The 71,415-nt window shown below is 43.4% G+C and overlaps 1 protein-coding gene and 2 long non-coding RNA genes across 5 annotated transcripts; 1 reads left to right on the forward strand and 2 right to left on the reverse strand.

The window, feature by feature from the left end:
- Positions 1 to 7,428: 7,428 nt before the first annotated feature.
- DUSP6 (dual specificity phosphatase 6) lies at positions 7,429 to 12,133 on the reverse strand. 2 transcript variants are annotated; one of them, XM_027107156.1, is made up of 3 exons: positions 11,025 to 12,123; positions 9,971 to 10,408; positions 7,429 to 8,928 (listed from the first exon to the last, which is right to left on the reverse strand). In XM_027107156.1, the coding sequence occupies exons 1-3, from the start codon at positions 11,422 to 11,424 to the stop codon at positions 8,621 to 8,623; spliced, it is 1,146 nt and encodes a 381-aa protein (XP_026962957.1). In that variant the 5' UTR covers positions 11,425 to 12,123; the 3' UTR covers positions 7,429 to 8,620. The 2 variants fall into 2 exon arrangements, with proteins under 2 accessions (XP_026962957.1, XP_026962958.1); XM_027107157.1 differs by lacking the exon at positions 9,971 to 10,408 and having other exon boundaries at positions 11,025 to 12,133.
- A 677-nt stretch (positions 12,134 to 12,810) lies between these two features.
- On the forward strand, positions 12,811 to 56,665 carry LOC113620813 (uncharacterized). 2 transcript variants are annotated; one of them, XR_003432928.1, is made up of 6 exons: positions 12,811 to 15,223; positions 17,431 to 17,516; positions 47,570 to 47,733; positions 49,808 to 49,882; positions 53,500 to 54,138; positions 54,644 to 56,665. It is a non-coding gene; the product is annotated as an uncharacterized LOC113620813 (long non-coding RNA). The 2 variants fall into 2 exon arrangements; XR_003432927.1 differs by having other exon boundaries at positions 12,811 to 13,328.
- On the reverse strand, positions 16,728 to 22,682 carry LOC113620814 (uncharacterized). The gene is made up of 3 exons (XR_003432929.1): positions 22,638 to 22,682; positions 22,364 to 22,501; positions 16,728 to 16,778 (listed from the first exon to the last, which is right to left on the reverse strand). It is a non-coding gene; the product is annotated as an uncharacterized LOC113620814 (long non-coding RNA).
- Positions 56,666 to 71,415: the final 14,750 nt, after the last annotated feature.

Consider the following 71,415-nt stretch of genomic DNA (forward strand, 5'->3'; position numbering starts at 1 on the left):
TCAAATGGGCCTGTGAAGTGGCCCTACCAGGTCAGGATTTTACACCTCCTGACTTTTACAGATGAGAATAAATCCTCATGAGTTTTGATAATTTTTAGTTTTTGTTCTCTAATATAGGCCTCTGAACCTAATTCTCCCTGATACATTACAGTAAGATTCTGTAACCAGATGTGTGATATTGTGATTTACGATAAGAAATATATATATTGGTCTCTGTCCCCAATTCCTGACAGAGGGCTCTTGAGACCCTTGTGATTTCCTGGGTGATAAGACTATCTTTTGTTCTAATAAGAGGACTCTGGGTGGGCTTTTGGATGAGGGCCGGTCACAGGAAAGAACAAGCCATGAATAGATGCTTGGAATTTTCAGCCCTGCCTCCCATTATCTTGAGAAGGGAAAAGGACTGAAAATGGAGTTAATGATTGATCACGCCTACACGATGAAGCCTCCATAAAAATTCCAAGAGTATGAGTTTCGAGAGCTTCCCGTTTGGTGAGCACATACTTACTGGAAAAGTGACACACCCCCAACTCCACAGAGACAGAAGCTTCTGCATTGGAGACCCTAGACCTTGCCCTATGTATCTCTTCACCAGGCATACATCCGTATACTTTGTCATATCCTTTAAGAAACTGGTAAACATAACTACATGTTGAATTGAACCTGAGAAGAAGGTCATGGGATGCTCTGATTTGTGGCCATGTTGGACTGAAGTTGTAGGTAATCTGGGACCTTCTACTTGCTGTTAGCATCCGAAGTGGGGTATGAACAGTCTTGAGGGATTCAGCCCTGAAGCTGTGGAATCTGCCACTATCTTTAAATAGAGAGTGTTAGAATTGAGTTTAACTATAGGACACCCAGCTGGTGTCACAGAGAATTGCTTGGTGTGGGGAAAATCCTCTACACATTTGGTGATCAGAGTGTGAGAAGGGAAGTGTGTGAGTAGTAAAGGAGACACAAGAAACAGACACACAGGAGGAAAGAACAGGAGTTTTTCCAATTCAAGATGTAACTGGGAAGGGAGGCTAGGCAAATCAAAAGCCACTGTTTTTTCTACTCTCTGCAAATTATCTTTAAATTTCACCCCCCATATCCCTGGGTATCCTGATTTTTGCTATCTGTTTTACATCTTGAAAAATACTTTTGCCGTGCCTTACAAAGAATTTGTCTTTTACTACTTCCAAATCTAGGCATAATTCATCATCTATAACTGTAGCATCCTTTTTACATGTCTGTGAAAAAAACATCACTCTTCAAAACTTGGTGCAAGATTTAAGATACCCCAAAACACTTCTAGACCAGCCCCACTTAAGTCCAGATAATCAAAAGTAGATATTCTTTCATCTCAGTCTCTCTGACTCTGTTTCCATGTTTGTTAAATAGATTCAGTGGTTTTCAAACATTTTTAGCCATAAGTCCCTTGATTCCCTAAGACTCCACGTAAGGTTATGCAGGTCGGCACTGCCAGTTTTGTCATTGTCTTTCTGATAGACACCTTTTAGAGTTATATAATATACAACCTGCCCCCAAATGTACCCTTCCCTGAGAAGGACCAGAGGGATAAAGTTTGAAAAGCACTGCACTGATATTTTCAATGTGTATAATCAATAAAGGACTAGTATTTAGGATATCAAAGTATTCGTTATATCAATACAAAAACTAGAGGTAACTCATGAAAAACTCAGCAAGAGGCTTGAACAGGAACTTTGCAAAATAAAATATCCTTTGCCAATCAATACCAAACAAAGGCTCAACCTCATGAGGATTCAGAATACTGAAAATTAAAATCATAATAAATAACAATTTCACACCTTCCAGATAAGCAAAAACTAAAAAAGTCTGACAATATCAAGTGTTGACAAAAATGCGAAACTATAAAAACTCAAATACCATTGGTGGTGTTTAAATTGGTACAACCACTTTGAAAACAATTTGTCATTATATAAGTTGGGGATCTACACAATCTATACCTATTCCATTCCCTTGTGTATCCTCAGGGAAACATGTGCACAGGGGTATCAGGGTACATGCACAAGAGTCTTCTTAGCAATACTGTTCATAGTAGTTAAATCTGGATAAAACCCAACCATCTATGTAAGGTGGTCTACTACAATGGAATACCATGAAATACAATAGAATACTATTTTGCATGAAACTAATGAACTATCACTATACTCAATAACTTGGTTGAATCCATCACAAATATAACATTTTCTCTGCCCAAATGAAAACATTAATATTCTTTCGTAAAACTATTTCATATTTTATTTCATGGGTCAGTCTTTGTGATTGTTTCAATGGTATTACTATGTTGGGAACATTAGAGACAGACGAAAGATGAGTTAGATTAAAAGAATAATTGCAGCATTGTTGACAGCTATAACGTTTTCAAGATAGGACCATGAGACTAATTTGGGGGCTCGTTATTACTTCTTAGAGTCCCACATTCAAGTAGTTTCCATGTAAGAAGTGAAAGGTTCTGTTTTCCAAAAATGGTTGCAGCCATATTTTCCATCGCACGTGCTCTCAGAATCTTGCCCCTCCTTCATCTCCTCACCTTGAACCGTGGTAGACCCTTGTGTGACTTAAGAGCCTACGTCCTGAAACTCAACACAGTTACCTGACTCTCTCACTTGGGGTTTCACCCATGGAACATCATACTGTGAGGAAATTTAGGCCACATGAAGAAGAATCAAAGTCCCTGACACAAGCTGTCGGCTGAGCCCCCAGCTGACAGCCAGCACCAGCTTGCCAGCCACGTGAGGGAGCCATCTTGGAAATGGAGCTTCTGGCCTGCAGTCGAGCTACCCCAGCTAAGACAGCATTGAGCAGAGACCAGCTTTCCCTGCTGAGATCTGCCCAAATGCAGACGTAGGAACAAAATAAATAATTGTTGTTGTTTGAGCCTCTAAGTTTGGGGGTAGTTTGTTATATAGCAATAATAACCAGAACTTAAGATAAAGGGACATTCCTGCCATGATTGTCCTTGGAGTTATGTGCTCCCAAAGAACCCCTTCTGTACCTTCCCCACTTTCTTCCTTCTCCTGTTAGCATTTGCAATGGGAATTAAACTAGACTTGATGAAAAATGCTTAATGTAATAAATACCTAGTTTGTCTCCAAATGCAGTAAAAGAAGACTTCTAGCTTAGAAGAAGCAATTTTTTTTTAGCTTGGTGCTTTTCAGGATGTCGTTATCAAATAATATATATTTCTTCTTGTTTTATTTGTGTGTCTGAGAGTTCGTTTTTGGAGGTATGGTGGTCCAAAACTTCTCATCATTTAAAGGCTGCACACAGTCTCTAAAGGTATTTTTCCATGACAAAATAGGGAAGTAGGTGGGCCAAATTGCAGACATGTGGACTAATCATCCTTTCCCCTAAAAAAAATTAAATATAGGGTCTAAAATGTTATTTTGATCGTTGCAGCAGGTAAGGACATACAAGGACTTGCCTAATAGTTCTTTGGGGCTTCCGCTTTGACTTGAGGCACCAGCAGAAAGATTAAGAGGTGACACTTTGAAACATGACTTTGCCTTCGTCAGCCTTTGAGGGCCTGTTAAGTCTTTGGTTGCCTTTTATTTTAACCTTGTTTCATTGAATCTGTGTAACACAGATCAAGGCCTGGATAAATATTTGTGAATTGTTTGAACTTTGTTCTGTGCCCTTAAATACTCTTAGGAAATCAATATTGGACTTTAAAGAAGTTTAAAGATTCCGTCACCAAAACCAAACTAATTCAGGGCCCACTGTGGTAGAAACACAAGAGGAGTACGCGTATTGGAAAGTCTGCAGAATCTTTTGGAAAATGACTGTTACAGTGTGAGGAACTGCATATAAATTTACACCCAAAGTAATCCTTTTGAAGCAGTTTAAAGTCTGAAGACTGATTTTTCAAGATGACTTTTCAAGAATCTTTACTTATGACCAGCTTTCACGTGATTTGCCTTTGTTGTGTTCTGCTCCTCCACTATTTTCTAATATGCCCCTCTTATTCTGCAGCCTTCCATGGTTCTCTCTCTCCCTCTCCCTCCCTCTTCCTCTCCCTCCTTCTCCCTCTCTCTCCCTCTCTCTCTCTCTCTCTCCCTCTCTCTCTCTCTCTCTCTCCTCTCTTCCCCCCTCGCCAGGCCAGCTTTCCTCCAAGAGGATCACAGTGAGGAAGTGACTATCTCTGGGGCCAGTTCACTTGTGTAATCCTGAAAGGGGAGTATGGGCAAGGTTCAGGGCCAGCTGGCCAGCTGCTAGCCGCTCTAGAGATCGTTAGGGACATCAGTTTTGTAATTTATGTGCTCATGGGTCCAAGATAGAGTAACTTCTCCGTGGAGAGGGAGGATGGAAGCTTCTAGGCAGACCTGACATCTCCCTGACGACGTATCAGCTGGGGTCCTCTGACTCTCTCTTGATTTGGCTGTCGAATTCGGGTTTGATTTGGCAGGTCACTTAACTCTGCTTCCTACACTTCCTCGGCTGTAAAACGGGGTCACCACTTCCTAGCCAGCATCACAGGACTTTATAAAGACGAGCAAATACTGATGACAAGCAGTTTACAAGAAGAGCTAAAGCCTCAAAGTTCTACCAATTCCCACGAGGTGACTTCAGGCTCTATTGGCCTCTCTCTGCCTCAGTTTCCTCGCTGAAAAATAAGGATGGTAATAGGACCCATCTCGGAGCTGCTCTGAGGATTAAATGAGCTAATATTGTAAATGAAGTACAGTATCTAATACCCTCAGTAAATATTATTTGTTTCCCCTCATCTGCACCTCGTTTTACCATCTAGTTTGTGTACCAGAACACTGGAATGATAAAAGAATCCTAGAATGAGAGGTTAAAAACTCTCTCATTTTATAGACCAGAAAAAAAGAGACTTGGTGAGGTTGGGTGACCTGACCAGGGCTTCTGATTCATTAGTGAGAGTCAGAGTTCAGGTCTTCTAATTGTTGGTTCAAGCAAGTCTCCATTTTCACTCCTTTAAAGGCTGTGCTGGTATTTCTATCCCCAGATAAGCCTTTCTCCGTCTGATTTTAAACCTAAGACCAATTCTGACCATTAAGCAGTACATCTTCTAAGTCTCCTGCAGCCCCACGAAACCTGCAGATAACGTCCGGGAAAGCCCCCCCCACCACCACCAGACCCCTGCAGAAGGCCAGGAAAGGTACCGCTTGCTCAGAGACCTGAGAAAACCGCTAATGGAGACAGCAGGTGAGGAGGGAGGCCAGGGAGCTGCAGCTGTTGGCAAAGGTTGCCCTAGTAACCGTGCAGGGCTTCATTCAGGAAGTGAGCCCAACTCCAAGATGCAAAATGATCGCCTTCAAGGGCTCCTGTGAGCACAAAGGAACCAAAGGAACTGAGGGATGGCCAGGAGAAAGGGAGGTGTGGGGTGAGAGAGGGGCCCAGGCTGTCAGTTACAACCTTCCACCTTCCAGAGAAGAAAAATAAGGGAAGAGAAGAGCTGTTTGAATCTTCTGGCCTGTGTGAACCGTAAAAACACCCATTTAACAGGAGTCCCTTTGTGGCGATGGAGGGAAGCAGGCGCCCCTGTTTACCAGCCTTATGAAACAGTATGCCAGGAGAGGGGGGAGAAATCCCAAACCTTGCTAACTTTATGGGGGCCCTAAACTCTTCTTGCTGCCTCTCTTTTATTCACACTGATGACAAAGACCATTTGCTACCAATTTATTGGAAACTTTTTTTTTCACAGCTTGAGCTGCTTAAATGCAGGGAGCTCCCTCTCCCCACAAATCGCTGTCAGACACTTGCTGAATGGGCCAGGCTCAATTATGCTCCTGCCACAGGTTCAGCTCACACTGTGACCCTGCATGGCTTCCTGCTATTCATATGTGTTACTTCCCCTTTGTGGTAATGGCTTGTGGCACTTGGCCAGAAAACATTATTAATTTCAGAAGTGGACTGACAAACAACAAACCCACAGTGAAATGAGAGGAAGTGCTGGGGAGGCCAGCTGTCGGCTTGAGCAGAGCTGTAGGAACTCAGTGTATGCAGGTTCTAGAAGGAAAGGAGACGATAATCCACAAAAAGGAAATGCACTAAAATTATCCACCACCTATATTAAAGAAAAAAGAAAGAAAGAGAAATCAGAGAAAAGTGGTGGTGGTGGGGGGGAGGTGTGTGGAGAAGCACGCAGCTACTCGAGCTGCAGCTGGACAGGAAATTGCTAACGCTGCTTGCAAATCCCTACTTTGAAGAGGCAGTTTAGGGAATGCCAGGAGCGGAAACCGTTCAGAACTGGATTAACACGAGCCAAGTTGAACTGCAACCCACTTCTCCTTTCGGAGCTCTGGCTGACTTGGGGCACCCAAATGGGAGAGACTGACTTGGTGTTTTTTTGCACTGTTTCTGCCTTTTATACATGCTTAGGTGCTAAAAGTCACACTGGACGGCTTGATATGATTGCCATAAAATCAGGGCTACTTGCCTCCTACCAAATAATTCAACTGGCATCTCACAGGTACCGTGTGGGTAAAAAGCCCATCTTTCTCCCCACTGCAGACCAAGGGATCAAGCTCATTCAAAAAGGGCTGGAAATGTATTGTTCTAATCCTTTTGATTTCATACACCTGCCCTTTATTTTGATTTGTGTATTTTGACACTCAGGACGAGGAGAGGTACGTCCCAAGGAAAACGACAGGATATTAAGCCTTTACCTTAAAGTAACTGTTCAAAATAACCTCAACATAAAGTTCCAACAGGAGTTTCTGGCCCACGTTCTAAATCAAAGTACAAAGCACATTAGGAGTGGCAAGGCTTCATTTCAAGTGCCAACGTGAAATCGTGGCTACATCTAGACTCAGGGAGAAAGCTTAGCTATGCCCTGCCCTGTACACGAGAAAGGAAAGGGGAGACATCATCCCAGACTCATTTGTTATTCCAACGCTAGAATTTGCAGGTAGAATTGCCAGACAGTTACAGACCAGAAAAAGAATCATCTCTTTCTCCCTGGCATGTCTAAGTATTATTGAGCAGAAGACCCTGAGGCGGAAGGAAAGAGAGGTGAACATTGCAACTGTCACCTTGTTATTCTGGTGCCCCCCCTTTAAGACTATTCATGAATAACCAAATCTTATAGTTCAGCAAGCTGGGCTCTGAGACTTCATTTTTCTTCAAGAGCATTACAATTTTCTTAAGTAAGCCAGAACTTATTAGGAAGTATTGTCCATTGGAATGATGTAATCACTCTCTTCCCTTCGTATAAAGTATTATCCATAGGAATGATATAGTCAATCCCTTGTCACTTTTATTTGAAGCAAAAGATGCACCTGAAAAATTCTTGGAAATAGCTTAAAAGATGAGAACTTTGCCCCATTATTCCTACATGTACTTTACAAGCCAATATCAATCCCCAACTGAAAAAGTCCTAAAATGTGTCACTTCACATGTAAGTACAATTAAGGAGAGATTTTTTAAAAATACACATTCAATAGCCAAAATAGTTATTTATTAATAATTTAAGGTTTTACATTCTTATAATAAATTTCAGCTCAGAACTTTACACCATGAACATAATGGAGCCACTTGTCTCCCTCCTTCACAATCATATGCATGTCGCCTGTTTAATGGGTACCCACGCTCACACACACGCTTCCAGTTACGCACAAATTGTTTTTAAAAAGCAAAGAGACCAACCCAAAGTATTGCATTTGAGGTGACACTCCCTGAAGAATTTTGTACAGAGGTAATATACTGTTTAGCACAGCTGAAGTTTAAAAAAAAAAGTGAGCCCATGATTTTGGTGTCTTTCCAAGATATCCCCTTTGAGACAATACAAGCCAAAATATTTACAAAAGTAAGGCAGAGTCAAACTACATTAAGAGAAAAAAAAAAGGTCACAAGGAAGATATATGAAAGACACTGGAGACTGCACCATAACAAGGTCTCTGTGATCATAAGTGTCCATGAAAACGTCATTCAGAATTGGTAAAGTCGAGCATGCTGCAAATATATCCTTTGGATTAGAAAAGAGCAAAAGTTTCAATCGTTTTAAGAAGTGGCATACTGCTCTTTCTCCCTTTGGACGATTTCTTTTAAACCCATCAAAGGAAAAACAAACACAGTTCAAACAAACACTGTCAAATGATTTAAGATCAAATATTTACAATAATCAAATGGAGTATCAGATTCATTTGATTGATTATTTATTTATTTTCTTTTTTTTTTGCAAACTGATACTACAAATACAGAGCTGAAACCTCTCTTTGGCTCCTCTATATGCAAAATTGAGTCAGTCTTCACTGAAGACAATATAGAGTCAGTTCCAGATGCAAAAGGAAACAGTCATACAAGGCCCTAAAGAACACATGCTCCTACCCTACCATTTGGTCCTACCCTATATACCTGGAAGTTCTCGAATCCCAGTCCCTGCAGGGGTAGGCTGTACACTCGGGTGTGGAGCAAACCTACTGCCTGTATCTATACAGCAGGTCCTGTTCTTCCAACGAGAATGGAGCAAATCTCTCCCTTTGGAATAACCAATTCCACACGTGGTAACCTTGTCTAATACAGACAGCTGGTGTCATGTTGACACCTGGGCCACATACAAAGAAAGCAGCCCAACTGATGCTGCTAAGAGAAACTGCTGAAGAACGGACACATCCCAGTGTGGGGCCTTTCACGTGGATTGCAGGGAGTCCACCTGGTAGACATTCTGGTTGGAGGGCGTGGTGAAATAGAGCTGCTGTGCTGGGACCCGGTTGTCACAGGGGCTGCTGAGTCCCAGCGTCCTCTCGAAGTCCAGCAGCTGGCCCATGAAGTTGAAGTTGGGGGAGATGTTGGATTTCTTCATCTTCACAATGTCATAAGCATCGTTCATTGACAGGTTGAGCTTCTGCATGAGATAAGCCACAGTCACAGTGACTGAGCGGCTGATGCCAGCCAAGCAATGCACCAAGACACCACAGTTTTTGCCCCGGGCTTCATCTGTAAACACACAAAAAAGAAAGGCAAAATGTCAGCAGACTGAAAACCACCCTTTGTGAACGACCAGTCTAAAAACTGAATAATAATGATAATCATAAAAAAGGTTAAAAATAATTGTGTGCAGCAGTTGAGCCCTGCAGGCAGCAGAAAATGTATCACTGTGATAAAACATGTACACTGGGCACAATTACATATTTCAGATATTTTCTGAAAAGGGAGCTTTTGTATTAAGTTCCCGCCAACAAAAAACTCCTTAATGTGTGCATTCTTTGCCCCAGCATGTGAATACCAGAAACCCTGCAATATGGTCGTGAATGCCTTTTATACAGACAAGCAGACTGCAAGGGTCTATTAAATTATTCTCCAACTGTTGTGCAGCTAACAATGGAGATATTCAGGCATTTTAAAAGAGAGAGGGAAGTCACTGGGGACAGCCCATTAGGAGGAACAGGATGTCGACATGGCCTGAAAATGAGTTCCTTTGTAATAGGAAATGCATTACAATGCCTGGAGATTCGCTTCTCCAGGCTTTCAGCCCACAGTCCTTCCTGCTGGGCTCAGGTTACCCTCACTGTCTCACTGTGAACCGGTATCACAGTAACATTCAGCTGGATTACAACATCTAGCATTCACAGGGCTTTCCAACGCCTAACTTCGTATTCTCAATCAACTCCCAGGTCTTTTAAAATTACAAAGTCATGCTAGAATTCCTGTCTACCTTGAGTACTATTATCTGGCCCTCCTCTAGTCCAAAGATTGTGGGAAAATTCTGTTGTCTACTTACGAATGGTCTCCCTTTCAAATGACTGAGTTCAGAGCCAAGCAGCAGACAGCATTTCAAATACACCTGAGGTCTGCAGCCTTGTCAAAAGGCACTTTTTCTTAGCAAGAAGATAAACCAGAATTAAGAACGCCCTTGGAACATCAGAGACCGGCAGCCCCACAAATTAGAAGCAGCAAGAAAGATGAACGGCTTGAACTCTAGGAAAGGTTAGGAATTTTGCATTTAAAAGTCTGAGCGAGGACTGTTAATTAGTCTCACCTATGAAAGAAATGGCCTCAGGAAAAAACTGGGACAGGTTTTGGCTCCAGTGATCCGAGATGGGGATCTGCTTGTATTTGAACTCTCCCGCGTTCTCAAAGAGATTCGGCAAATTGGGGGTGACGTTCAAGATGTACTTGATGCCGAACTCCTCCAACACGTCCAGGTTGGTGGAGTCCTTGGCACAGCCCAAATAGAGGAAGGGCAAGATCTCCACGGGGAAAGAAGGCTGGCTGTTGGACAGCGGGCTGCCATCCGAGTCCGTTGCACTACTGGGGTCTCGGTCAAGGTCAGACTCAATGTCCGAGGAGGAGTCGGAGCTGATCCGCAGGCCCCCGAGCCCCAGCACTGGCAACGGTGGCGAGCTGCTGCTACACGAGCCGTCTAGATTGGTCTCGCAGTGCAGAGCGAACTCGGCTTGGAACTTACTGAAACCACCTGCCAGGACGAGAAAAGCAATCATGTAACCCGAGATCCCGTAGTAGTTTTCACAGCTTTGAGAGCCGCAGCCTCACGCAGAAACACACCACAGAACCCTTCCAGCCGCCCTGCACACAGAGCCAGATACAAGAGAAAGACACTGAAGTGTGCACCCTTGGGAACAGAACGAACGGGCCCGCCTCCCCTGGGAACCTTTATTCTTCCGAATCCGGAAATGCACAAAATGGCAACTTTTCCGAATATCTTGAAGGGCTAGAAGGGGTCAATGTGCACCCCAACGATCTCTGCCGTCCTGCAAAATCTGAACTCAAAATCGAACGATATAAAGCAGGGAATGGTGGGGAATATCCCGGGTAGGAAGGAGACCTAGTTAGAAAGAACCGGCTAGTGCCTGCGGCCGGAAGCCGGTCGATTCCGCGCGGGCCTGGCTCGCGGGTGCGGGACTCTAGAGAGGTTCGCAGCCGGGAGCCGGCAGACTGCCCCTGGCGCAGCAGCGCGGCTCAGAAGCGCCAGCCGAGCGCTGCAGGGGCGCTTCCAGCACGGGCGTCCCGCCTGCAGCTCGCAGCCCGGTGTCCCCCGTCCTGCCCCCGCGTGGAGCTCCCCCGGCTCGTACCTTCCAGGTAGAACGCCCGGCAGCCCTCGTCCTTGAGCTTCTTGAGCAGCAGCCCGAGCACCGACTCGCCGCCCGTATTCTCGTTCCAGTCGCTGCTACTCTCGTCGTAGAGCACCACGGTATCGGTGCCGCAGCGCCGGGTGAAGCGATCCCGGTCCTCGCCGCGCGTGAAGAGCGCGCGTACCGGCAGGTTGCCCTTCTGCAGGCGCCGCAGCATGATCCCCGGGATGGCCACGTTGATGGCTGACTCGATGTGCGACGACTCGTACAGCTCCTGGGGCCGGCAGTCCATCAGCAGCAGCCGCTCGTTGCCCAGCTCCAGCTGCTCGTTGAGCCACGCCACGGTCTTGCTGATCGCCATTTCCGACGCGAAGGGCACGGGTCTGAGCGTATCTATCATGGGGGTCGAGCTGCCGAAGAGGGCGGGGTACCTACCAGACGCCCCTCGGGGCAGGCATAGGCCGAGCACGCCGCGCGAAGCCGCCGCTCTCAGAGCGGGGTTGAATTCCACCTTGCCCTTCCCAAACCCGGTTAGCGGTTGGGGCAGGCGAGACAGAAGTTAAGCCGGCGGTTCCCTCTGCACCCAGCTGCAGCCGCTCGCTCTTAGTGTCAATGAATCTCTCTGAATGAAGCTGCCCGGAGAGTTTTGTTCCTCCCCGGTGAATGAAATCCAATTAATTCGGACTCCGTGCTACTCAGAGGGGAGAAAAAAAAACCCAGCGGCTCCTAATCCCTCCCTCCAAGACTGCACCTCAAATCCACCCGGGCGTCTTTCTCCTAGGACTATTCAAGCCTCGATTTGCTCACTCTCCCTTAGACTCAAGCCTCGCACACCCCCCGAGCGAGGCAGCTCCTCAATGGATACAAACAGCGAGCGTCTCAATGGATACATTCTCCAGGCCAGCCAATGAGCGCGCTGCGGAAGGGGCTGTTGCCGTGGGGACGGGCCGGCTGGAACAGGTTGTGTTGATGAATTGTTAATGAGTTTGTCATTCACAAAAACGGAAAGGAATTTCCGCTCCGGATAAGCCCCGGTGCAAACAAGCTGCAACAGCGGGCTCGGCGGGAGGAAGGAGAAAGAAGAGGAGGCGGTGGTGGAGGAGGAGCAGGGCACACAAACCAGGGCACTTCAGTTGTCTCATGTTTCCTTCTGTTGAGAGTTCACACTTCGCTTCGGAACTTTTGCGCACAAATGGTGCAATTAGCAGGCACAAAAGCCCTTGTTCGCGACGCCTGGGCGCGCAAGCTAGCTTTAGGGAAACTTGTGCTGACTTTTTCCCTTTTATTCCCTTTAAACTCATTTGGACTGGAGTTCACGTTAACCCCACCCCCCACCCCCCTTAGGCAGTGTGTGGCATTTGTTTGCCAGCTTAAAAAGCCCAGCTCTGTTTACTCTGATGTTCTTTTAGCCGAGGCTGTGTTGGGGCTGGTGAACTGCCCGGGCTTTAGTGACCGATGAGGTGTTAAATGCTAATCCAACATCTTTTGAACAAACCAGGATTTTGTTGAAACATTTTTAAGCAAGCAAACAAACAAATGCTTGGTTGTCCAGAGAATAGAAAGCAAGCTTTTTCTTTAAAAAGAGCGTTTTAATTAATTAATTTTTTTAAACAGTGGAGACTGCAGGAACAAATTCGTTGGGCAGTCCGATGCTTTTATTCCTCTCCGGGGGCGTGGGGTGTTATGAACCATTGTTAAGGGGATCCAAATCCCCCGCCCCCGCCCACTGCGCCCTGGGTGGGGTGGGGGCGGGTAGCGCTCGTTAATCATTTCTGAGCAACCTAGCTCAGCTTCCGACACAGGAGCCCGCCTGGAAGGGCCGCCTGGGCGAGGTGCACCAAGGGCACGCGGAGCCCGGCTGTCTGTCCCCACCATCCGCAAAGCCTGGGGAAGTCCTCCCGCAAGGCCTGCAGGCTGCGGGGGCTCTGGAGGGCTCGGCGATTGGTTACTGTAGACCGAGGCATGTCAAAAGGGAGACTCCTTCCCGCCCCCGACTTCCCGCACAGGGTCACCCTCTTCCCTGCCCGGGCACCCCCTCCCCTGCGAGTCGCCGGGCCCTCGCGGAGCACCGCCCGCTCCTACGCGTTGCGCTCCTCGTTAGCACCCGCCGCCTCCGCCTCCTCGTTCAGCGGGCGCGGGGCGTCCGGCGACACCGTGGACCGGTGCAGGGCCGATGCGGGACTTCGAGCTCCGGAGAGGCCTGGGGTGGGTGTGGGGCGAGGAGAAGTGCCTGCCGGGAGCCCCTGCTCCCGAGGAGAGCTGGGAGTCCTGGGGAAAGTGTCTGCCGCGCTGCAGAGCCAGCAGGTAATTGGGGAGGTGCTCGCTAGGCCAGCGAGCTGCGCTCGGCCGGGGTACGGCGGAGCGGGGCGGGCGGCGGGGTCCGGATAGAGGCGTGGCGGGCGGCGGCGGGTAGACGCATTCCAGGCGCGCAGAACTCTGTTGTTATATAAAAGTACCGGGGCTGCAGCTCCCGAGCGGAAAGCCACCTGTGTGCGGCCGGCGCGGCGCGCAGGGGAGGTGGAGGATGGGGGCCGGCGGCCGGAAGGCGCGGGCCCTAATCCGGCTGCCCCTCCCTAACCCACGGCGGAAAAGAGGGCGCGCATTGTCCCGCCGCCGCCGCCGCCGCCGCCGCCGCCGCCGCCGCCGGGGAGGCGGAAGCGGAGGCAGCCGCTCGGCGGGGAGCGGCTTTTCCGAGCGCCCTCGCGGCGCTCTGCGTCCACCGCTGATATCGCCGAGGGCACCTGAGGTCGCGGGGTCTCCCCAAGCCAGACGCCCCACACCCACGGGCCGGCCTGCTGACGCCCCCGCTCCAATTTGCATTTTTAGTCACCCGCCTCTTCTCTGGTTTGGGGAATGTAGGCTAAAAAAAGGCGGCTGCGAGGCCCAGGTTGCCAATTTTGGAGCTTTGCTACAGTCAGGCCGCCCCTGGAGGAGCGTGTTCGGTGAAGGTGGGAGTTGCAGCGCTCCTATCCCCGCGCCTTTTTTGGGCATCCCTTGGAACAGAGCTCCCATATTTCACTGGATATCATCCAGTTCCAGCTGGAGGAGGCCTGCGCTGGAGTTGACGCCTCCGATCCGCCTCCACCTGTTACAGATGTCCCTACCCCGAGACCTTTCTGTTACTGGAACCTGGAGGCGAGGAGGGGAGAAGCAGGATGCCTTGCAGCGGAACTGAGAAGTGCATAATCTTTCAGCCCAAGACCTCCAACAGAAAATGCAAGAAGGGAAATTGTTTTCCACTTAGCTATTTTTAAAGTGCTGATACCTGAGCCTGGGCATCAGTTTGGAAGGATGGTTGCAACACTTCTCAAACCTGAAACATTTAGCTTTACCCGTGCTTCTGAACCCTCAGTCCTTCTCAGGACACTGGATAAAATGGCATTCAGACCTCTTGGTCCTAAAACGTGCGGTATAAAGAAAGGGCCTCTGGAGTGGGGCGGCCTGGGTTTGAATTGTGCCCTCACCCCTTCCTAAATGTGCGACCTTGATTACATCGTCTAACTCTTTTAAACCGTAGCCTTCCACGCTGGCATACGGAAAATGACAGAATCGCTGTGATGACTGAATGGGTAAAGTGAGATGCCCTAAGACGTTGTTGGTGTGTCATTAACTGTTAATATTATTTTTATCTTTCTGAATTCTGAACCTGCAGAATGGCCCCCGTCCTTTCAATCCCAAAGACGCCCTTTGATGCCTAACAGCCCGCCTGAAATTCCCTAGTCTAAGAAGAAATCCTCTGAAGAACTGCACTAAGCAGTTAAATCCATGCCAATTTAGCTGTCAAGCAAAGCAGGTGCTGTTACAGACCACGATCAAAATCCTTTAACACAGTTAAATACCGAATATACCCAGCTACCCTTCTAACTTCTCCCTACTGGTCCCCTCTTAAACACTCTGTACACTAAGCTGATATAATAGAAGTCATATGTAGTGGGTATTTACCACCTGGTGGGCATGGTCTTGATTTCTGTGTTTACATGCATATTTCCGTCAGTCTTCAGAAAACCCATGCAAATTATCCTCATTTACAGAGATTAAGGAATTTGCCTGAGGTCACACAGGAGCCAACGATGGGGTCAGGATTTGAAGCCTGACTCTTCACAGAGCCTCAAGGACTACCACATACCCATATTACAGGGTGTTGTGGAGACCGCGCCCACCACGCTCTGCTGTTGCTGCTGAAATTTGAAGGATTCAAGGTCTGCACTTTGAATTTTGACCACCAGGCATTTCCGGGCTTCACAAATTATGTTGCTCCTTCCCCACAGATGTCAAGGATCAAAAGTTAGGCTCATTTCCTTCCTGCTCCTTTTACATCTGGCGGTTTTCTTTGACTGTATGCACCTTTTCATTAGTCAACCATTCAATAAATGCCCATACAGTTTTCTTTCTTAGAGTATGTCTTAGATGGTAATCCTCGCATCTACCATTACTGATGTGTCTCAGTGTAGCACATGGGCCTGAGTTCAAATCTTAGCTCTGTCTCTAACTAGTATTTAGATAGGGGAAAGTCACTTAACCTCTCCGGGCCTCCATTCATTCATTCATTCATTCGCTCATTCACTCACTCACTCATTTACTCTAGCTACCAGGAAAGCAGCAGTGAATAAAACAGACAAGAACCCTGCCCTCCTGGAGCTTATATTCTAGTAACAAGAGACAATGAACAAAATAAATAATTATACAGTATATTAGAAAGGAAAAGTGCTGTGGAGGAAAATAAGGCAAGGAAAGGAATTCAGCAGTATGTAAAATGGGGAATAGTTACACCTGCCTCAAAGGACTGCGAGGATAGAGACAGCCAAGATGACACACAAAGGGCACAAAGTAGGTATTCAACGGTTTTTAAACTCATTGCTTCATTTCTGCATAAAACTGACTCGCTGTTGCTGGTAATCCTGCTTTGAATCTCATCATCCTGGCCCTGTTGCCGGGGCCCCCAGGAAAAGCTTTCTCAGGAGAGCTCTAGTGACTATAAGAGCCACAGACTTCCTTACTTCCAGAGGCCTCAGTTCCCTGCCTAGGGTATCAGTCACATGTAGAGAACTATGTTTAAAGGTTGGAGAGTACAGCAGGTCATCTCTGATCCATTTTCATAAGTGCACAGAAACAATTTCATAGATCCTACTGTCTCTCTGAGTGATAGTGTGTGCGTGCAATGAGCACTCGTGCTTGAATTCTTCCTGGTGTTTCCCCCTGGAAAGTTCCTTAAAAGAAAATCTTTCAGTTATAAATGTTTGCTTGGTTATTGGAGAAGCATTCCAACTTTGCAGGAATTTTCCTGCATTTGAGAACACTTGCGATTGATGAGACCTGAAAGGGTTAGTATGACCTTTAATCTTGGAGTAATCTCTATGAATATAATGACATTAATTAACACATCATGTGAAAATAGTTAAACAGATTTTCACTAATAGGGAGAGTGTGTTTTGGAAGATCTGACTTAAAAATGGAGTCTTTGTTTTTTTATATGTTTTTTTATTTTTGGCTGTGTTGGGTCTTACTTGCTGCACGCGGGCTTTCTCTAGTTGCAGCGAGTGGGGGCTACTCTTCGTTGCGGTGCATGGGCTTCTCATTGCGGTGGTTTCTCTTGTTGCGGAGCACGGGCTCTAGGTGCACAGGCTTCAGTAGTTGTGGTGCGTGGGCTCAGTAGTTGTGGCTCGCCGGCTCTAGAGTGAAGGCTCAGTAGTTGTGGCACACAGGCTTAGTTGCTCCACGGCATGTGGCATGTACCAGGGATCGAACCCGTGTCCCCTGCAATGACAGGTGGATTCTTAACCACTGTGCCACCAGGGAAGTCCCTAAAATGGACTCTGTGGCATATCCAGGATTCAGGTTTTTTAGAGGTCCCAGGGAGGCCCTCAAAGTGACAGTGGAGTGAAGTCAGACAGAGAAAGACAAATATCATATGATATCACTTATATGTGGAATCTTAAAAAAAGCGTACCAATGAACTTATTTACAAAACAGAAGTAGAGTAACAGATGTAGAAAACAAACTTATGGTTACCAGGGGGTAAGTGCGGGAGGAATAAATTGGGAGATTGGGATTGACACACACACACTTCTATATATAAAATAGGCAACTAATAAGGACCTACTGTATAGCGCAGGGAACTCTACTCAATACTCTGTAATGACCTATTTGGGAAAAGAATCTAAAAAAAAGAGTATATATATGTATATGTATAACTGATTCACTTTGCTGTACACCTGAACCTAACACAACATTGTAAATCAACTATATTCCAATAAAAATTGAAAAAAAAAAGTGACAGTCGGTGAGTTTCAGGACAGCTAAACCTCAGAACACAATTCAACTGCATTTGAGAAATATGTTCGAAATAGTCTGACTTTAAATAAACGGCATATGGGGTTCACAAAACTCTGTTGTGCTTTCTTGACAGGTGCCTTGAAAAGACAGCAACTTATGTCAGACCGGTAGGCACTGTGGAACCCAAGAGGTCCAAAGGACTGACAATAGGAAACCAAGGTAATATACAGTCATGCGCTGTGCATGGAAAAAACCACAGGGAGCTTCAAATGTGAGCTGCAAATTAAAATAACATGACTGTAGATCCTTGTTTGCCATCAAACTGCTTCTGGTGTTGCAGCTTCATGCAGCTTGCCCCAGGGTCAGCTGCAGGGAGCTTATTGAAGGCGGGTAACAATGGTAACAATGTCCCCAAACAATGCAGCCGTGGAAGGAAAGGCAGGTAAGCTTACACGGGGACTAACAGGCAGCTAGACAGCAGCAGTTCCAGAGTCACACCCACAGTCACATGGAGGGAGTGGTCAGAGCTTTCCTGTAAAAGAGGTGGCACTTTCACACCTTGCCGGAATTATACAACCTGAAGAAAAATATGAACTACTGTGAAATTCAGACCTTGACCCCAATCGAAGTTTTTTAAAAATTAGGTCTTCATCAGCTTTCTTGGGTTTCTGTTTCCCCTCCCCTGATGGAATACCTATTAGTGTACATTCAGGATCCCATAGAGACTCTATCAAGAATATTCTTTGGAAGTTAGTCTCTAGTAAGGAAATTCACTTACAGCTAGCAGTGTTGATTTCTTCTTTCAGATGCTTTTGAATCCTTTTCCTTCCCATGGGAAAACATTCCTTCATTCTTCCCTCTTCTCTTTTATTTTCACAAAGTAGGAAAGTAAAGGCATGTGTAAATGTATGTGTAAGAAATCATCAGGAGGTTGGCACCTCTGCGTCTGCAGTATAGCCAAGTTCACTTACTGTTAGACTTTTCTGGTTTGCTTTTTGTTTTGGAAAAGGAATGACAGCACCTTGCTTCCCATTGTACTATTTCCAAAGCCCCAGTGAGGATCCTTGGTGGGAAATTAGGCTAACATTTCCTTCAGGGAAGGTGAGGGACTCTATGTATTCATCTTTCAGGAACCTTCCCTGGTCGTGTCATGGGGCCTCATGTGTGCAGCATCCTGGGCATTGGCCATGCTGCATCTACGTGCAGTTGATTTGCCCTGTGCCTCCTTGTATGGGCCATGTTTCCTCGGGTGACATTTCTCCTCATCTTGTGTTCCTTTATTTATGCAGGTGTGAGCAGCACAGGTAGCTGTTGTGTAAGAGAACTAATTATTTTTCTAAGTAGGAATTATTTCCTGCCAGCCTATTTTTGCCTCAGCAATCAGTAGAAATGACTGTGTGTCCACAATGCAAGGAATGCTTTCACTCCGTTTATCAAACGTAAGAACTCACAGATTCCTCAGGAATATATTTGTGGAACCCCAGGAGCTTCCAAACCCCAGTCTAAGCAGTACTGCTTTAGGGCATTTGGTGGGTTAATTACAAAAGCTATATTTGGGTATACCATGAAAATAACAACAGAAAGCTACAATTTATTCAACACCAAGCTTTGCGCGTGTTCAGTCTAATTACGGTGATAATTCTGCATAGCAGGTATACTATTACCACAATTTTATAGTGGGGAGGGCTGGGCTCAAATATCAGGTAATTACACTGGAATCTAAATATCTCAGTCCCTTCAAAACCTCTTTAGTACCCGCTGCTCCCTACCTGATAAGAGTGACTTCATGCAACCTATTATTAAATAGCAGCATCTACATTATTTGTTCAGTTTTATCTTGCTGGTCAAGCCTGGGAGTTCTAGAGTCAGACCAATCTGGATTCTAAACCTTTCTAGAGTGTGACTCTGAAGGAAATCGCATAATCGCCATATACCTCAGTTTCCTTATCTGTAAAGTGGGGATAGTATATCACAGGACTGTTGTGATAAATGAGTTACATTTGTAAAGGGGTAGGAACAGTCCTGAAACAATACTAATTCATTGGCAGTTACCTGTTTTTATTATTAACACACACACCCCGCGCACACACACACACACACACACAGATCTTGATAAATGTTTACTGACCTTGCTGAAAAGGGATTATATAATGAAAAACACTACAGTGCCAGTTTTGTTCTTAGGAATAGAAAAAAAAATCAGTGCAAAATTCTGAAAGAAAAATGCTAAAGAACAGAGTCAATTGCTTTACCACCCCTCTTAGTTGCTGATATAAGCAGCCCAGATCTCAGTGTGCTGAGAGATCTGGATAGATTGGGGACCTTGGGGACATTGGTTGTCTTGGAGGGACTTCCCAGCAGTCTAGGACTGACTTGCTGAAGCAGCAGGCACTTTCCTCCTCCATCACTGCTGGCTCACAGCCCTTCCTTGCACTGTGCAATAGCTTGCACAGTCTGCAGGAGGTGAATTGGAAGTCTACTGGCCCAAGCGATGTAACCATCCTCAGTGATCTGGGTTTGTTGTCGCTGATGGGAGCACGCATTGATATACTCAAGCTTTTAAGGCCTCCTGCAACTAAGAAATCTCCTCTGGAAAGTTCCTTCCTTCCTCTGACGTCTTGCCTAGCAAGAGTGCTCTGCTAAAGGCCACATGGTAGAAGCATACCTAGCCTTAAGTAAACGGGCCACCTGCTCAGCTCAGTTTCTATAGTAATTTTTTGCACATGCATGATTCCAAGGTTATTTTTATTAAATGTCTGACAAATTTCAGGTTTTTCTGGAGCCATCAGAAGTTTTAGATTCTTTACCAAAAGTCTAAAGCCTTGCCAGGTCATGCCCCGCCCCCTCCCCCAATCCATCCCCCTCGCCTAACCAGTTTCCCAGGGAAAAAGCCTTTATAATGGGGATTTCTCTGCCCTTTTGTTATAGTGTCTGTATGGTAATTTACTTTAAGTAATTCAGTATAGCTACTGTAGTACTCTAATGCTTTAAAGATGGAGAATTAGCTGTGACATCCTCTAATATGAACCAATACCTTAGACTCAGTGACCTGTGAGGGTTTTTTTTAATTTGCATAAAAGGTGTTAAAAAGTTATATCTGTTGCTGAAATTGGTGGCGCTTGCGATGTGTCTTGTTAGGAGAGGTGTGACAGGACCCGTGGATCTTGTATGACCAAGATATAAGCGGGCAGCCAGACCACCTGCATAGGTAACCATGCAGCCTCCAGCACTGGAGCCTGTGACCCTCCACTTCACCTAGGACCCTGCCCCCTGCCCTGTGAGACTACACCCCCTGCTGGGTTTTATTTTGGAATGTTGCTGCCTTTCCTTCAGCATGGGCCTCTCATGCAAGGTGCTGTTCATCAAAATACTGAGGTGGAGAGAAGGACTCAGTTTGGATGACTGTACGTACTTGCTGAAACATTTGTGTGTGTGTGTATCTGGTTAAATTTGGTATGAGATTTACTTTTATAGTGAGAGTGAGGTGGGGTGCAGTGAAGCGTGTGACCTAAATCTGGGGTCTCTAACCACTAGAAGCCTCTGATTTTTATCCAAAGAATCTGACATTTATCCAACATCCACCTTGGCTCAGAAGCAAAGCATTTGAAAAATATGGATGCTCAAATCCCAGCTCCAGTAAGTCTGATTTAAATGATATCTGGGTCCGAGACATCGATATGTTTCAAAAGTTCCCCAGGGAATTCCAATACGCAACCTGGGCTGAGAACCTCTGCCTTAGAAGGATTCACAACACTCATTCCGCTTGCCTAGGGAGAGGTTTCCAGCCAGACCAGTGGGTCTCAAAATAAATGTTTAGAAACAGCTGGAGGTACTTGCCTGTGGCCCACACTCCAGACTCCCACTCAGGGACCCTGATTGAGGTCTAGAGAGGGACCCAGGTAATTGCCTTTTAGTCCAGCAGCCAATAGTGGCTCTTACAGATGGACCACACTTTGAGAAGTTCCTAATAGCCTGGACAGCCAGGTTCCTCACCCACCAGCTCTGGTCCACAAAGTATAGAAATTTTCTTGTAGGTTACCTGGAAAGATGAATCAAATAGTACACTTTATCCGCAAATATCAGAACTTCGTTACAGAAAAATGCAACCTCAGACATAACTAATCTGCTTGTCCTTGTCACCTCAACTCTTGAACTGGCACGAGCTCTGATTTCTTTCAGGGGGCTGAAACGGTACCCAGATCTGCCTGTGGTTTTGCCTAAAAGAGGGTTTCTCTTGACAACAGCATCAAGGCTTGCGTCGAACACTGTCGTGTGTCTAGATCTGAAGTGATTGCTGGAGCATATGGAAATCAGTAAGAGTCAGACCCTGCTGTCACAAAAAAGAAGTCTGATTGGGGAGGTTAGACACATGCCCAGGTTCCTAGAATGTAAGAAACTAAATATAGTAATTGCAATAGAAAAAATGTACAATGGGAACAAGAGGAGGAAATGGGTCCATTGACCCTGGGTGTTGGTAAGTGTCCCAGAGAAGACAATATTCGAGTCAGATCCCCGTGGGTAAGCAGATTCCCCCCTCTCCATGGTCCCAGAAGGATAGAAGAAGAAAGGTCTTCTGGGTAAGAGAGCCAGATGGCGTGAGCGAAGGTTTGGAGGCATGGACGGACGTGCGTGAGAACCAGAGAGCAGTTGAGCGGTTATAAATGGCACAGAGTGGCAAAGAAAGAGGAAAGGTAGTTTAAAGCCACATGGACCTGGGCTTTGGACGTCCTGCTAAGGAGTTTGGAATTTTTCTTTAGGCAGTGAGAAGTCATCACAGATTTTTATACAGGGGTGTGGCATGATTTCCGAATATGGTTCTGGTAACAAAGCGAGTGAGTAGACTGGAGGGGAGAGAGAAATTGGGGGCAGGAAAAACAGTTAGGAAGCAATTGCAGTTGTTCAAGAAAATGATGCTCTCCACCATAATAGTCCTATTCCTAAAATAATGTACTAATCATCTTGCTTCATTTTATTCCTCTTATTTCTGGGGCTAGAAAAATCACTTAGCCTTTCTGTGACTCAGAATCCCTCCCTATTAATAGAAGATGACAAAATCCTTAACTTACCTCACACAGGAAGGTGCTGAGAGATGCTTGTAAGCCAGGAAAGAGGGGGAAATGTTATTCTAAATGCCATTGGTGACATTTCTCTCCAGGAGACAAACTGCCTTTCGCCTCTAACTTTTTATTATGAAAATTTCAGACCTGCAGATAAGTTGAAAGTTGAGTAAAAGCATCAGAAACAGTTAAGTTCCTGCAGAAGCTCCAATTGCTCAACTACCCAGGAAGTGGCATTTCTTTTTTTTTTTTTTTTTTTTTTTGTGGTACGTGGGCCTCTCACCGTTGTGGCCTCTCCCGTTGCGGAGCACAGGCTCCGGACGCGCAGGCTCAGCGGCCATGGCTCACGGGCCCAGCCGCTCCGCGGCATGTGGGATCTTCCCGGACCGGGGCAGGCACCTGTGTCCCCTGCATCGGCAGGCAGACTCTCTACCACTGCGCCACCAGGGAAGCCCGGAAGTGGCATTTCTAATACAATCACCCGCGGCCTTTAGGACGTAAATGCCATCGCAACATGTGTGGTTAAAAACACTGTTCCGTAAAGTGAAATTTTGTAAAAAAAAAAAAAAAAAGCTTGTCTCCCCATTGTTTTTCTTTTCATTAGAAACAAAAGTGTAAGGGATGTTCCTCCTGTTACTCCTGTTGCTGAAATAGGGGTGGGGGTTGTCCCCTGTCTGTAAAGGAGTTAAACACGGTCATTTAAGTGAAGAGTTGGGCATAATGCTTTCAAGTGTTTTTGTTTTGGGGGTCCTAGACCCTGGCCTGGTAGCAAGGGACACCTGGCCGTGCCTTTTCCACCTGCTGCCGCGGCCTCTCTGACAACTAGATCGCCATTTCACCGCCCAGAACCATAGCAGAATTCTCTCCTCTTTTTGGAAGGGTATCACCGGTATCTGTCACAGAATGCAGTACAAACTGAAAATGCTTTCCATTTTGTCAAAATGACTGTCTTCTACCTTAAAAAAAATCCATGCTCAATATATCTGCTGAGCTGGGGCAAAATCTTCTGAGGAATAAAAAGATAAATCACATGGGGACACTCGCCTCAAGAAGCTAACAGGTGGGACCATGACCTAAGAGAGAATGTTGCCGAAGTAGCATTCAGTGTGCAGGTAGAACAGTATCAAAGTTCAAGATCAAAAAGGATGGTGGTGTTAGGTGACGGACAGAGTCCTGCCAACCCAGGATGGGACGATTTAGACTTACAATGAGGAACTCCATGGTTCTTTGTTTTATATATGAAAACTAAATGATTCTAGAGTGATATAATAAGGGTACATGTCAGGAACACATAAGGAGAAGATAATATACAGTACTTTCTAAGGAGTTACTTAAGGAATAAGTGATTAGTTCTCTCAAATGGAAATATTTGCTCTGGTACAGTAAATTATTCTGATTCATTTGTTCTCTCTTAACATGCATTTCTTGGAAAACTTACTGGCAAAATTCATCACAAAGTAATTGGGAGATTACAAATTACAGAAGAATAACCCTTTTTAATCCTTACACAAATTCGTTCTTATTCTAAGGGCAGTTTAAATATCACAACATCCCAGTCTGCATTTGCATTTACTTGTCCATTACACGTTAGATTCTTTTACTTCAAAGAGCTCAAGGAAAACAGCTAGAAACATGGCTGTGCTGACAACAAAGAATTGGTTACAAAGGGAATTAATAAAGATTTATCCATTTACTAATAAAGTAATGTGACCATTTGATAGTTCTAATTTCTGGTTAGATCTTTAAAGGTGACTTATTCACTTCTTTTCAAAAAAATGTGCAAGACACAGACTGGGAGAAAATGTTTGCAAAAGACACATCAGACAAAAACTGTTACCCAACATATGGAAAAAAAAACCTCTTAAAACTCAACAGTAAGAAAATGAACAATCTGATTTTTAAAAGGGCCAAAAACCTTAATGGACACTTCACCAAAGATATACAGATGGCAAGTAATCAGGGAAATGCAAATTAAAACAATAATGAGATACCACTGCACACCTATCAGAATGGCCAAAATCTGAAACACTGACACCACCAGAGGCGGGCAACGTTGTGGAGAAACAGGAGCTCTTATTCTTTGCTTGTGGGAATGCAAAATGGTACAGCCACTTTGGAAGACAGTTTGGCAACTTCTTACAAAACTAAACATACTCTTATCATAGGATCCAGCAATCATACTCCTTGGTATTTACACAAAGAAGTTGAAAGCATGTCCACAAAAAAAAACCTGCATGCAGATGTTTATAGCAGCTTTATTCATAACTGCTAAAACTTGGAAGCAAGAAGATGTCCTTCAGAAGGTGAATGGGATAAATAAACTGTGGTACATCCAGACAGTGGAGTATTATTCAGCACTAAAAAGAAATGAGTTATCAAGCCATGAAAAGACATGGAAGGAGCTGAAAAGCATATTGCTAAGTGAAAGAAGCAAATCTGAAAAGGCTACACACTGTATGATTCCAACTATATGACACTCTTGGAAAGACAAAACTATAGAGACAGGAAAAAGATCAGTGACTGTTGAGGGTTGGAGGGAGAGAGGGATGAATTGGTGGAGTACAGAGGATATTTAGGGTGGTGAAACAATATTATAATGGTGGATACGTGTCAGTATATATTTGTTAAAATTCATAGTATGTCCCACACCAAGAGTGAGCCCTTATGTAAATTGTGGACTTTGGGTGATAATGATGTCTCAGCATAGGTTCCTCACTTATAACAAATGTTCCACTCTGGTGGGGGATGTTGGTAATGGGGGAGGTTGTACCCTGCTCAATTTTGCCCTAAACCGAAAATTGCTCTAGAAAAGTCTTTTTTTTTTTTTAATTAATGAAAAAAATAATGCGTATGCTGCTTCCAGTTGACTTGAAACTACAGAATACAGTTTTCTCATGAATTAGATGAAAGCTCCTTTTCAAATGTCTACATATATTGTACAATTTTTTCTTCTCTTAAAAAATAAAACATTATTGGGCTTCCCTGGTGGTGCAGTGGTTGAGAGTCCGCCTGCCGATGCAGGGGACACGGGTTTGTGCCCCGGTCCGGGAAGATCCCACATGCCGCAGAGCGGCTGGGCCCATGAGCCGTGGCCGGTGAGCCTGCGCGTCCGGAGCCTGTGCTCCGCAACGGGAGAGGCCACAACAGTGAGAGGCCCGCGTACCGCAAAAAAAAAATAATAATAAAAATAAAAAATAAAACATTATTGAGTTATATTTGGATAGGTGATACTTGTACATGGAAAAGGAAAGAAGTGGTAGAGAGTAAAAGTAAGTCTCTCCTAGATACCTAGTTCCTTTCCCTAGAGGCAACTATTATTAACTGGTCTGGTACATCCTCCCAAAGAGAGAGTCTATGCATATACAAATGTATACATTTACTATTACTGACATTATTACCAATGTTACACAACAGTTGCAGACTAAACATACAGGAGTGCAATTTGGTTTTTCACTGAGCACATTTTGGAGATGGGCTTTGTAAATTGATACAGCTACTATGGAGAACAGTATGGAGGTTCCTTAAAAAACTAAAAATAGAACTACCATATGACCCAGCAATCCCACTACTGGGCATATACCCTGAGAAAAACATAATTCAAAAAGACACATGCACCCCAATATTCATTACAGCTCTATTCACAATAGCCAGGTCATGGAAGCAACCTAAATGTCCACCAAAAGAGGAATGGATAAAGAAGATGTGGTAGAGATATACAATGGAATATTAGCCATAAAAAGGAACGAAATTGGGTCCTTTTGCAGAAACATGGATGGACTTAGCGTCTGTCATACAGAGTAAAGTAAGTCGGAAAGAGAAAAACAAATATATTAACACATATATATGGAACCTAGAAAAATGGTACAGATGAACCTATCTGCAGGGCAGGAATAGAGATGCAGATGTAGAGAATGGACGTGTGGACCCGGAGCTGGGGGCAAAGGGGAATGGGATGAATTGGGAGATTGGGATTAACATATATACAGTACCATGTGTAAAACAGATAGCTAGTGGGAACCTGCAGTATAGTGCAGGGAGCTCAGCTGGGGACTCTGTGGTGAAGGAGATGGGTGGGATGCAGGGGAGGGGAGGGAGGTCCATGAGGGAGGGGATATATGTATACCTATAGCTGATTCACTTCATTGTACAGCAGAAAGTAACACAACATTGTAAAGCAACTATACCCCAATTAAAAAAAAAAAAGAAAGAAAACATAAGAGCTTCTTCATTCTCTTTAATGGCTACATAGTATTCTGTTACATGAGCATAGATAGCATAGTTTATTTATGCAATCTTCCTATCCATGGGCATGGTGGTTCTTCATCTTTTCTGCTACTGCAAGCAATAACTGCAGTGAATATGCTTTTATACATTTATCTACTTCGTATATGTTTGTGGGATAAATTCTTAAATGTGCAATTGCTTGGTCAGAGTATGCAAGTTTATAATTTGCTTCATATCACCCAAACACCCCTTTCAGAGATTGTACTAGTTTGCATTACTGCCACTCATGTATTTTTTTCTTACCTTAGCTGACACAGTGTGCTCTCAAACCTTTTGCCAATCTGATAGATGAATCTTGATATCTCATGGTGACTTTAACTTCCATTTCTCTTATTAAGAGTCAGGTCAAGCATCTTTGCATATGTTTAAAGCCTGTTTGAATTTCCTTTCCTATGAACTATCTACTCATATTCTGTCCCATTGTTTTGATTGGTAAATAAGTAAATTAAAATCCTATTTTAGTTGTATACCTTATTTTTCAACCATAATATTAAGTTGATGGTAGCCACTGAATTTAAATACCATAACTCAATCATTAGTTTCAAATAGAAAAAAAAAAATGTGGAGGCACTTAATCCCTGAGCACACTTTGATATATAACTCACTGGTGCTTGACTTTTCCTTTTCAACTCATTCTAAATGTCATCTTATAATGAAAACTGTTTCCAGTCCTCAGGCTTGCTCAGGGTCCAACAGCTCTGGTTTTTGTTTGTTTGGTTTTAATCCCAGAAGGGTGTCTTAAGCTCAGCCTCAGACATTATTATCTATGCAAACCTTCTGAGGAATTTTAATTCATTAAAATAACAGCCTTAATATTGTCTTCCAGCATTCACAGTCTCTGCCTTTCGATAGTACCAAATATCTAAGCCCCTTTATCCTCACCCCCCCACCCCCCACCCCCGCCTCTCAATAGGAAGATCCTATCTAGTCCATTAAATAGAGAAGTGAAAAAGTCCTTTTCTCGTTCTCAGTCTGGGTATGGTTTAAAGTGTCTTGTTTACAATCTCCAAATATCACATTGCTCTTGGTGGCAGATATTCTCTAGCTATTGATTAAAAGATACATATTTTACCCTAAACTGAATATAATGAATCAAAAGGATTTTGAGTATCACTTTGAACCGGCTTTATCACACCTACATATCAGGAATTTGCTGAGAGTGAAATAGAAGGTAAAGACACAAAGAAGACAGAGGATAGCATCAAAGGTGATATGATGGAGATCAGGAAGTAGGTTTGTAAATACCAGGCTGTATGTAGGAGAAGCTGCTATCTGTTGTTCTGGTTTTCTGGTTTATCACCAACCAGCCTGGGCAGAAGCAACCAATCTGAGAAAAGAATTGCTAGTATCCAATCATACTGTGGTGAGAGGAAACCCACTTACAGGAAAGTTAGATGCGATTTAGAGACCATATTCTCAACCCAGAAACACTTCACTGGAGCAGTACTAGTTAACCTTAACACAAACTTTAGATCTCCGTTCATTCTTCTTATTAAGAAGACAATAGACTGTTGGCAGGAGGCCAGATTGAAGATATAATGTGTGATTTTTTTTTTATCATTGTCTTAACTAAATTTCCTAGAGAATAAAACCTGCAGCAAAGATTACTTGCTAAGGCTATGTTGGATTCGGCAATCCCAGGGCTGCAAAAGTGAGAGAGAAAGAGAGATGAGGCAGGAGAGAAAGGAATGCAGACACCAGGCGGGCGTGTTAAGGAACTGGCCATAAAATCACGAGGAATTACGGGCCAGTTGCTCATCCTGCAAGTTACCTTGAAGCAATCCATCAGGTAGGGGTGGGGGTGGAGGAAGGAAGAAGGGTTTATCTTCTTGGCCTCTAGTCCCTTGATTCAAAGTTTAAGTCCCCTGCAACATCTGGGGTGTTTTTCAGCCACTTCAGGGAGCCATTAGGGAAGCCAGATTCCACATCTTAGCAAGCTGCCTGGAAGACATGGGAGGGCAGCAGCCATCCATAAGGTACATGAGTCTTGTCTGGTCAGACCTGGGCCAGGAACCACTGAGGCTCCTGTTACGGCAGATGAGATGTGGTTCCACCAGAACCCCGCCCCCAGGAGGCTCTCCATTCAGGACGAGGCAGAGGCTGGGGGTCATGTGAATCTGGGGCATCCCGAGAGGCACAAAAATGAGTCCAGTATGGTCATGTTTATAAATTATGAAGAATCATTTTGAAGCTTTTAGGATCCAAGAATTAGTGCTTTTGTGAAGGTTAGTATGAATGACTTTCAGATAAACGCGTCATCACATCATAATGAGGGTGGAAATTCTATTATTAACAAGATTTATGATGGCTGAAATATTTTTTATGATTATTCAGATTGATTTCTGGACTGAGTTTACTCATTCTTCATCAGATGACTTTTATTATTAAAGTGGATCCTGAAAGAGTGTTCATTAATAAAAAAATGCTCTTAACCACAATTCTTTGGTTCCAAGTGGTATATTTGTGTTAAGAAACATATGTCAACTTCTAGACACATATTTTACCAAAACTCTATTGCACTAAAAATCACAAGCTTTTACCTCTCTGCACATTCATTCGTGTGCTCACAACAGGGTCCTGTGCTGTGGGTCTAGGGGAGGGAGGGCAGATGGTGGTGATGGAAGTGGGGGAAAAAAAATCAGTGGAAGAGAGTCTGTTGATGGAATGAGTTTCATAATCTAAAAATAAAATAACCACAATTACTTATCCTAGTATGCCATCCAGATAACATTTGGAAATTTACATAGAAGTAACAGGAGGGCCTACATGAAGCCTTCTGAAAAAAAGTCAGCTTTTCAAAAATGTATGTTCTCTTGGATTTTCGGGACTCTAGAAACTTATTTTTAGTTATCCAAGTGAAAAGACCATAGTTGTTGTCATCTGCATGCAAACAGCAAGAAGCTCACTTTGGGGACCAATACATGGGCACTTGTCCCCAACATCGTACTGTCTTTATGTCCTTTCCACGCGCCCCCCCACCATCAAAAGCCCCACCAAGAACAATTTGTGTTTCCTGCTTCCTGCTTCAAGCTCTCTCCTCCAGCTTCCCTCTAGGCATTTGCCAATCCCTTATGAGGTTAGGGAGCTTGCACTGTGGCACAGAAAGAATATTCATGTACTGACTTCATATCCTGCAGGAGAAAGAAGACAGCAGGAGAAACTCTGTTGCCACTAATTGAAAGGAGTTTATCACCTTATCTTTAGAAGGTTTAATGTCAAAACTTCAAAGAGAGGATAAACAGTCCAATCTGAGCCTAGCCTGAGTTTCCCACTTTCCCTGGAGTTTCTACGTCTCAGAGGAATCTGAGCGGATGTGGAATTACATGTTAGTACCTGAAAGCGGGCACAGCCCTTACCCTAAAATGAATGTACACTTACTTCCAAAGGACTCATTTCCAGAGTGTGGTGGAAGGAACAACAGAGACAGCTACATGCCCACACGCTCGCCCATCTGCCGTTCCAACCACACATCTCTCCCCTCCGTTTCCTGCAAATGATTCATCTATTCTTTTTTTCCTTCCTTAAAAATAACTGTGTAGGTATTTAAGGAGGGGAAAGTCATTAAGAAAAGTGGAACCTGGAGTTCTTCGGATGAGGTAGAGCAGATTAAACAGTCTGGAATTTCACAAAGCAAACAGTGTGGGTGTGGGCTCTGGGCTCTCTCCTGCTGGTGCCTCGTTTCATAACAGGCTCTCACCATCCATCATGAACAGGTCAACAAAAATGGCTGCATGTAAACTATGAGCATGTGAGTTGCTAAAGAGCAGAAGAGGAGACAACAGCGGAAGTCGGGAAGGATTCTGGATTTCCCAACTGAAGATGCTGTTCATCTTACCCACCGTCATACACGGCTTCTGTCGCTAACTTTACACTGATGAATGGCACCTTTGTGACTTTTTCTAATAAGCAGACCAAAAAGCTGCCACCACAGTCACACGTTAAAGGAGACCCTGACCAATCACCAGAGAAGGTGACTACGACCGTATCCCCGACACCAAAGGGTTTTAGTGACAACATACTGCATATTGATGAGCACGTCCAAAAGGAGGGGCTTTTAGATAGTTATTAAATTGCATCACTTGGAGGCAGATGGGCCTTGGTTCAAATCCTGGCTCTGCGACCAGCTTCTGGGACATTAGGCAAGTTGCTAAACCTCTGGTACTCTCAGGTGCCTCACCTGTGTGTTGGGGGATAAGGACACCTCCCTCAAAGGGTTGGAGTGAGGACCGAGGAGAATGATATAGGTAAAGTACTTCCTGGGGTCCTCAGAAGAAGGTAGATACACAGATATCAGATGATTAGGGAAATGTACTATCATTTCACATCATCTTCTGTCACACCTACACCTTGATGATAGCAAGGTCAAGAATTCAAAGGGACCAGATGTAGCCTATTCCAGTACAGCCTCGCCCATCAGGAGGGACCCAGCAATAGAATTGCATGGGACACACTCTTCTTGTTAACGCAAGACACGGGGAGGGGAGAAAGAGGGAGGTAGAGAGACAAGGAGAGCCTGATGACATCTTCTTCCACCCCCAACAGTCGCTACATCCCCTGTGGCAAGTGAAAGGCCTGAGAAGTGAGTGACCCCTTTGCTGAGTAAAGTAAACAGTTTTCAGATCAGACTGACTTTGTAAAGACTCTAGCATGATGCTTCCATTTTTCTCGTCCATAAAATGGGTGTCATAACAGCACTTACATCTTGAGTTGTTGTGAAGATAAAATAAGATAATCTATGTGATGGACTAAGTACAGGAGCCCAGGACAGTCAGCAGTACATAAATGTTAGCTACTGTTATCACTTTGTGTCCCTTGTCAATATATGGAGTTGTTAACAATTACTTTATTCATTAACTTGTTTCTTGATTGATCAATTTTCATTTAATAAACACCTGCTCATTCCATTTAGTGAACTGAATCATTCAGTGACTCATTCATTTATGTATCATCAAATATGTGTTCAGATCTTACGTTATGCTGATGCTATGCTAGGCTCAGGAGATGCCAAAGCTCATTTGGCAAGAAGTTCGAAGGCTGGTCAGGGAGAGAGACGTGTAAAGAAAAACAGGACGAGACAAGGTGTACTAAGTGTCAGGAGTCAGGAAGGGCTTCACAGAGGAGATGCTTTTTTTTTTTTTTTCCAAGAAGATGTTGGGGGTAGGAGTTTATTAATTTATTTACTTTTGCTGTGTCTGATCTTCGTTTCTGTGCGAGGGCTTTCTCTAGTTGTGGCAAGCGGGGGCCACTCTTCATCGTGGTGCGCGGGCCCCTCACTGTCGCAGCCTCTCTTGTTGCGGAGCACAGGCTCCAGATGCGCAGGCTCAGTAGTTGTGGCTCACGGGCCCAGTTGCTCCGCGGCATGTGGGATCCTCCCAGACCAGGGCTCGAACCCGTGTCCCCTGCCTTAGCAGGCAGATTCTCAACCACAGCGCCACCAAGGAAGCCCAGAGGAGATGCTTTTTGAACTGGATCCTGAAGGATGAGCAGCCCGAGGAGTTTGGGTTTGGGAAATTCAGGTAACAAAAACAGCTTGCAGGGCTTCCCTGGTGGTGCAGTGGTTGAGAGTCCTCCTGCCAATGCGGGTGACACGGGTTCGAGCCCTGGTCCGGGAGGATCCCACGTGCCGCGGAGCAGCTGGGCCCGTGTGCCACAGCTACTGAGCCTGTGCGCTAGAGACCACAAGCCACAACTGCTGAGGCCCACATGCTTAGAGCCCGTGTTCTGCAATGGGAGAGGCCGCCACAGTGAAAAGCCCACACACCGCAGCTGGGAGTGGCCCCCGCTCGCTGCAACTAGAGAGAGCCCGCGGGCAGCAACGAAGACCCAACACAGCCAAAAAAAACCAAAATAAACAAAACAGCTTGCAAAAAGGGATGAAGTTGTGGAAACAAACAAACAAACAAAAAAAAACAGGGCTGGGAGCCATGAGGACTTGGATGTGGGTGTGCTTGGCCATCTGCCTGGCGTCTTTCCCTGAATTCAGGCTCGACCCTGGGCTGAGGCCACGGAGGCCCACCTGCAGCTCAGCCCTACCCCAGGGGTTGAGCCCAAGCCTGCTCTTAGAGGGAATGTAAGTAGCTCAGCTAATCAATATCTAATCAGCTGGGCTCGGGCTTCTGTTCTGAGGCCCTGCTCCATTTCCAGCTGTGGCTGCTTGGTCCACGGATGGCTATTGCCCGCCAGATTCCTCCCCTTTGCCCTCTCAGATAGAACACAGACTGATGACCTCTTGTTGAAAATCTCTGCTGACAACCATGTGGCTGAAGCGCCCCATCACTGCCTAAACAGGAATTCCCATCTAGAACCTGTTTCAACCACCTGGGAGAACCGCCCCTAGAATCCTCGCATAAACAAACCTGGTTTGGCTCACCACTGATTGAATTCCTAAACGCCATTCTGACTATTGCTAATGAAAAATGCACTACCTGGATATTGAAAGTAGCAAACATAAGCTTTGAGGGATACAGGTTATGCAATATGCTTTTGTAAATTCCCCACAAGCATTTGGACTTAGAGAAGGTGTCCAATAAAAGCTCTCAGAATATATGAGCCTTGATGTTTTAGGCCCAGGCCTGTCTGTCCTGATTGGCCTTTGATGGCGTGTGTCATTTTCCTTAACATTGCTCAGATTAGGACACTAGTCATATGCTAGCAGCAACAACTTTTAAAAAAACAAACTTGGGAATAAAGTCACGAGAAGAAATAAGGACCATTTGGAAACTTGAGAACCCATACGTTCTCTATGTGATTTTTTTTCTTTCAGGAAGGATTTCAAAGTTTCAACCTGTTTTAATGCTAGCCCATCTGGCTGCTTTATTAATGAGAACCACAGCATCTTCTAATGCTCTCATGTGAGGCAGTACTTTCCAAAAACTTACAGAAAGAACTTTCGGATTTGATGTACCATATTTTGTCTTTTTTTCCCCCTTTGGGGGAAAGAAAACCCACAAACAACTGGAGTGCATTTTCGAGAGGGTATGTGCATAGAAATATGCAGTGAGTCATGCCTTGTGTTGTAGGTCTATTCCGGTGCGTGGGGTTTCCAGAACAATTACATAAGTGTTAGCATAGCCAGGAACTTTTGACATTTGTGGCAGCTTAATGGAGTTCTTTTCTTCATTGAAAATATCCTAATTGTTGTTTCCTTAAATCTGAAATGCATAAAACGAGTGAAGCAGTATAAATTTGATTTTGAGGCATTTCTATCAAGTGTGCTTTGTTGGCAAAGAAACTGAAGAAAATTTATTTGAAATGAAATACAGGTGATCAAACTGTAACAAATATAATAATCTAATCACCCAGCGAAAATTGCATGGGAGCATCAATTGTAAGTGAGATATTTTTGTTTCTTTCTCTTCTATCATCCGTCAAGATTTCCTTCACAGTCTGAGAGTCTGTAGCACATTGTTTACTTGGACAGCCTTAAAGAGGGGAGTTATTCAATAGCATGTTTTGAAAATGCTGAGGTTCCAAAAGCCACTAGAACACACCAATATCTTGCTTTTATTTTTCAGAAGAGCACCCAGTAAATAATGTGACATTCCAAGCGCCACTAATATGCTCGCTAAAAAAATTTTTTTAAAGATACTCACATTCCAAGATGCTCAATCTTCCAAAAAGAGAAACTAGAGAAAGAACCAACTAGAGCCCTTGTCAATTCATCTTTTCCGTCTCAAAAGTGAGTCCCCAAAATCCAGGGTTGAAGGGCTTTCCAGGGAGGGTAGAGCCCTTGGTTCCTGTAGATGTTTGTTCAGTGTCTTGCACAACTTTCCTAACTGGCTTATTTTCCTGCAGATAAGAGGTTGTAGTTATGGGTGTTCCTGTATCTATTGGTTCAAAAGATTCGTGCAAAGGACAGGCGGGCAGAGTGGGCGCTGACTCACAGAGGTTGCTGTTTGCTTGTGCCCTATGTGCTCCTTTTGAGGGGAGAGAGCACAGTCCACTAATTCCACCTCTGCACACCCAGCACTGCTGGATTCTTTCCACATGACCACAACTGCTTGAACACCTTTCCTCTGCAGCAGAGCTGATAGCACAGGACACCCTGGGAATCCCTACAGAGAAGGAGGGGTGAGGTTGTGTGAACTGCATGGGCTGTGGTCACGTAGGTGAGGATGTAAATGGGAACACAAATGTAGTAAATATCCCTGTGACACCCAGTCATCATCAGAGTGTGCTTGGTGTCATTGGAGTACGACGTGCTGTCCAGGACTATTTCCAAGAATCTACCATACATGTACCCCGGGGGGCTTAGGAGACAAGGTGAAAGGAGGAATTTGGCGTCCCTGCCAAGTTTCCTAAATAATGGAGATGACTTTTGGGGAGAAAGTGATGTGTTCATCCCAGGGCTAGGAGGGTAGAGGGGGAAGAAGGCAGCCTTTGCAAGTAAGAAAATGCTGCCAGAACCATGGCCGTGTCAGAACATACCCTCAGACCCACAGGAAAGAGGTGAGGGGAGCTGCCCTGCGTGATTGCACTGAAAAACTCTTCACCTGACTCTTCATATTCCTGGCTTTCTGCATCCGGTAGTCACCAAGTCCAACTAGCTCTATCTCTTTTGATTCTGGAATCCATCTCTCCTTCTTTCACTCTCCAGTCACTGAGTTCAGTCTCTCACCATCTCTCACCTGGATTGCTACAATAGTCTCCTAACTGGTGCCCCTGCTTTCAGTCTTGCCCCAGACAACCCATATCTCACTAAGGGGATCTTATCTTTTGTTTAACAATTGGACTTTATTAGGAAGATTTCTGTCAGCTCTCTAGGGGGACCAGAAGATGCCTAAATTGATAGAAATTGTCAGGGAGTGGATGGGATAGGTCTAGGAACCATTCAACAGTGTTGTCAGTGCCCTGTCCCAGAATGAATGATCTTCTGTCATTTCTGGGGATTTTTTTTCTATCTTTCTATCCTCGTTTCAAGACTTTGATTCTAAGAAGTAAACAGTGTTCCAGCTTGGGTTAGGTAGCTGTTTGTTGGTGAGTAGAGGGTTGAGGGCACCTAGATTTAATAGTCTCACCAGGTTTTCCAGTGGGGGAGATGTAATCCTTCAAAAGAAATTCAAATTGGAGTGAATAACGAGCGGTCAAAAATCAGCTTGTGCCCATGATATGTTGTTCATAGAAGGGGCATCTAAGGACAGTGAAAATATATATTATTCCACTCTGACAGCTTGTTAACTTATCTCCCCTCCTCAATACACACTGAAGTCCTTGATGGAAGAGCCATGTCTTATTCATCTTTGTATTCCTGCCCTCTCATAGACACTCACAGATACATACAATAAATATTCATTGTATGAAAATGAATCAATGTCCATGTAAATGAAAGCATTGTTTGTCTAGTCTGTAAGATTCCACAATGACTTGATGGTCCTCCAGCCTTCAGTGATCCTTTTCCCTGACCTAAGCTGCTCAACACTGAACTCATACTCAGTCCACTCACTCACGCTCCGGGTGCTCCCAGAAGGGAAGAAAGAGAACCAAGAGACTATATATCAGATACAAGATTCTTTCTGCTTCCATTCATCCATCTCTTCTAGCATCATTTTGGTCTTAGGAACTCATAACATGCATTTCTTCCTGGAATGTGTAGTAGTTCTTGATGAGCTGATAGCTAACTACCTTATCTGATATAACACATTGGACGAAATGTGCTTTGAAATCAGACAGATGTAGGCTCCAATATGAACTTACCAATGACCCTGGATACTTTTTGACCCTGGATGCTTTGTGACCCTGGATACTTTTTTTAACCTCTCTGGACCTTGGGTTACACGTATGAAGATACTACAAGTGTAAATGATGCTTGTCATAATGCTTGTCACATGACAGGTGTCTGGTACACATCAGCTCCATTCTGGGTTGGTGACTTGCAGCGATAGAGGCATGGGGGAAGCTCGTAGTGCTAGAGGTGGTAATTTGAACTGAAAGGAAAAAAGAGAGAAAAGCAGAATGAACATACTGATTTGCTCTAACATGAATCAAAGTCAATGATTAACTTTTTGCTGAACTATATAAAACATACCAAAGTTTAAAAAGATGTAACAAATAGGTTTAAGAGAGACCCAAGTCCTTATATTTTCTGAAACAACAACAGAATTAGATATTCCCCAAACGAAAACCTGCACAGGCATAACATTGGAAGAGATTTCTTCTCCAGTGTGTGTTGTTTTGCTCCACTGCAGGATGCACTGGGATGAAATCCTGGGTGCATTATAGGTTTTTTTGTTGTATCACCTAAGAGGTCACTTACATGGAAACCCTAGAGCAGAATACCTCAAGGACTGGAGAGTCAGATGAGCAAGCTACCTTGGGGTGGCCAGGGGTGAGGATGGCTGGATCTGCCCAATAGCTTCCCCACTTCTTCGGCACCCTCAATGTTTTGTTATTGTCTATCTCATCAATAAAAGAATACTTTCAATTAATTACACATGTAATAATTAATTGACAAAATAAAAAATTTTTAGAGAGGTCAGTTTTAGCAAAAAGAATTTAAAAACATCTTTGTTTTCTCTTCACACCTAAAAAAAATCACAGATAGCAGATTCGATGGTACTGCCGTAGAAATATATTGAGTTTCTCTCAAATTAAATAAAAAATGGGTTGACCTGGGGAGAACTGAAATCAACAGCTCAGAAGGAGGGCATGATACCCACTCCTCCTCTCTCCAGTCTCATTCCTTTTACCCATTTTTCTCCTTCTCCAAAATTCTAAGCTGCTCACACATCCCAGACTGTTCCTGAGGGAAGGAGTATATGCTGTCCTGGTGTGGGGGGATGGCTGGTGTGCTAACAGGTGGTTTGGAGGAGACGGAAGATATGAGCTAGAACTGGAGGATGGTGAGTTAAAAGTAGTATAACCCACACCACACCTCTCCCTTTAGAACTGCACATTCTTCCCCTGCCATAGGGCAGCCACGTGCCACAATAGCTTGAGGAGAGAGAGCCTTGATATTTCTTCAGAGAACCTCTTTTCCCCCGTAGGAGAAATGGTTTTCCATCATGGTGCCTTCCCCTCTCCTGGCCAAAGGGAGGTCACATACATAACCAAAATTAGGTCTACAAGATGCTCTTGACCTGGAATTTTGGTGCAGAGAGAAGTGACACAAAAACTGAGACTGGTTCTAAGTCACTTACTCTGGTAGCAATGGCCAAAGGGAATTATGTTATTCCTATAACCTGAATTCCTAGAGCTTCTCTTGTAATTTTATAAAGTGGATTCTCAGCTTCTCCTTCTGCTCTGTGAGCTCCTCTGTATCCTTCCAATAAGTTCGTTTGTTTGCTTAAGATACCCAGACTCTGCCTCTGTTATTTCCATCACAGAATCCAGACTAAAATAGCTTCTCAGATGCCACAGACTTCAATATGCAATGCAGAAGGTCAAAATCGGGGAGATGGGGAGAGTCGCTTGGGGTCAAACATTTACTAAGGCCCCAAACTCAAGTTTTCTCAAGCCATTCGAATCCCAAACATTGGCTTTACGTCATCCCTCGCAAGCCTGGGAAGGAAAAGGAGACCTTGAACTAATTTTCCTGGAGTTAATTTGGTTGAAATCACCAGATTCTCTAGTTCTGTCAGTGCAATTCTAATAAGCCCCACAGATTCTAGGAAAAGGTCAGTGATGCTTGTCTAGGTGGGTAAGTTTCAATCAGTTTTGTAAGAGGCAGAGCCAGAGTTGCACAGTAATTATATAACAGATTATGATGGAAAAGCAGCCACTTCAGTGAGGTCAATAGGCATTTGAAAAATCACTGCGTGGGAACCTTTTCAAACCACAACCCTCCATTAGGAGCCTACATTTCCCAGAAGATCCTCATTCCTTCATTTAGGCAGCAATTTTAAAGTCAGCCGGAACCACTGTTTCTGCACGACAGCAACTGAAAAAGAGACAGGCTGTATTTTACTTTCCTATAAGCAGTATCTCCTCGTATAGCATTTGGTATCCCTAAGATGTCACATTCTTTTGAAGTTATTTTCAGCTTTGGTTTGAAAAGTATCCTAAATCAGCAATGACCAGCCTTCTCCCCATGGAGTTTAAGGAGCCAGAGGGAACCAGGGAAAGGGGTGCAGAGAAGATGAGTTTCCTGAAACCTTGACCAGAGCCCTCTTCAACCTGCTGGAACTTCTCCTCCTCCCCTTCCTCTCCTCCTCTTCCTCTTCCTTCCCCTCCTCCCCTCCCTCCTCTCCTCCCTCCTCTTCTCCCTCCTCTCCTCCTCTTCCTTCCCCTCTTCTCCTCCCTCCTCTCCTCCCTCTCCTCCTCCCTCTCCTCCTCCCTCCTCTCCTCCCTCCTCTCCTCCCTCCTCTCCTTCCCCTCTTGTCCTTCTTCTCCTTCTCCTTCCTCTTCTTCTCCTTCCTCTTCTTCTTCTTCTCTTTCTTCTCCCTCTCCCCCTCCCTCCTCCTCCTCCCCTTGTTTGTGTTTGCTGCAGACGCCACTCCAGCAGCCTAATGAGAAAGAACGTCTGAGTATGCTTTCATTCAACAAGCATCTGTCGAGGATCTATTCCATATATGTACAGAATATATTCTCTATATATCCTGTACCAGGCACTGGTAAACTAGGCAGGCAAGGTGTTTGCCTTCAAGGAGCTCCTATTCCAATGGAGGGAGACAGAAGCAAACATGATTATTTCAGATCTGCTTGACTCATAGGTAGTCCTTGGGTCTAACCAGTAGGAGAAGGGGATTCGAACGTCCTCACCTCCCAGCTAGAAATGGTTGTTTGCATAAAGTAGCAATTAGTTCACCAAAAACTTCAGACAAGGATAATCAAAACAGGAAATCATTGCCCAGCTAGCTTAAGTGGACCAACCAGGCCTTCCCTTTCCTGGTCAGCACCACAGTCCTCATTCCTCGCCTTCCACCTATCTCATCACCTAGAACTTTGTCATCTACCACAAAGTGCCCTGTTGCTGTGGGTTTGACTGGGACTAGCCACAATATTTTGATTAGGACACAGAACATTCCCCTGACACGCACACACTCCTAGAAAGTCCATACCTCTATAATCTGCTACTATCATTTGTCAAAAATCATTATTTTTAAACCGTATTCTTCCTGGCTCAGAAATCATTCAGGAAAAGAACCACATTTCCAATGGGGCATTTGCCTTCCTTGTAGACATGGTCACTGGAAACCATCCAAAGAGGACCCCACACACCTAATTATTGTTTTGCATCAAAAACACTAGAAGCAGGAATACTGGTGTAATATTAATAACAGCACCTCTGAATGTATAAAGTAAGAGTCTCGGTCTTCCATGACCTATTTACCTGATCCATCCCCATAAAAGTAGATCAATTTATAGGAGTTTGGGATTAACATATACACAGTACTACATATAAAATAGATAACCACCAACAAGGACCTACTGCATAGCAACTATATTCAATATTTTGTAATAACCTATAAGGGAAAAGAATCTGAAAAAAGAATATATATATATATATATATATATATGAATCACTTTACTGTATACCTGAAACTAGTACAATTTGTAAATCAACTATACTTCAATTTAAAAGAAGAAAGAAAAAAAAGTGGATCAATTTAGTGAAAAGGGTGAAAACCACATACAAATCAACCATTTATTATAATAATATGGCCTCGATGAATGAAAGTTAACATTTCTCCAACACCTGTAATAGGTCAGGCCCTATGCTAAGTGTTTCATGTAATTATCTCACTTAATCTTTACCCCAACCTTTTCAGGTAGGTGCTGTTACTACAGCCATTTTACAGATGAGGAAATTGAGGCTCCAAACGGTTAACTGTCTTGCCCAACAATATGTAACTACTTAGGGATGAAGCCAGCACTTACAACCACAGCTGTTTGACTGCGGAACCCTCTTTCCTAATCACTGTTTTAAATAGGGGCACAGATTATTAGGGCTAGACCTTAGTCTAGGCACGAGGGAGCAGAGGCCCTGGACGATAAAGGATCTGCTTAAAGTCACACACCAACAGAATGAGACTTGCTTCTACATTGCGTCTCCCAACTGGAGAAAAGCTAGAATGAGTCTTTTGGTATTTGCCTATAAATTTACAGAGGAATATCTTTTGAGAGTTTGAGCTGAGAATATCTATGCCACATAAAGTGGAATCTTGACAAACTTATACTCACAAACCCAATTATGAGACTATCTATTCAGTCATAAGAAACACTTCTAAACCTTTGGAAACTAGCCATATTCCGGTAGGAGTCTCCACTTCCATCTGGATCTGTTCTGATAAGAGCAAACCTGGAGAATGATAATCTGTTTCATAATAATATATTTATCTCAAGCTTTCAGGTGAGTCATTATTGAAAAACTCATAAGCAGAAAGTTAACTATTGTAATAAGCTGATGGTGATGGTACATGTTTTTATTACTTTGTTGTTTTGGTTGTTTTTTTCTTCTTTTTAAGAGCTCAATAAACCACACTGAATGTTAACAATCCATTAGCTCTAAAGGGAACATTTTTCCCTCCCAGAAAATTCATTTTACCTCCTGAATCTGAACCTGTAAACACAAAAGCTTTTTTGTCTTATAAAAAGGCTTAGCATTAGTTGTTTCCACAAGATTAGCCCCACTGATCTGAAGCACCTGTGCCTCTAGAAAATGTAGGACATTATCAATTTTTACCATTTGTCCAGGAAGCTATGCTTGGACTAATGTTATTTATCCAGCTGGCTATACTGACCAGGACAGCAAAGACCAAAGCAGTTGGGGATTGTGTGACATCGAAGATCTGCCCTGGTAATCAAGCCTGGAGCATATGGACTTGATTACAAAACTCCCTCTTATATATCCTTTTACGACCCCGATAAGTGGAAGGCTGTGCTGTCTGTAATGGCCGTAACCCACTTCCAGGATTCCTAGGACCAATTTTTAGGTTGTTCTGTAGTTCTGCTTAGTTTTCTGCATGGTGAGCACACAGAAAGCATGAGATGAAAACCCCAAAATGCAATTTGTGGCAATGAGACCCTTGAGATTGTTAAGAGAACAAGTTAAAAGGGGTGTGGGAGGAGGCCTGTGGAACTGTGTGTGCCCCGCACCCCTCCAGGATGGGCCTGCTTCCGCCCTCACCAGGGAAGAGGGCTGGATGCAATGGCATCCACATTCCTGTCCCCTCCTCCTGTCCTCACCCTAATGGCAGGAAGGCAGTGGAAAGCACAGGAAAAGACACTCATCGGGGGAAACAGCCTTGGGTGTCCAGTGAAAGCACGAGGGCTGGGGACAGGAGGGCCCAAACAGGAAGAGGAAAAATACAAGACAGTCTGGCAAGAAAGGAAAAATTGAAAGAGCCAAAAAAAAAAAACAGTAATAAAAATGGGGGGATTATATGAAATCATGTGTGTGAAACTTCCGAAAATTGTAAAGCACTATAGAATTTCAAGAATCTTTCATTCAATTGAAAAAAAATGTGGAAAAAAGTTTCAAATTAAAAAATTGTTTTCATGAAATAAACAAAACAAAACCAAAACAAAGCTACAGGCTGTATTGATTGACCTGAGAAGTAAGACACTGAAAGAAGCAATCGAAACTAGAAAGATGAAAAAGTGGCAGGCAGTGCTGGGAGCTCCCGCCACCTTCCCCAGGCAGGGCCAGGTCGCAGAGTGGGAGAAGCCGTTCCAACCAGGCACCTCCCAGCCTGACGAACGACTGCTCTCTGCATGACCCCAGCCTTGCCCAGCTGCTTGGAAAGGAGCTTGCAGGAAGGTAGGAGGGAAGGGATTGCAGAGAACCTGCTAGCATGCCTCTTCCCTTACTGAGTTTGAAAGCTGCTCAGAGAACTTTAAAGGCTGACAGCTAAATTTAATCAGAGTTAAATCATTGAAATGAAGATGATGTTCTTATGCAACACATGTGAAAGGTGGTTCTGCCAGCACTTTCCCTACAAGGTAATGGTACAGACTCCTAGGAACAGCCCGGCAGTTTGGAAACGTTATGAATTCAGGGGAGGCAGGAAATGTGAAAATCTGGTTCATTGCTAATATTGTCTTCCTGGGACTTGGGGCCTGTGGGTCCAACAGGCAGCGTTCCACAGCTGGTGTTCTGTGATGACAGTGCTCGCTCACTGGCAGTTCTGTGAACTTCTTCATACATGGCATCTTAACTACATTCTATATTTAAGACAGCCATTTTTTTCCCTCAGGAACTCCAAATGTTTTCTGCAAATGGAACTTGCATAAAATGTTACAACCCGGGACTTGGACTGAATGAAACGTTAGTTTGTTCCCAGAGACTTTGACAATCTGATTTTGTGCCAGTTCTGTCCTTTTAGAAAATGGACAGGCCTGGCTCTGGTTCAGACTAACTTGCCACATGGTTTATTTTCTTTAAAAATAAATGTTAGGGCTTCCCTGGTGGCGCAGTGGTTGAGAGTCCGCCTGCCAATGCAGGGGACGCGGATTTGTGCCCCGGTCCGGGAAGATCCCACGTGCCACGGAGCAGCTGGGCCCGTGAGCCATGGCCGCTGAGCCTGCGCGTCCAGAGCCTGTGCTCCGCAACGGGAGAGGCCACAACAGTGAGAGGCCCGCGTACTGCAAAAAAATAAATAAAAAATAAAAATTAAATCAACAGTGATTTAACATTTGATAAACATAATCTTGATATGGTGTGATGAGAAGGGCACTTTACCACTGAGGTTGTCCTCCCCAAAACCCATCACCCCTGTCTAACCATGAGAAAAACATCAGATAAAGCCAAATTGAAACACATTCTACACATAACTTGATCCATACTCCTCAAACTGTCAAGGTCATCACAAACAAGGAAAGTCTGAGAAAGTTTAGAGGAGCCAGAAGAGATGTGACAACTAGATGGGAACAGAAAAGGACATGAGGTAAAAACTAGGGAAATCTGAATAAAGTACCATCTTTAGTCAACAATATCATGTTATTTTTCGTTCCTTAATTGTGACAAATATTCCGTGTTGATGTAAGCTGTTAACAATAGGGGAAACTGGGTGTGAGATATGTGGGAGCTCTCTGTACTATCTTCACAACCTTTTTATAAATCTAAAACTATTCTAAAATTAAATGTTTACTAAAAACATATATGTTAAAGTTAGTTTGGCTTGTGGTTCTGAAAAACCAAACATTTAAGTCCACGCATGTTTCCTCTTCTGGTTGGTTTAAATTCCTGTCCCCAGTGTCTCATTATCACTGGTAATTTCCCAAGAGGAAAACTGAAACATAAAGACAGGAGTGAACCCAACGTAAGGGATGATATAGTAAAGGGGAAATTGTTCTAGAACTCATCTGCTTGCTTCATCACTCAGGTACCTGACCTATGGGCCTTGCCCAACTATATCCTACCAGAATGCTGTGTAATAAAGGAGTTTTAGGTGTTACCTTTTTAAAGGTCTATGTATATTTCGATAGGATATTTTGGAGACGAAAATCAAGTCCTCAGGAATGATTTTTTAATGGTGGAATTTCCATGAAAAGATACAGCTGGTTAGGGATAGAGATTGGCTCCAGGGGTCCTCAAGCCCTTTCTATTCATGGGGCCAGGCCCTGTTCAAATGACACAGGATCAGCTAGTCAGTATTAGGGCTGTGGCCATAAACCTGATACCTAAGGTCTTGACTTCCCGGAGTCCATCCGGGATAACATGACTTCTCATTTCAGGTATATGTGACACAGTGTGGGAGGGAGTCCTGGGGTCCATGACAGCAGGAGGAATCAGCCTTGCAGAGGTGACCTGTACCTTGCCTTTTGGTCTTTAATAACCTGAACATTGTTACAGGCTATCTAACCAAACCCGGCAACTGCTATAATGACAACATGGCAGACTTTGGACTCATAAAACCCTGAGTTCAAGTCCTCACTTCTAGGTTTGCCACTTCCTGGCTGTGTGGTCCAGGTCAAGCTACTTAATCTCGCTGATTTTTAGGTTTTCCATCAGGACCAAGGCTGACTGTAATCCTGCTTTGAAGGATTGGCTTGGGGATTAACTACATTGGGTGTGTGAATGCCCCTTGCCCAAAGTCTGGAATAGAGTAGGCACTGAACAAATATTCTTTCCCCTCCCCTTTTCCTTCCTTTCTCACAGAGCCAGGACCCTGGGGACAGACACAGTCTGGGCAGCTCAGCCCTTTCACAAATGGTTCTCCCTGTTCTCACGAGATTAGCATTTCTAATAGGATCAGGAATTCTGCTGATTCATTGATCATTAATCCTGAGGTGTGCAATTAATCTCTTCTGATTTGTGCAGAACCAAGCAAATTGAGAGCATACATTTATTTATTATTATTTTGTTGTTATTCAGTGGAAGGGTCTCATTTTATCCCGCCAAAAATCATCTGAGCAGCTCTCTTGCTGGACAATGAAGGTTAATTGAACCCAGGAGCTATGCAAAGTGGACACTAAAAAGGATTGTTTAAAGCAAGATAGGAACCGTCTGCTAACAGGACACCTTGCTGCGAAAGATGCCAGTATATCTTTGATAGAATTGTGGGAGCAAATAAATAACAAAGTACCTGAGAAGGCTTAGGGTGGTAGGGAAAAGGATGCAAAAAATCTAACTAATTAATTAATTAAAATAAAAGGCAGGTGGCCAGGCAGGGTGAACAAGAAGAGAACCCTTAATACAGAGACAATCTGAAGTTTAGAAAGGCTGGAGAAGTTTCCGATCTGAAAGCCTAATAGGAGACTAAGAAGGAAAGCTTTCCCAACACACAGGCCATTTATATTTCTGATAGCAGCGCTTTCACAGTTAATGTGTTTCACAGTCAATGTGTTTCCGTTATGCTAAGTGTATCAAGTGTGTCTGTTATACTAGGCCTTGCTTATGTTTAACTATTCCCATACAGTTGGGATATAGTTTGTTTCCGGATTTTGTTATTAGAAAAAATATTGTATCAAAGTAGCGTGGCCGTAATATTTCTTTAAGATTCTAAAAAAGGTATGATTTTGTTACTTCAAGTTATTTCTACTTCTATAACAGACATTCATTGAGCGCCCAATCTGTGCAGCGTGCTGGGATACCAAAATGAGTAAGGTACAGGCCCTGTACTCAGGAGGGTCCAGTGGAAGCAGAATTTAGTGGAGACAGATGCTTATATAACGTATTTTAGTTCACCTTGAGAAGTACCATAATAAAAGTAAGTGCGAAGTTCTAAGATCTAATGTATGATGCATACATTAGATGCATACATCTAATGTATGAAAGTCATTTGCGAAGTTCTAAGATCTAATGTATGAAAGTCATTTGCACTGTACCTGGCCTAGTAAGCGCTCAGTACCAAATGACAACGATGATGACGATTGCAGCCCTACCATCTCCGATAGAAATGCTGCTTCCCATGATTCACATTTATAGAAAAATACATAAAATCAATGATAACCCACATACACCTAAGCTATGCCAGCAAATAGCAAAGATTATCAAGTTCTTTCTATTTGCTAAAACAAAGTTCCTCACAGAACAGAAACTTCTTTCATAGAGATGTTCTAATGGCATGATGTCATCCTAGTTCAAATGCGGTCAGATGGAATGACTTTGGTCTCTCTCAATATGACATGGATCAGATAGAGCTATCTTCAGATAAGAGACAGGTTAATTTAGTTGTACTTATACTTCTCTAAAAAATGTGTAATATATATATATATATAGTATAATACTTCTATGGATTAAGGGAGCTCTAAAGTCTTCCATAGGTAGGATTTGTTTGCGTGTGATTCCAGATTCCTGTCATTGCCTTCAGCATCCAGGGCTACAGACCTGAACAATGGTTAATGTTTAAAAAGGTACAACATGTTCTGGTTAACAGCCCTGCTCATCTCTTCCTGATGGTGCTGCTGTGATTGCAGGACTCAAGTAAGGCTTTTCATTCAATTGAAAACACATGAGAAATGATGCTCAAATCATGCTAAATGTGAGATTAAAGTTGCTTGAAGATAAAGAACTTGCAGCCTTAAAAAAAAAAAAAAAAGAAGAAACTTGAATTAGCTTGGATATTTCTGGGGATAGGTTTACAGTAGTATGTAGAAATAATCCACAACTACCACTGAAATATGCACAAGGATTTCAGATAGGAAATGAAGGAAGTGCTGCATTAAACTGAAAGCCCAGCGGGATTTAAATAAGCCAAAGAGAGATTCTCTGGTGAGCATTTGATCAGGGCACTGCTGGCATTGGCTCACCCTCTCGACTACAGTAGTGGAAAGAATGATATGGTCTGCCCATCAAATCCAGAATGCAAAGTGCTTTCCACAGTCCTCCAACTATGCTCTTTCCTCTTTTATTAATCCCGTTCTCATGAATCCCCCGTACAATGCTTTCTGAGAGCCACACAGTGCAGCTACTGACATTTCCCATAAATGATATGCCCGGTCTTCTTCCTACCAATCCAATTAGTTCCGCTTCCTTCAAACGTTACTCAGCGCTCCTCTGAGAAGCTCTCCCTGGTTGCATGTAGTCCTTCCGCATCATTGCAAACCCTAAGCAGTTATTTATGGATTGATTTGCTCTCTATTGCTGTGTATGTACTTGCACTGGGTTTGGTCCTGGAGCTATACTGATGAGTGAATCCTAGTCACTGCCCTCATGGAGGTCACAGTCCATTAGGAAAAATTGTCTAATAAAATGTGATCAGAGTGATAGTTGAGATAGGCATGTGGAAGCACACACGCACTCATCTTCTGGGGTGTCAGAGGTTTCCTGGAAAAGCTGATGCCAGAGTTGACTCTTCTGGGATGAGTACAAGTCGAGCAGGTAAAGGAAGGTGGGGAAGGCACAGACGGGATGTGCGGTAGTTGGTGGAAGCCAGGAACAGATAGGACAGGCCTTGAGTGCCGTGCCATGCTCGGATATATTGGTAATCTTCCATTTGCTGTTGAGAAGTTCTCTGAATTTAGGTTCTTTTCCTACAATTAAATTATAAGGTCTTCTAGGGACCATATTTTCAAATTATTTTGCCTTTTTCCCCCTTGGGTCTGTTATAGTAAAGAGTACGTTCCACCATCCTGGGAAACACTGCTGACTCCCTGGCCACCTCCTGGGCACTCTCCACCAGCGCTAGCAAGACTGTGTGGATATAGAAAGACCATGATGCTCTCACCTGCAAGCCGAGACCCAGGAAAACATGCATGTCTTTGACTCAAAGCAAGTATGTGCTGCCTATATGGAGGAAACATCCAAACCACTTACCAAACTCCCCAGTCCCCATCTAATACCGTCGTTTAGCTATTTCATATTCTTAGCCTTTGTGATGATGCGTTACATCTTATATTCAAAAAGCTCTGCACCAATATTTCTATTAAGATTTCATTGGATAATTAAAAAGTGTCACTGAGCAAGTGTGGAATAGAAGTTCTAATGGTCCTACAAAAACAGAAAGTAGTCATTTTTTAAATTAAATTATTAAAAGACCCCCTCTTTTTTTTTTTTTTTTTTTTTTTTGTGGTACGCAGGCCTCTCACTGCTGTGGCCTCTCCCGTTGCGGAGCACAGGCTCCGGACGTGCAGGCTCAGCGGCCATGGCTCAAGGGCCCACCCGCTCGGCGGCATGTGGGATCTTCCCGGACCGGGGTACGAACCCGTGTCCGCTGCATCGGCAGGCGGACTCTCAACCACTGCGCCACCAGGGAAGCCCAAAAGGCCCCTTTTTATTGGTAGGATTGCTACCTCAAAGATTGCAAATGCTGGGTGAGTCACTTTCATGCCTTGATACATCTGATTTTATTTAAAGGTAGAAATACTTTGTGGGCACACAGGCCAGTATGTTATGAATCTTTGAGAGCTTAGTTGAGTCCCTCTGCTTCCCAACAAGAAGGCTGAATCTTTCAGACTGAGGTTGAGGCCTGGGATGTGTGCATTTCTGGCCTCACATTTGGCTCCTAGGTAAACAGACCACCACCTTCCAAGGCTGGCAATTGCCATCTGTCATGGATGGTTAAATCTCAACCCCTTCTCTCATTGCCTGGGGCCAGAGGTAGAGAAGGAAGGAGAGGTAGAACAACAACAGGGTAAACTGGAGAGAAAGAAAGGAAGAAAGAAAGAAAGAAAGAAAGAAAGAAAAAAGAAAGAAAGAAAGAAAGAAAGGGAGGAAGGGAGGAAGGGAGGAAGGAAGAAAGAGAGAAAGAGAGAGAGGAAGGGAGAGAGGGAGGGAGATAGGGAGGGAGGGGGAGAGAGGGAGGGAGGAAAAAGGGAAGGAAGGAAGCAAGGGAAAGAAAGAAAGAAAAGAAAAAAGCAAAACACACAAGTTTTACAGGCTTTGCTGTCTCAAAGCTGTTGTTTCAAGGTCTGGGCTTTAGAATGACAGAGGGGAGGCAACTCCCCCCGCCCCCCACCAGCCCTCCTTCATGGAAACGGCCAGCATCTAGCTTGCCCCTGGAAAGAAGAAAGAAAAATCCTGGAGTATGGAGCCAGGTGGGGAATTTTGGCCACTGAACCCAGAGCTTTTGGAGCTACCAAATAACATATGGGAACCTCTGTGTCTGATGGCCCAGTAACAAGGCCTAAATCATATTTAGTGTGAAAATGAAACTAAGGGCCTGTTTTAAATTCCCCAACGAGAGTTTCCAAACCTTGGTAATATCCTAATAAGCAAACACTCCATGGATGAGATGGTTAAATAAAAGCCGCTTCTAAACCAAGGCCTGCATCACTGAGGGGAAGAGGTAAGCAATATTCCTCATCTGGTTAAACCTCACAGATCCAGGTCAAGTAATGCATTTCAAACAATTAGAAGAACTTGTACGTGAACACTTTCGGAAAGCAAATTATGCTTCCTGATTGGCTTTTGCTCTAAGCCTAGTGTCCTTATTAGTGTATTAGAGATAGTAAGACTTAACTCAAAAAGAGAGTTATGCTAATAAGAACCTACTGTATAGCACAGGGAACTCTATCAATACTCTGTAATGACCTATATGGGAAAAGGATCTAGAAAAGAGTGGATATATGTATATGTATAATGGATTCACTTTGCTGCACAGCAGAAACTAACATAACATTGTAAATCAATTATACACCAAGAAAAGTTAATTTTAAAAAAAGGAAAAAAAAGACAGTTATAAAGATTGCACAAGATAAAATTTCTAAGTCCTCACACACTAGACAGCTAAAGGTGATTTGCGTCCTCCTTTTCTCCTACTATTCTGACTCCTGTGTTCTTACCTTCATGGTAGTTGATCATCTAACTAACTCGGGGTGCTTCTGTGTTCATGTTTTCTCTCCTGGAAGGGTCTGAAAACTCGCTGAGGACAAGAACCTTGTCTGAGGTGCTTCCCACAGAAGACTGTACGTAGTAGATGGACAGTAAGTGCTCCGTGGATACATATTTCTATACCTGCAATGAACTGCTTCATTCTTATCTTTCTTTTCTTCTCTCTCAATCACATACAAAGGATGATGGGAAAGCATAAAATGCTTTTAAATACTTCTGTGGCTTTCCCCAGATTTAAAGACAACAGACTGACAGGAATGGAACTGAAGGAGGAAGGTATTTCTTCAAGTATGTTGGTCTAATTAAAGGACAATGCCTATATTTCCCAACAAGGATGGCATTACTGGAGAAATTACCCTCTACATGGTTTAAAAATACAGTCCCAGCAGCATGTAAGTTTAAAGCAATTGTCTGGCCAAGAGGACATTTTACAGATAACTCCATAGCTTTACTGAATACAGTGCTGTACTCTATCGCAAAATACCAGCACGCTTGCAGCTGCCTTATTGATACCGTCAACTAAGAGGCAGGGAATGTTTGGGGAGACCTGGGCTTCTACAGATGGATGATTTCTATAGACAGATACAGAAAGACAGTTGAGATGACCAGGTCTTTCATTTTACAGATGAGTAAGCTGAAACCAGAGAAGTTATCATTTGCCCACAATCACAGGGCTTGTTAGAGGTTGAGCCAGATGGAAAAACCCATAGCCCCTAGTTATAGTCCAATTCATTTATTCAAAAAATGTTTATTAAATGCCTTCTATGAGCTTAATGTATTGGAGATACTGACTAGTATGACATGGTCCTTATATACTCAGGGAGGGTATAGTCTAAGAAGGGATGAGAGACAAGAGAAATAGCCAGTTATAGGACAACGTGGAGTGATGGATGTCAAGGGTACCAGGAGAGGCAGGTGAGGCGAGTGAGGCACTCACTTTGGGCTCAGGATTTAAAGGGACACCAGAGACTTAGTCATCAAGATCAAGAGTATTATCAGGATGGAGTTCAGTATGACTCATTTTTCCTTTTGTTTCGGGCTTCAGCGTGGCTCAGCAGGGCACCATTGCTCATCATGTCTTTAACTTTAACGTTAATATTTTGTTCATTGTGGATTCTTTGCATTAATTTTGATTGTTTAAAATATCATATTAAAATACTCTTTATCTTGATTACTGAGTTTTTTCGGTGCTCCCCTCTAAAATTTTGCACCTTAAGCAAGGGCCTCACTCTGATGTCCGGGGGAATCTAATGGAGGCTGCATGGGGATGGGACGAAAGAGGATCCTTTGTGCGTGAGTTCCAGCAGAGGTGCCAGGTTTTCAGATTCTGCTTCCAAGAGACCTAGAGGTTCAAAAGAGCCCCATCAGGGGAGAAGTAGAACCTTTTCGGCCAGAGCAGCTCTGCCTTGATCTATTTTGTTTGCTAACATTTTGGATAAGTGTTTGTTGGATTGCTGGTTTGGTAGAAAGGGATTCTTAGGTCTAGAAAGTGTCTGAAAAGTTCCTACAGCAATGAGAAAAGAATAGATTCACACACATAAGACCCATCACATGCAACGTGGGGCTTGAGTTAGGGGTTGAGGGACAGAGTAAATAGATGAAGCAGGCAAGGCATCAGGGTCCGAAGAGGCCAGAGGCTGATTGACCCACCAGAGATGTAATGGGTTTCAAAGCTCAGCTGTTTGCTTTCCTCCCAAGCTCCCCGCTGGAGAGACCTGTTAGCACACTCATTTGGCAGACACGTCTGGTTATTTTACTGGACCAAATGGCTTGCATCCCTTTCCTTGTCCACCAGAGAAAGGGTCAAAAAGATAATTTAAAAATTTTGACTATCACCATAGAAAGTGTGCTTTTCTTAGACAAATGCTCAATAGATCGTGAGGGGGAAGGGCAGAGCCAGAGAAAGAAAGCATCTCAGAAGTGATTCCTTAAAACTGAATTGAGTGTAATCTAGTCAGACCTTTTGGGGGGCTGCCACATTGCAGAACTCCCAGGGGGTGACTTTTCATTGTAGTCGGTGTCAATGGCACACACTGTTGACTGTACAGGGCAGCAATAGTTTACGAGAGTCGTCAAAACATCACGAGTCCACATTTGGCCATCCTAATTCAAACTATCAGGCTTTCTGAGTTTTAATAAGCTAGATTCTGAAATTCTGGAAATTTTCTCCATCGAGAGTGTGCACTTTTCATTCTCTGGAATCCCTGAAATTATTAGGGAAGAAGGAGGTGTGTGTGCACAGTGAGAAGTGATGAAGGTGACAGGAATCTGGGAAGCCGCTGAAAGTAAAGTCGGCTAAGAAAGATTTCAAGATCAGAGGCACACTTATTATGTTGGTTGGCTTATATACAAGACAAATCCGATAAGAGCAAGTTTCAGGGGAGAAGATGCAGAAATGGACCATCATAAACTCCCAGCAGTGTATAACTTGGTATTTCTGAAAGGCTATGTAGGGGTATGTGTTCAAAGTCTAAATTATGCGCATGTCAAAAATTTTAAAGCAGGTGTTAAAACTATGTACAGAGTGACCCCACCAAAAATACATATGAATCCATGAAAAAGACTGTGAGTTTAATTGCGTGTAGACAATGGTTCTCTGGAGAGCGTGATTATGGGTGATTTTTTTTTCAGCTTTACTAAGATATAATTGCCTGACATATAACATTGTGTAAGTTTAAGGTGTACAGTGTGTTGATTCGATAATTATATATTACAGAATGATTACCATCATGACTTTAGCTAACACCTCCATCTCATTATATAATTACCATTTCTTTTTTGGGGTGAGAACATTTAAGATCTACTGTCTTCGCAACTTTCGAGTATATAGTACAGCGTTATCAGCTATAATCACCATGCTGTACATGAGATCCTAAGAACTGATCACTGGAAATTTGCACTTTAACCAACCTCTCTCCATATCTACCACCCCCAGCCCCTGGTAACTACCATTCTACTCTTTTTTTCATCATCTTTTTTAGTTTCTACTTTTAAGTGAGATCATACAGTATTTGTTTTTCTTTGGCTTATTTCGCTTAGATTAATGTCCTCAAGTTTCATCCACGTTATCGTAAATGGCAGGATTGCTTTCTTTCTCACGGCTGAATAAAATGTCCTTTTTATATATGGGTGATTTTTTTCTAACTCTCTCCTTTTACTTTTCTAATTTTTTTGAAAGATTTATTCACTCAACAGACATGTGTTGAGCACCTGTTACTTGTTGGGGGGTTTCCAGGTGCAGGACATCTCATGGTGCTTCGATTCTAATGGGGGGATCTAGGCACAAAGGAAATAAATAAAGTATGTAGTGATGTGGAGAAAAATGAAGTGGAGAAGCATATCAGGAGTAATGGGGTGGGAGGACTGTGATTTTTAAATAAGCGTCAAGAAAGGCTCAGAGAAAGGTGATATTTAGGCAAAAACGGAGAGGAGGTGAGGCAGTAAGCCTTTCAGGTGTCTACACAGAAAAGCTTTCCATGCAGAACAACATTTGCAAAGGCCCTGAAGCGGAGGACGGAGCAAGCAAGAGGAGGGAAGGTAACAGGATCTGAGTTTAGAAAGGCAATGAGACGGATTATATGAGACTCTAAGGTCTTTACAAGAGCTTTGCTTATACCCTGAGTGAGATGGAAAGCCGTTGTCTGATTTTGAGCAGAAATGTTATATGACCTGGCACGTTCTTCAATGGTACCCCTCTGTGTGTTTCTAGGGGAGCAAGGTGGAAGCAAGAAGATCAGTCATGAGGCTATTTCAACAGTCCAGGCAAGATGTTCCGGTGGTTCAGACCAGAATGGTGGTGACAAATGGTGTGGTACTAGATATATTCTGAAAGTGTGACCAACAAGATTTGCTGAAGGTTTGGATGGATAGTGTGAGGGACCAAGAGAGATCAAGGAAGATTCCAAGGTTTATGGCCCTAGTTAGAGCTGCTGTTGACTGAGATAGGGACATCTGTAGAAGGAGCAGTTGGGAAGGGGGAAGGCCAGGGTTTCAGTCTTGGATGTATTATATTTGCAACGTCAAGGAGCGGTTGGATCTGGAGTTGGGGGTGGAGCGCAGGTGAGAGAAGGAGCCTAGGCTGGAGAGTTACATCTGGGAGTTTGTTAACTCCCAGGGACTGAATGAGATCACCAAAAGACTGCCTGTAAACAGAAAAGAAGTGTCCACACTCTGGAACCCTCTAGAGTTAAGTGCATGGAGATGAGGAGGAGCCAGAAAGGGATGCTGAGAAGGATCCAGTGAAGGAGAAGGACAACCAGGAGCTCATGGTGCTCTGCAGGCTCATGAAAAAAAACTCATTCAAGGAAGAGGGATTCATGATCAGTGTCAACTGCTGTGGATTGGTTAGGTAAGATGAGACGAAAAGTTCTCCATTGGCTACAGCAACTTGGAGGTCATGGGTGACCTGGACAAGAATAGTTTCGGTGGAGTGTGCACATGAAGGCCTTATTGAAGTGGGTTAAAGAAAGAATGGGAGGAATTGGAACCAGGGAATGAAGACAACTCTTTGAGGAATTTGTTGCAAAGGGGAGAAGAGAAATAGAGCTACAGTTAGAAGTGGAAATGGGGCCAAGAGAAGGGTTCTGTTTATTTCAGAGATGGGAAAAATAAGAGTTGTTTTATGCTGTTGAGAATGATCCACAGGAAAGAGAGGAAACATTGATGGTGATGGAAAGAGAAAAGAGACTTGCTGGAACAGTGTCCATGGATAGGCAGGGGGGCTGGCATCCAGTGCCCAAAGGGAAGAGGAGGGAAGGCAGAGCTCATGGCAACAGAGGCTGGAAGATGGTAGAAGTGGTGCTGGGGATAGTGGAAATGATCTTCTGGTGACATCTATTTTCTCCCTGAAATAGGAAGCAAGTGTTAAGAAGATGAACACATATTACTTAAGGACAAGGAAATAAGGAAAGAAAGAAAACTTAACTATGCATGAACTTTCACTTGGCAACATCACTTCCAAGAATTTTTCTTAAGGAAATAATTAAAAAACTTTGCCAGGATGTTCTCTGGCAGGATTATTTGTAAGAGCAAGAAGTTAGAAACAATCTAAGAGCCTCGCAGTAGCAGATCTGTTATAGTTAACCAGCTTATTAAGCAGTGCTGACTTTCAAACATAGGCATTGATATTGAAAGCTATTGACTATACATTGAGAAGAAAAACAAAGTTCCCATGTTTGTAAAACTTATATGTTTATTTGTAGATATCTATCTATATGTATCTACATGTGTGAAATTGGTAATCCATGCCAAATTGGATCATGGATTGCCGACACTTTTTGTCGACTATATTTTCTTATTTTTCCATAATAAGCAGAATGAGAAACTTGTCATGAGAAAGCAACAACACAAGAACTTGCTCAATGTATCTGTGCTGTGTGGCACCTTTCGATTTTTTGGTGACTCTCAGGAGGTCCTGGGCCTCTTTGCCTTGGGTCCCTCCACATCATTCAGGACCCTCTTGCTTGATCTGACTCAAATGTCGCCTGTATAATCCTGCTGTATGTCAGCAAGTCTCCTTCAGACCACGTCTGTAAGATGCTGGTTGATATCCACAGCAACAGAGAGGGAGGTGTCCAAAGCTATGAGTCACACCTGCCTGCTTGCTAATATGTGTACATATGTCCAGCCATTTTGCCCAAGACTTGCTTGAATTGTGACACACTAGCTGGTTTGGATCAAGTAATGCCCACTAGCCTGTTACAAGAAACTGCTGAAATTCTCAGGAAGAGCCTCATGATCATCCTTTGGCCAGATTGGTTTAAGCCATTTGTTACAAATAAAAATAATCATATTACTTGATATGTATAAGGGACATTGTCTCAGTAGTATATGAGGTGGGTATAGAAGCCTATTTAGAGAATAATACTTTCATTAATCTGTTGTACGTAATCTAAGTTTTAAAAATTGTGCTGCCTGTACCTTGAAGACAACCCTTAGCCATCCCTCTTTTAACCAGATTGCTGCTCCAAGCCCCTGCTATCTAGGGATTCTGGTGCAGCCCCGACCCCCAGGGGACTCTGGATGTCCTTTAGAAGTCCATCTGCCTTGTTTCCGCAATGCGCCACTTACATTTGAAACAGCTGCTCCACAATTGGAATTTCCAGCCCCAAATTGGCATTTCTCTGAACCATTTGCGACTTACGCACTATTAATGTTTGGATTACACTGGATAACTTTGGAGGTTAAAATTGATTCATGCAAATAGATGACTGAGTAAGCAATAGAAACATGACCTAGAATAATCTCATGGTTTGCTATTGCATAAACATGTTTTATAATCTGTTTAACAGCAAACTTGATACTTCCTGAATGTGCCAACCATAACACACACTTTTCTGTTAGACAAGAGAAAGAGAAAAACCAGGTTTTTCTTCTCATTCATAATCAAGGAAATGATTAAACTAAGAAAATCTGGTTGTCCTTAGTAAATATACTTTCTTGTGCTTTTCCTTTCATTCTGTATTCTTTTCTTATCTTCTTGTGCAGGACTGGAACAAAGGCAACCCTCATAGTTGCAATGGTAGCATTTGACCTCAGGTTTATTATTTTAAATACACCTGCCTGAAAATGACCAGAAATCAAAATAAGCATCGCCAATAATGGGATGGATTGACACTATATGTCCCTTGGTGTGAGACACTAAGAGAAACACAGCCTCACTTCCATGCTATTCCTGGCAAAATGCAAATAGTACTGATCATAAGGAAACATAATAGAAACCCAAATTGAGGGAGATTCTACAAGACAACTGGTGTGAAATCTTCAAAAATATAGAGGTCATAAAAGACAAGGACAGATTGAAGAATTATTTCAGATTGAAGAAGATGAAAGAGACATCCAAAGTGAAGGGGACACATTATCCTGGACTGCAACCAGAAATAGAAGAAAAAAAATTGGGATGCAGTATGTATTAGAAAAAAAAGTGGGATGCAGTATGTATTAGAATAATAAGTGAAATGTGAATGGTGTGAATGGATTACATGGTAGTACTGTATAACTGTCAACTTCCTGCCCTTGATGGCTGAATTGTGGTTATTATGTGGGAGAATGTCCTTGTCTTTTAGGAAGTTCACATTGACACTTCCAGTGAAACTGGGGCATCACGTCTGCAACTTTCAATTATTTCAGGAAAATAGCTAGCTAGCTAGCTAGACAGATAGATAAAGATAGATACATAGATAGATAATAATAAAGCGAAAGTATCAAAATGTTAGGAATTAAGGACTTTGGGTAAAAGGTATATGGCAGTTCTTTTTATTATTCTTTCAACTTTTCTGTGTCTAAAATTATTTCAAAATAAAAAGTAAAAAAAAAGAGAAAGAGAAAGAAACATTAAAGAGTATCTTAAAGCAAGAGACATTAGGTTACTTACCATTTCTCTTAAAGTGAGAAGGTTCGGGCTTCCCTGGTGGCGCAGTGGTTGAGAGTTTGTCTGCCGATGCAGGGGACACAGGTTCGTGCCCTGGTCCGGGAAGATCCCACATGCCGCGGAGCGGCTGGGCCCGTGAGCCATGGCCGCTGAGCCTGCGCGTCTGGAGCCTGTGCTCTGCAACAGGAGAGGCCACAACAGTGAGAGGCCCAAAGGTTCAATATTGCCATAAAACAAATATCTGTACCCATATCTGTTCTTATATAAGATATAGATAGACATCTATCTATTTATATCTATCTTACATATGTACATGTATATAATTTTTCTGGGACCCTGCAGGCCTGCTGAATTAGAATATGGGTAGGAGGTGGGGGGTTGGTCCTAGAAAGCCCAGAGGTGACGATGGTACACAGCCAGCATGGCACGTCACCCTCTAAGCAAGTCCCCTCAGTTCCGGGAGCTCTTGGGTGGGTCTGGGAAGGAAGCAGCAGTTCTGCTTCTTGTCCTGGCTTCTCTCTCTTACATTCCAAGTCCAGTACCTACTGTCTTCTCTCTTTTGCTACTTCCTAGAGTGTAAATACCTGACAATGACTCAGCAAAGCTTCCCAAACTGTGTTTCTCGAAATGCTAATGTGTTCTCAGAAAACAAATGAAAACAGAAACAAATAATCCATTTGGTTCTGAGTTGAATCTGCTTAATATAATAGTTCCTTCCTGGACATTTATAAAATGCATTTGTTTATAAATGGCTTACAGTGGCTGCATTTTGTGTAATTCAATATTTTGCAAACGTTTTTGGCCACGGAACACTCCCCCCCCCCCCCACATAACACCTATCACATAGCAGCCAGTGACACTTGTGTTTCTCCAGGTGCTTAGTCTCTAAGGCTGTGTGGATGCTGATGGGAAAGGCGTGATGCTGATTTAGGATGCTGATGGGAAAGGCGCTGATGGGAAAGGATGCTGATGGGAAAGGCGTGAAGGTAGGATGCTGATGGGAAAGGCGCTGATGGGAAAGGATGCTGATGGGAAAGGCGTGAAGGTAGTCAGCCTCAGGCACGGCTCACTCAGGGCCTGGCTCAGGCCATTTGTTGTTATCCTCACGCATCTGCCTTCTTGCCTGTGTCAGCTTATGTGCAGAGTGACTTCCCTCAAGAGATTTCAAGATGCTGTAAGCAGCAATTGGGTCTAATACTTCTGCCTTCGCAGACAGGCAAAGAACGTATTGTGCCCATCCTTCTCAGACGACCCTTGAACCAATCACCAGATCCAGGGAAATGGGATTGGCCTGTTCGCATGGACCAGCCAGGGCTCATCCATCCGTCCATGCTGGCTACGCGATGGTGAGGGGGTGGGATGGATGTTGGGGCCCGGGGTACCAGAACGTCCTCCACAATGTGGAATTTAAGTGAGCAGAGAACTGGGGTCTTGCAGTTGGCTCAGGTAAAACTCTCCCCAGCCAAGTGTCCCCAGACAAACACCAGCTCCTCGGGCAGTTCTGTACCCGGTTAGCCTGTCCTGGGGTGAGGAAGGGGCCCCCTGAGAGTAGAGGGCAGGGGCGAGGCTGACCCAGTGGCTGAGGAAAGGACAAGCATGCCAGTGAATTGAGTTGCCTTTTCCAGGTTTTTCTTCTCTTCTTCTATTTGCACGCTTTCCCGTGAACGGATTTTTCTTTTTCTTTAGCCCCACCTGGCAAGCCCTGGTCTCTAGGAGCCCGGCTACCTTCAGGACACTTCTGAAAAGAATACTGAACACAGTTTGCTTGCCAGTGCCCCCACTGGAGGCTGAATTCCAAAGGTTATTTTCTTTAAACCTTAATCTCAACCTTTTGCCTCATAATTTTGAAGTAAAATCCATCTCGAGACAGGTCCTCACAAAGTGCTAAGAACTGAACAACGTGTCATTATTACACTTGCAGTAACTCCCAAACAGCATCGGTGAATTCAAATATCTGTACCTTTGCGTGGGTCAGCCAGGCCGCGGCCAAGGAGACTCCCACGCTAGGTTAAGACTGAAGCTTTAGTTTGATCTAATGCAAAGAATGAACAGAAATCAACACAGGTCGCATTTCCCCTCCTTTCCTGTGAAATAGTTCATGTTAATGCCACAAGTACAGTGATTTCAGAGGACTACAGCTGGCTTTGAAGATGGGCCATCACTCATTCATCGCCCAGGTAGATGAGAGATGGCCTCAGCTGCTTACTGTAGGAAGCCTCAGAAAGTGCCCAGACCTGTCCCAGAGCAGGTGTCCAATTAGATGTTCTCTCTCCTTGCTTCCATTCCTTCCCTGCTTCTTTTCCTTCCCCCAAACAACTGCCCCAGAGGAAAAGACCCCCAAAATTACTGAACATTAAGGTAACAAGTTACTCCTACAGCTACTCTCCAGTTGCCATTCCTGAAATTATCTGTCCCTTGTTTTTAGGTTACTGCCTGATTCATTTGATAAATTACTATGTGATGAGGTGTGTTATCACACACACACACTTTTTTTTTTTTTTTGCAGTACGCGGGCCTCTCACTGTTGTGGCCTTTCCCGTTGCGGAGCACAGGCTCCAGACGCGCAGGCTCAGCGGCCATGGCTCACGGGCCCAGCCGCTCCGCGGCATGTGGGATCTTCCCAGACTGGGGGACGAACCCGTGTCCCCTGCATCGGCAGGCGGACTCTCAACCACTGCGCCACCAGGGAAGCCCCATACACACTTTTTTATTGAAGTATAGTTAAGTTACAGTGCTGTGTTAGTTCCTGGTTTAGAGCAAAGTGATTCAGTTATGCATCTATATGCATATAGCTTTTCACGTTCTTTTCCATTATGGTTTATTACAAGATATTGAATATAGTTCCCCTGTAGTTTATTTTATATATAGTAGTTTGTATCTGATAATCCCAAACTCCTAATTTATCCCTCTCCCCCGCTTTTCCCCTTTGGTAACCATAAGTCTGTTCTCTATGTCTGTGAGTCTGTTTCTGTTTTTTAAATAAGTTGATTTGATTCTTATTTTAGATTCCACATATAAGTGACATCATATGATATTTGTCTTTGACTTACTTCGCTTAGTATGATAATCTCTGCGTCCATCCATGTTGCTGCAAATGGCATTATTTCTTTCTTTTTTATGGCTGAGTAATATTCCATTCAGACACATTTTTAATGTGAGAACTTCAATGCCTCAATTCAAAACAGTGACAAGAGCTGAGAAACTTAAGCCTTCTCCTCACCATCAAGCACTTGCTACTCTTTTAAACCAACCCTAGTGACGAATTGGGTTTAAACGTTTTTAGGGTCCCTTTGGGATACAAATAACCCCCTAAAGCCTACTGCTTGTCAAATATCTGCCTCAGAGAAGATTCAGAGCCTAACTATTGTAAGTTTCTTGAGGCTCAAAACTCCTCAAGGCCATCATAGACATGTGAATCTCCTCCAGTCCCAGAATGACTTCTACATTGACCAGTTTAGCAGATGTAACCCCAGGATCATAGAGTCTCAGGGTTGGAGCTGGTCTTGAATGTTCCATCATCTATTCTAAGCTACAATTTCCTTGCCAAGTGGTAAGCTAACCTCCCATAAGCTAGCCTCTGCCTGGCAGGGTCATCGAGATTCTTGCCTTCTTTATTTTCACGTATATCCTTCTAAAAATTCTTGCATTACCTGAAACAAATCAAATGGATGTCTAATCCTTAAACCCATAAGAATTTACCTAGGCGTTCTCACGTTTTCCAAGTCTTCTCCAGGCTAACCATCTGCAAACACTTAAACCCTCCTTCTGAAATGGCTTCCAGTTGCTGCAGCTTCTCCGCCCTCCCCCATCCTCTCTCTAAAGTTCTTGGTCCCACCTCCTCAGCCCCAATAACCAGCATCACAAACGAAGCACATCAAATGGCAGCCCGTCCTAAGCGTGTGCTCTGTACCTCCGGCAGAAGCAGAAGGCTTTTATGAAATCAAATCAATATACATTTTTTTGAATGATCGTAATAAAGATTTCCCTACCTAATCAGTCCCATGGCTCCCAAGGATTGTTAGAACCAAACTTGTGAAAAATGAACTAAAAATGAACTAAATGCTCTTGAGGGGAACATGATGAGGAATCTTCTGTTGATCTCCTGACCACTCCGCTCCATTGGGTAAGATAATCAAAAGTATTGGCTCTTAGTTCAACTTACTTAGCTAGTATTTGGAAAATAAGTATCTGAAAGAAAATGTAAATGTTCTTATGTATATTCATTTTTTGGCTGCAAGTAATAGAAAACCTAATAATTTCATAAACCTTAGGATAGCATTGAATGCAGGTACCTGAAACTGGGTGCCTGAAAAGGTCTATGCTTTTGCTTTTGTTTTCCACTCAAGGTTAGAATCTGTAATTCTGCCTCCAGAATTCTGCTTGGCATTTTCACATAACTGTGTTCAAGACTGAAAGTTCTGAAATGTGGAGCCACCGGCAGACTTCCCCTCCTGTCTCATTAGTCAGGGTGGAGACACCAGGCCAATCTGAGCTACAGGGAAGCAAGGAAGTACGTTTCTGGCAAAGGGAGGTGGGATGGTCATGACCAGGCAAAGCGTCTGCTTCAGTGCGTTTAGAATGTGTAAAAACCGAGTTTTATTTTATTATAAAAGTTAATGCATAATTATTGAGAAAGTGAGAAAAAAAATTCCCCAATGCCACTACCCAAAGTCTTTTCTCAATGTACTATTTTAACACTGTTCTAATTATATTGTACAGTGTGAGTTTTTTTTTCCACTTAACATTATTTTAAATCTCTATAGTTTTTGAAATATAGTTATTTTGAAATAAAATAGAAACCAAAGGAGGCAGCATAGAACAGTGGAAAGAGGGCTGGCTCTGGTGTGAAGAGACCATGAGTGTGGCCCGGGTCCTGGCACTAATCCATCAGTGTATTTCCATTTCCTCAAAATAGAGAAATGCGTTTCCTTAGTTCTACCATTTCTGAGTCTTCACGATCATGAGAACTGTATCTTTGAGACACATAAACCATGCTGTTCAGATACTGATTCAACCCAGCAGGTCAGGACCACAAGGACAAACAGACAAGTGAACTGGAGGTTACCACCATGAGAAAGTGATGCATGACATGTAATAATATAAAATATAATATGTAATATGCACTATATCACATTACCAGTTCTTCCTATTTTTCAATGGAAGCCAGAAATCTGGATTTTCATGTGAAATTGGTCGCTTCTTAAACATGGGCACCTAGTTCGAAAAACAAAATACTCTAGAGGCCAAACAAAACATGTCTGTTGATTGCCTGTCGGCAACTCTGGCTAAACCAGCAGCCAACTTGATCAACACTAGTTGATACTAACTAGTTAGTGTTGATAGTAATACTAACTAGTTTAACACTAGTTAAAAAGATGTACAGATGGGGGGTAAGAAGAGCTGCTTATAAGACATTTTGGCTCCACAGCAACTGGATTATTACAATCCGTCTAAAACTTCAAATGCTTACTTATATTAATGGTGAATAAATATAATCTAGGATTTTATCATGTCTAGTTTTTTACATTGACAATATAACTACTTCCCATTGCTGATTCTGAAACACCCTTGGGTATGAACTGAGCTTTGATGTGCTCTCTTGTGTGCTATATTGGAAACAACTAAGTCAGGACCCTGCTAGGATGACTCCTTTCATATGTGTTTTTCATGATCATGATTTTTATGGTTCAAAATCAAGTCCTGTGTCTTTTGCCTCAATCATTCAGTTTAAGGACAAAATGAAAAAGGAAATGATGTAAGTCTTAGGTGTTCCCTTGAGTTAAGAACTGCCACCTCAAGCAGTTTGCTCTCTTCTCACCCTGAATGTTGCACCTTTAATCTCTCCTTTTCAGAGAGAGAATGATCAACGTCACCAGTCACTGCAGGCCTTTGCACCCAGCAATTCTGACTATCACTCTCTTAAGAGCAGTGCAGAAAGAAGATCTAACAACTTTGAACTTTTTACGTGATTTTTTACCTTCGACACAGTTGTTAATTAGAGTTCTAAAAAAGCAACAGCTCGCCACAAGAACATCAGGTTTTTAAATGATTCATCTTCTCACAGACCTTGATATTCAATCCAGGTGCAGGAATAAACAGTATAGCCCTTGGGTTCTATCCTCGGGGCTTGGAAATGCTTCAGTGAAATTCTATAGCGAAAGGCCCCTGTGCTTCCCCTGACTTTCTCTTTGTTCTACTAACTTTTTATCTCTGAAAAGCAAAGGGATTTCCTTTGGGGATTAAGCAGAGGAAACAACCTAAGGTAGCGATAGTGTTTCATTAGAATTATGAGATGCAAAATTATCCTGAAGTCAACTCAACAAGAAGTTCTTTGCCCCAGTCTTGGAAGGGTCCCCCTGTATATCCAGCAGAGAGCATCACAAGCCCTTGCCCCACTGAGGCTTCTCATCCTCTGTTCTGGCGCCACGAATATCTTGGACAAATGGTAGGTTTTGAGTGAGGTGGAGAGGTGTCTCATCTGAATGTGATACATGACCATTTTTTTTCCTTTTTCTTTTTAAAACTTCTTACATGTATTGTTTTGCTAACATGAAATCATTCTGAAATAAATATTTAAAAACGGATAGGTGCCATTCTCATCCTGCCACGTCCTGGTTTTGAGTCACTGAAAGCAACAGGTAGAAGAACAAGACAGATGATTAATTTTCTTAATGATAGATCTTAGAAGCTTCTGTTCAAAGAATGAGATGCCAGTGGAGAGTTTCCTGTTCACAGAAGACCAATGTGCTACTCTACAAACCGTTCCTAGTCACACTTCTTCCAAACTGGGAGTCTGCAGAAGGATTAGCATATGACGGTAAAAGAAAAGGATTTGTGTCAAAGCAGCTACACTAATGCCAGCCTGACATATCCATCTTCTGTCAACACAAAGCTGGATAAAAAGTACATACTTAGCTGCTATTTGAGAGTCACTAAAAATTCTTGAAATAAACAGCAACATAAATCACTTTTCTATTAGATTTCTCAAATATGCACATTCTGATTTATGGCTGACATTTACTTTAAAAATGTTCGATGGTAACCTGAATGGCCAAATTTTTTTTTTTTTTTTCCCATACATGGGCCTCTCATTGTTGTGGCCTCTCCCGTTGCGGAGCACAGGCTCCAGATGCGCAGGCTCAGCGGCCATGGCTCACGGCTCCAGCCGCTCCGCGGCATGTGGGATCTTCCCGGACCGGGGCACGAACCCGTGTCCCCGGCATCGGCAGGCGGACTCTCAACCACTGCGCCACCAGGGAAGCCCGGCAGGCGGATTCTTAACCACTGAGCCACCAGGGAGGCCCTGAATGGCCAAATTTTAAGTTAACTGTGTTTTTATTAATTACTTTAGAAGTAAAACAAGCTTTTTTTTATCCTTTTGGTTAATGATTAAAATTTTTGAAGAGCCAGCTATTTTTCACATTTCCTTATATAACTTGGTTGTATTTTCCTTTCACTTATTATGACTGCTCTTTACATTCTTAGGGATATCCTTGGTTCATACTTTTATTGTTTTGGCTGTATACCATCTGATTTGACAAATTGCATTTCTATTTGTATTTAAAAATACTCTTCATGACATTTTGGGGTTTCTTCTCTGGTCCAAATATTATTTAGTGGAGTTTAAGTTTTCCTTTTCATATTTTCTGTGTGATTATTTTATTTTGTTATGTCTAATTTTAAGATTTACTCTCGATATATGGAATGTAGAGTTGTGACTTTATTGTGTAGTGCAGAACATGGTCAATTTTTGTCTAAAATACACTTGGGCGAAAAAGCAAACTTGCTTATATTTCCATGTAGTTTTTTGCACAGATGTTAAATCTGCCTTATTAATTTTGTATCACTTTGTGTCATGTGGATGAACTAAATTCTACTTCTGAACTGTTGATATTTCTAATTACATTCTGTATTTTATTTCTGTCAATTATTTCTATTCATGTATTTTGTAAATTTAGAAGTTTAAGATGACTGAGTTACTTCTCCTACTGCTTTTGTTGTGAAATCTACCTTATTATGAGAAGAATCTCAAATCAGAGTCTTTATTTTTAATAGAAACATGCTTGAGATTTGACCCAAAAGAAAATGCAACTGATGGACTTTGCAAACAAAAAAGTTGTTATACACACCCTCTCCACCCCCATTAACCTCTGCCTCTTGGCAAGCCATTGACCTATTTTCCTAGTAAGCCCAGGCTACCATTGTGTTGTCAGGCTGAGTCACAGTTAGAGCTTATGGAGGACAACCTGGAAATTACACCGTGTTCCTAGATTCAATGTACATTCATAAATCCTCTGGTTCATGAGGTCTAAGATCTTGTGACTTGCTAAGGCAGAATGTTGTATCAGCCATCAAGGAAAATGAAGCATATAGTGTATTGATATAATTCCACTTAAATATCTACTATAGACCCATCTATTTTTATCATTAAAATTGCTCATGAGTTGAGCATAATTATTTGTCAGTAACCTCCAAATATTTGGATTTTTTTTCTCAACAGCCAAATATTTCTACCCACAAACAGACGGTTTATCTTCCAATCCTCTTGTATGTTCAGGCCAGTCAAGATGGCTGTTTTCTTGTTCTTTGTACATCCCCTCTTCCATCAGTCCTGCCTCACCTACATCCCACGCACGTGAATGTCCTTTCCCCTGCCCCAGCTAGTGCTTGCCCTAGTCCTTAGGCCAGCACAGCTCCACTTGCTAGTTTATTAAAGGGAAATATCTACCCTCATGATGGTCATTAACCAGAGGGTCTGTGAGGGATGTGGCTCAGCTGCCGGTTCCCCTGGTAACTGATAAGCCAATCCGATGATAATTCCCCCTGTAAATGGTAGCCTCTTCCTCTCGGTAACGAAGATTGCCGCCATGTCCTGCCTGCTTGCGGCCACACAGAGTGGGAATGTTGCTCCAGGACCTTTTGCTTTCGTGAGTAAGATCCCCTGTCCAATAACCCATGGATGTCTCTGTGGCTGTCTCTGGGCTCTTTCTTTAGTCTCCGGGCTGGGCAAGTACAGGGCTTGCAGGCTTTCGCCACAGGAGGCCGGGGAAACTCCCATGAGCACCACGATGTCAGGAAATAAGGGCGGGGAATGGAAAGTTGTGAAGGTACCTCCACTGGTATCTGAGGCCTGAAAGTTGAGGGGGTAACCTCGGGCTGTCTGTCCACTAGCATGTGAGGCCCTGTGGCAGCTGACTACCGTGAGAGCTGTCTTTCTTTTCCATTATATTGACATACACTGTTAACCTCAGTCTCTTTCCAGTTGAGTGAGGTGGAGGGGAGTCTCAGCTGTGTCTAGTTGGGGCTGAGCGTGAGACTGGATAGGACCACAGGCCCCTCCACTGGGCCTGCGCAGGTGTCCGCCGGAACCTTGTGAACGTGGGCGGGCCTAGAGCCTAGTTACGCCTGCGCAGGAGGACCATACCCGCACGTTTTCCCAATCACCTGCCCCGCCCTGCCTACGCTGCCCACGCTTTAGCCCGCCCCGCAGCGTCACCCTAATCCGTCAGTCTCCAGCCCGGGCTTTCTCGGAGGCAGGCTTCAGGCCTGTCCTCCCGGCTCCTCGCCTGACTGCCTAGTGAAGAAACCCTCTCCTCGCTTCCACCGTCTGCATCTGGGCTTGCCGTGCGTCCGGCAAAACGAACTTGGTTTGGTGACCAATTCGGAAGCCAGCGGGAGGGAGTCCAGAGGAACCTTTGGCCGAGGGTCGTGGCCCCCGGGGGCACTGAGAGCCTGTGTGTGAGCACCAGTGGCGTCGGGTCCCTTGGTTCCAGCACCAGCCCCGGATTCCTCCAGGCGCCGCCGACCACCTGAGCTTGGTTTGGTTTTGCGCGGAGAAGCGGTTTGGGTATGAAGCCGCCTTTGGGTGAGTAACCTGGTTATGGAAACGCACCTGGCTCTAAATTGTTCCGCAGTTCTGAGCAGGTTGTGGTTGGAGGCCCCGCTGGCGGGGTTTTGGAAACAATAGGAAAGGTCTCAGCTGCTGAGGTCCTCCGTGCCTGGAGGAGAGGCCGGTCTCTGCTTTTTGGTCTTGTTTGTACTGGTCTCACGTGTCCAGGACCCTCTATATCTGATTGGCTTGTTAAGGATTGGATATTGGAGACTGAGCTTATGGTGACCACAGCAAGGACCCTTAGATTTCTTTACTGCGACCATCCGGAAGCGGAGCCCCTTCAGAATGGGAGATGTTAATTCAACAACTTGCAATTCCCTCTAGCCTGCATTCTCCAAAATTGGGTACTTTGAGTTATGAATCCAGGTTGGAGACACTGTTTTAATTCTTGTTGTAAAATGACAGGTTTTGGAATGAGCTAGATGCATTCATGAATGGTAACGTGTTCTGTTGGGTTCAAATTTCCCACTCCAGAATTCAGTTAGGTGACACCACCCACGTGTGTCACAGAGACGCATGCAATGGAAGAATAATTTATCTGAGTATGAGATGGAGACATCCTGGATTCTTATAGGCACGTTTAGAACAAATGCACATCATTACTAAGAAGTCTTCTCTTCGACCATGGTTGCCTTCCCCTATAGATCCCCTACTAGGGTCCTGACCCAGAATGCAGAGAGGCCGGGTCCCCCTGTGTGTTCCCTTCACCATAAACCATGAACATGCACATTCGTTTTGTCTTGGTGTCCCTGACAACACGACCCTTTACTCTCCAGGGGTTGGCCTGGTAAACATACCAAAGGCATCCAGCACGTGGGTGGTCTTGCTTTTCGCATTCTGGCTGACTGTGTATTTTACCAGGAAATCATGTGTTGAGTGAATAATGATGAGGTCAGGTTTGCCTGCCTCTGTGAGAGTGAAAAGATAGAACATGTATCACTTGAGTGGGTTTATTCCACTTTGGCTTTCCCCTGTTTAACATGTTCTCAGCATCTGTGCATTTCAGTCTCATCTCTCTCTCCCCCTTTTTCCTCCCTCCTCATCTCACTCCCAAAAGTCTTAGAATCAGTTATGAAAGCTACACAGTAGAGACGGTTTCTGTTCAGGCGCTTCTTTAAGCATCAAGAGCCTTATGTGTATATGTTTCCATTATAGTATATGATGGTATTTTCTGCATTTTAAAAAATTTGTAACAGAATTGCAAACAACGTAGGGACCACTTAGGATACTGCTTAAGTAAATGTGAGTACACGGTGTGCAACTCTTCACAAAGCATTCTTCTGGACAGTGTAGGTTATCATTGCTTTTCGTTTTTAAAATTTTTATTTTATTTCTTTTTTGAAGTATAGTATATGCAATACTCTAAATCCTTTGTTGTAATTTCAATAGTCTTCACAGCATCTTCAACAGGACTGAATTCCATCTCAAGAAATCACATTTTTAAAAATTTATTTTTTAATTGACGTGTAGTTGATTTACAGTGTTGTGTTAATTTCTGCCGTACAGCAAAGTGCTTCAGTTGTACATATATATTCTTTTTCATATTCTTTTCTATTATACTTTATTAGAAAATATTGCATTTTTTCTCATCACAATCCAGACAATACACTTAATGTATGTAAGATTCCGCAGTATTGACAGATCCTTCTCTTGAGAGTCATGGTAGTCTTTGTGTCATTCTCTCCTCTCTGACCTTTTCGGAGGACACAGGTAAAGAACAGAACATCCCAATTGCGTTTTCACCTGCTTGTGAAACCCATCCCTTGCCTTCTTACTACCCCAAACTTCAAGATGTTCATTCCGCTTGCTTCCTTCTCGTTTCCTTTGCTTTGGCGGGGCGGGGGTGGTGGTGGTGGTGGAATCTTAGACTGTTTTCTTCAACATACGCTTTTAGCTTTTTATGTGTGCAGTTGCCCCCTGTAAGAAAGAGGAGATGAATGTCTGTCAGATGATGATCCAGCATTCCTTGCTTACTCTCACTGTCCTGAGCTGACTGATAATCACCAGGTGATACTTTTCATCATCCTCACCCAGGCACTCAATCTGTCCTGCTTAGTGCATTTTCCAGAGATCTTGTCTTACGATCCTAACTCCACACACGTGGAGTTTGCCCCAAGGCATCTCCATCTACAGTAAATTTATCATCTCAACTAATAATGATTCAGATAATGTCTGTGGGTCCATGAACACAGACTACTCTGCGTTTATGTATAACTTCTTAAATCAGAGATTTCTAGTTTTCCAGATGTAGATCTTATAAATATTTATGGCTAAATATTTAACTTGATTTGGTGATAATGTAATTTTTCTCTATTTCAAATTCACATTGTTCATCGCTGGCATCTAGGTAAGCTGTTTATTTTTGGCATATTGATTTTACATCCTGCAACCTGACTATTGTCATTTATTATAGAACTATTTTATCAACTTTTTGGGATTTTTTTTACATAAACAATTATGTCACCTGCACATAAAGACAGTTTTATTTTTCTTTTCAAATTCTAAACATTTCACCTCCTTTGTTTTATTGTTCTAGGTAGGTTTCTAGCGTGTTGTTGAATAGGACGTCCTTGTCTTGTTCCTGATCTTAGGCTAAAGTCATGCACTTTCTCAGGATTAAATATGATGTTATATTTAGCCTTTTTATAGATATTTACTATCAAGCTGAAAATTTCTCCCTCTATTAATAGTTTACTGTGATATTTTTCATGAATTTTTACTTTTTTCCAGGTGCTATTTTCTTTTTTTTTTTCTCTTGTTTTTTTTTTTGCGGTACGCGGGCCTCTCACTGTTGTGGCCTCTCCCGTTGCGGAGCACAGGCTTCGGACGCGCAGGCTCAGCGGCCATGGCTCACGGGCCCAGCCGCTCCGCGGCATGTGGGATCCTCCTGGACCGGGGCACGAACCCGTGTCCCCTGCATCGGCAGGCGGACTCTCAACCACTGCGCCACCAGGGAAGCCCCAGGTGCTATTTTCTGCATCAGTGCTAGGATTATATAATTTTCTTCTGCAGCCTGCTGAGTGATGGGTTACTTTGAATTTTGGATTTTACCACTCTTACATACCTGTAATACATCCCCTTTGTTCATGATGTCTAAATCTATCTATCTATACGGATGTATACATACACCCATATATAATTTTTGTAAGTATTAGGCTGAGGGTATTTGCATATACAGTTATAAGAAATATTGATCTGTAGGGTTTTTTCTTATAATTTCTTTATCTAATTTTTGTATTAGAGTAAACCCAGACATATAGAATGAGTTAGGAAGTGATTCCTCTGCTTCTCTTTTATGGAAAAGCTTACAGATCTTTGGCATTTTTATTCATTAAATTGTTAGTAGAATTTGCCAATGAACCTATGGAGGCATGCTGCTTTCTTTTATTCTGAAAATTTATTAATTATTAATTTGATTTCTTTACTAGTGATAGGCCCATTCAGATTTTATATTTCATCTTGTAAAAGTTTTGGTAGTTTGTGTCTTTCATGAAATTGGTCCAGTTCATCTAAGTTACCAAATCTGTGAGCATAGAAGTGTTTGTAGTATTTCTTAACACAGATTGTATTATTATTAACATTGTCCTTATCATGACTCTTGGTTTTGCCTTCCAGCGTGCTTTGTAATTTTGTTGTTGTTGTTGAAAGTCCCATATTTTGTATCAGGTAATAGGAAGTAAAATCAACAAGACCTTTGTGTGAGGGTTTATGACAATCTGGCTGGTAGTTGTGCTATAATTAATATTTGTGGGTTTCACATTCCACTCAGGTCTCTTGACTGTGAGCTTCCTTAATTACTCCTCCTCAAAGAGAAACTGCATCTTGAAATTCTTTCTGTGGGATCTACAGTTTTTATATCCGACTCTATGGGTGTGATGCTGAGGTATGGGGAAGGGAATGCATTTTATAATATTATAACCAAATCAGTATTCATGTGGCTTTGTGTCTTTGGACTGAGACTTTCACAAGTGTTTCTCCAGTCAAATATGAAGTGTGGAATATGAAGATGGCTTTCCTTCAGCTGGGTTAAGACTCTGGCAAAATACTTTTTTCCTGGAGTGTAAGCTTTTATCATGGAAAATGCAGTGGCCATATTTCATGATAGTTTCTCTTCCTCACTCTTGACACAGCCACAGTGAGAAGTTTCTCGGTTTTCACTGTGAAAACCTGGTAGGACACCTGGAGACACAGCCTATGAAGATGTGTGGACACCTGACTTTAGTTACCAGGATGTTTTCCTTCTCAGAGTCCACACTCCACCTCCAAGAATTGACGAAATTACCATTTAATCTGAGCTACCCTGTGATGGCTCCAGACGCTTGTGCTTCAGCTTGGCAAGTCTCATCTCTGACTCTGTACACATC

This window comes from Aethalodelphis obliquidens, unplaced genomic scaffold (assembly GCF_003676395.1).
Source record: "Aethalodelphis obliquidens isolate GAN/ISIS:26980383/991018 unplaced genomic scaffold, ASM367639v1 scaffold8, whole genome shotgun sequence".
Taxonomy (NCBI): domain Eukaryota; kingdom Metazoa; phylum Chordata; class Mammalia; order Artiodactyla; family Delphinidae; genus Aethalodelphis; species Aethalodelphis obliquidens.

Coding starts and splice junctions, on each gene's coding strand:
- DUSP6 (XM_027107156.1), bottom strand. CDS start 11,424: ATGATAGATACGCTCAGACCCGTGCCCTTCGCGTCGGAAATGGCGATC. Junction 10,409..11,024: donor CCGGGCGTTCTACCTGGAAG/GTACGAGCCGGG, acceptor TCGTCCTGGCAG/GTGGTTTCAGTAAGTTCCAA. Junction 8,929..9,970: donor TGAGGCCATTTCTTTCATAG/GTGAGACTAATT, acceptor GTGTGTTTACAG/ATGAAGCCCGGGGCAAAAAC.